The 60,948-nt window shown below is 44.0% G+C and overlaps 2 protein-coding genes, 1 long non-coding RNA gene and 2 other non-coding genes across 5 annotated transcripts in view; 3 read left to right on the top strand and 2 right to left on the bottom strand.

Moving 5' to 3' along the window:
• Window positions 1-297: 297 nt before the first annotated feature.
• si:ch211-51c14.1 (protein kinase C and casein kinase substrate in neurons protein 3) lies at window positions 298-23,456 on the bottom strand. Its single transcript, XM_066641969.1, has 10 exons — window positions 23,335-23,456; window positions 16,037-16,104; window positions 6,811-6,967; window positions 6,413-6,648; window positions 5,722-5,877; window positions 5,059-5,234; window positions 4,690-4,810; window positions 4,228-4,301; window positions 2,633-2,712; window positions 298-2,270 (listed from the first exon to the last, which is right to left on the bottom strand). Exons 2-10 carry the CDS (start codon window positions 16,094-16,096, stop codon window positions 2,161-2,163), a joined length of 1,170 nt encoding a protein of 389 aa, XP_066498066.1. The 5' UTR covers window positions 16,097-16,104; window positions 23,335-23,456; the 3' UTR covers window positions 298-2,160.
• A 1,260-nt stretch (window positions 23,457-24,716) lies between these two features.
• LOC136665344 (uncharacterized) lies at window positions 24,717-26,848 on the top strand. The gene is made up of 3 exons (XR_010795233.1): window positions 24,717-24,793; window positions 26,001-26,038; window positions 26,240-26,848. It is a non-coding gene; the product is annotated as an uncharacterized lncRNA (long non-coding RNA).
• On the top strand, window positions 25,325-25,415 carry LOC136665486 (small nucleolar RNA SNORD88). Its single transcript, XR_010795263.1, has one exon. It is a non-coding gene; the product is annotated as a small nucleolar RNA SNORD88 (small nucleolar RNA).
• LOC136665487 (small nucleolar RNA SNORD88) lies at window positions 26,079-26,170 on the top strand. The gene has a single exon (XR_010795264.1). It is a non-coding gene; the product is annotated as a small nucleolar RNA SNORD88 (small nucleolar RNA).
• Window positions 26,849-35,671: 8,823 nt separating the features above from the next.
• The window catches only part of shank1 (SH3 and multiple ankyrin repeat domains 1), a 122,735-nt gene continuing 97,458 nt past the window's right edge, over window positions 35,672-60,948 (bottom strand). The window contains exons 16-28 of the mRNA XM_066641938.1: window positions 57,648-57,730; window positions 56,646-56,770; window positions 55,042-55,177; window positions 53,289-53,369; window positions 49,138-49,146; window positions 48,022-48,048; window positions 47,837-47,893; window positions 47,620-47,732; window positions 46,638-46,761; window positions 41,356-44,992; window positions 38,318-38,323; window positions 37,094-37,999; window positions 35,672-36,841 (exon numbers count right to left, since the gene is read on the bottom strand). Coding sequence (XP_066498035.1) covers window positions 36,757-36,841; window positions 37,094-37,999; window positions 38,318-38,323; window positions 41,356-44,992; window positions 46,638-46,761; window positions 47,620-47,732; window positions 47,837-47,893; window positions 48,022-48,048; window positions 49,138-49,146; window positions 53,289-53,369; window positions 55,042-55,177; window positions 56,646-56,770; window positions 57,648-57,730 — 5,389 coding nt within the window. The 3' untranslated portion in view covers window positions 35,672-36,756. The remainder of the gene's footprint in view (window positions 36,842-37,093; window positions 38,000-38,317; window positions 38,324-41,355; window positions 44,993-46,637; window positions 46,762-47,619; window positions 47,733-47,836; window positions 47,894-48,021; window positions 48,049-49,137; window positions 49,147-53,288; window positions 53,370-55,041; window positions 55,178-56,645; window positions 56,771-57,647; window positions 57,731-60,948) is intronic.

Here is a 60,948-nt window from a genome sequence, read left to right as displayed (position 1 = left end):
AAAAAACAAGGGAAGATGGTGGAGAATGGGAAAGATAGAAGAGCAAGAAAAAGGAAAAAGTGGGGGGCAGAGCAAGAAAAAGAGGGAAATTGTAAGATGTTATGTTGACTGAGACACGAGAGAGAGAGAGAGAGAGAGAGAGAGAGAGAGAGAGAGAGGCCCCTCAGGACTCAGCTATGACTCAGTAGTAACACATTTGTCCAGTGTTTGGTCAGCGCTCTCACACTCAGCCACTGACCCTCTGCTCCAGCATTTCACACCAAAAAACCAGAGGCGTCGGATGTGTTTTGTCATGTGTCTTTATTGGTATTTTGAGGTTAAGAAATGGCCTTATGGTGTGTTGTGTGTATGTGTGTGAGTGGGGGGGGGGGGTGTACACAGTATTGGGGTCATCTGTGACTCACACATATAATACACTGGTCTTTGGTTACAGTAACACTGCGTATAAAGAGAGATACACACACAGAGAGAGACAATGAATAGCAGGGTCCTGCGGTAACAAACCAGGGCTGTGTCCCATTTTTATCTCCACACAGCTGTGCACACAGTTTCTAGGTCGGACAAGGTTGTTCAAGCTTTAGAGCACACTGGTGAAAATCCCATTCAATAAAATGTGTATAATTAATAATCACTCATTCAGTGCATGTGCGCATTAATGTGGGGATCTGGAGCCCACCAAATGTCACACTGTGAAACAAGACCACCCGATGTGTTTTCTGTGGGCTGTGAGAAAACGAAAACGGAAGAGAAAGAGAACTGAGTGAAAAAGGCTAAAAACCAGAGCTTCTGCTCCACACTCATTATCGTTTAAAGGAACAGGCGCTGAAAGCAGGCGTTCTGCTCTGGGCTATATAGACAGGGGGAGAATGCCGCTGTGGGGTTTGATCCTTGTGGTCTTTTGACCAAAGCAGGTCCCAGAACTGTGTTCACTAGTGGAAAAGTGGGAGAATACTTCCCCTTTAAGAGACCACAGTGTTTAGATTTGAAGACTTTGTTTGTAGCATTAGCGTGTGTTGTAAAATTGTGACACAGCCCATGTTTCATACAGGACTAACACTGATAAACACAAACAGAGGAACAATTAGAAAAGCCCTTACTCTGAGTATAAGTGTGAAAAATAATTCCTGAATTACTTAGCTAACACAACTATCACACACACACACACACACACACACACACATTTTCATACTGACTTAAAAGGAACACTATGTAAGATTAGATATTTTTGCTCTTGGGCTCCCCCTACAGTTGAAGAGTGCAGTTCACGTTTACAGCACTCTCCTGAAATAAAGGGGAAGGTAGGAAACAAACTCTGTTCCCAAAAGTTACACAGTGCAGTTTCTGCAGTGCTGAGCCCAGAGTAGCAACAACAGAGGCTCTGTTCTCCCTGTTACAGCACAGTGGAACATCACAATGAATTTGAAGCTGTAATTTGAAGGTAAAATATTACATAGTGTTCCTTTAAACGAATCATGCTCTCCACACTCCTACGGCACATATCACTTCCCAGCCAACACACCCATGTGGCGCCCATATATTTAGCTCAGCTGGTTACCTAGGCAGGTTTTGTCCACTGATTCAATTCTGGCCCCACATATGGATGGCCAAAGATGGGACCAGGAGATAAATATAGGGCCAAATATGGAAAAGACAGATTCATAAAGAGCCTGAGATATAAAGAGAAACTGGCAAAGCAAACAGACACACACACACACACACAAACAAAGATAAATAGAGGGGGAGTAAAACATGATACTACAGGTTGATATTATTTAGCTCCACACCCTGGTGCATGCTGACATAATCAAAAATATATAAAATGTTTTAGGGGTGGGGGAAAAAGTCTTTTAAACAATATACTCTAAGAATTTGATCTTTAAAACAATAAGATAATATGACACACATTTATACAACAAGGAACATGAGCTGTTTCATTTAATGTAACTTTAACACACCTCTGACTCTACTCTTAACGCTTTACCTGCTGCTTTAGGACTGGTTTCATTCTGAATGGACCAAACAGAACAGAACCAATCACACCATTATACAATAATCTAGGGATCAATACGTTCCACAGTCCATCACAGGGAGTGTGTGTGTGTGTGTGTGTGTATGTGTATCCGCACACGTGTGTGTGTGTGTGTATTATCTCCTGCTGCTCTACACCACCTCCACGTAGTTTGCAGGATAAAGTCCCTCTCGCCCACCGTCCATCATCCCTCTACACCAGCCCTGATCGTCCTCATCCTCAATCTTCAGGAACTCCTCTCCTGCACACACACACACACACACACACACACACACAACAGCTAGAGCACTGATACACACTCAGATCCAGAGCCTCCTACACATACAGTACAGAGTGTCTGTGAGTCTCTGGAAATGGAAGTTCACTTGTATAAAGGCAAAGCGGGGACACAGTAAAGAGTGTAAATATGATGTAATGTTTTGCCGTCTTTACTAGAGACTGGAAGGATAAACTCTGGGTAATGTCCTGCACAATCCCAGGTGATGTCTGGAAGTGTTCTGTGCTGCGGTGCATTTGTGAAAGGCATTAAAGGGTGATCTCTGATTTTGCATAGACTTGTGTATAGCTACACACCAACAAGTAAGCAAAGGAATGATGGTTTACCAGCTTTAAAGGAGAGCTCATCCGGCTCCTGGCCAACGTAATCATACAGTGCTCTGACCCTCACTCCACCAATCATCACACTGAGAGAGAGAGAGAGAGAGAGAGAGAGAGAGAGAGAGAGAGAGAGAGATGCAAGTTCACTACAAACAACAGGAGCAGCTTTGGGAAGTTTTAATGCTTTATCCATTGAGATTCTTGATACAAGATGCAGGTCCTGTTCAGGTATTATTCTCTGATCTAAGTGAGATATAGTTTAAGAAAAACAGTTGTGGTCGGGGGCCGTCTCGTCAATCCAGCAGCTCCATGCCACGCCAGCCATCGGCTCCTCAGGGCAGGGTGAGAAACCACCCGCGCCTGGCAGTTACAGGGCTCAGCTCCTCCTACTTCCCAGGGCGGAAGCGACGACATAAAGGACCGCTGAGGGATCTCCGAGGGGAGAGAGAGAAGAGGGGTAACTACTGGTCAACACGAGAGATTGAGTTGTGCTGATCCGTCTAATCATTTCCCTCTCGTCTTTCTCTTCCCCCCATTGTTTTTCTGATTCTCTTCTCTGGAGCAGACTGATCTGGCGTGAACGTGCAGCCGGCCGCCGCCCTGGACGCCGCCTCGCTGTCCTAGAGAAGGAGAAGCCCTGGCGTATTCACTGGCGTTGGCGCTCGTTGCACGTGGTTTTTTTTTTTGAACGCCTGAGATTTTCGTTGTTAACTCTTTATGTTGTTGAGCATTAAAAGTAATGGCTGAGTGCTGAACTCTGACTTAAGTTCTCCTGTGGTCCCTCGCCACTGTCTAGAGCGTCACACAGTCCACAAGAAAACACAAAGAGACACATATTAATGACCTCCTTTATCTCAGCACTGAAGAATGTCAAAGATTTCTAAGGTGGGTATTTATTAATCATCTCACCTTGTGTGTTCTTTGCCAAATAGGCGTCAATCTGTCACAGACGTGCTAACACACATCTGACCCACACAAGTGACCCAGAGGAACTCTGAAAATAGAGAAGGGTCTCCTCTGGCAAGAGGAATCTCCAACCACCCTGTGGATCCAACCAGGAGGATCAGGGTGGCCTTGCCCTTAAGCGAGGGAGTGCAACCTCGAGAGGAAGATTACATCTCAGACAGATGAACCACTGAACTTTAATTGTTTAGCAATTAAAGTGTCTGTTTTAGCCGAGAAAACTAACACCATCCCCTGCTTTTGAAGTGCACGTTGCTCATGAATGTAAAATACAAAAATATAACTCTAATGAATAAGCATTGTGATTTTATATCGCACAGGTACAGTGTCCTGTCGTCCACAGTTAAAGAAACCAACAAGAGATATGATAGAAACTGCCCGCAGGGGGCGCCCTATCTACTTCAGCACACTGCTACTTTGGCCGTCACTGTGGTTAGTTCCTCGGGTGCAGAGACCTGTTCATGTTTTGAACTCAGTACCAGACATTCCGCTTCATTAGAGAGAGGGTGCAGACGCTGGAGACCCGGAGGTCAGTCGGCAGACGCAATGCTGCATGTGTAAACCTCCCGAGGTGAAAATATATCTGTTCCGTCATTGAGCATGATTCTACACATGATCTCCACCCAGGACCCACTCACCTCCTCTCCACAACCACAGCCTTCGGCTCCACCTCCTTCTTTCCTTTTTTATTCTTCTTCTCTGGAACCCATTCCTGGGAGAGAGAGAGAGAGAGAGAGAGAAAGAGAGAGAGAGAGAGAGAGAGAGAGAGAGAGAGAGAGAGTGAGAGACAATGTTTACAAAGTAAAATAAAGAAAGGAGAGACAGAGAGAGAGAGAGAGAGAGACAGAAAGGAGAGAGCAGGGGAGTGTGAGTGAGACAGATTGTATTATAATCGGAGAAGGGACAGCCTGTGGTTTTGGGCCGGACGCATGGCGGGCCGCTCTATTTCTGGATGTGTGGTGGAGCAGCTCTAGTAAACACTGCGGAGTTACAGTGAGGCACACAGCTTTTAAACGGAGAGTACAACACCATGTTCTGGAGCAGCTGCACATGAGTTGAACATCACCAAGTCCAAAACCAGAGGAAATGTGGAGCAGCACCTGGAACTGAGGCCAGTCGGTGGGCATTCCCGGACCGTGAGTGTTCTTAAACCAGCGCAGATCATCCTGCTCATTAATATTCATCAGAGTGGTGTGGAGCTCATTATACACCGCCTTCACACTGAGAGAGAGAGAGAGAGAGAGAGAGAGAGAGGTTGGTCATAACAGAGTTTATTTAAGACAGCTGCTAAGGCTGTTGCAGAATTGAGGCGGCTGCAGTAGTCTTTCAGTCCTGTCTTCTTTAAAGTAAACTCTTACAATAACTGAGACAGTGTTCTACACCGCCCTCTGGGGGAGAAGCTAGTTTGCAGGTGTAGTCTAATCTCCTGTCTGACTCTCCTGAGAATCGGACTCTTCCGTGGCGTGTACCTCTCGTTGTTGGTGACGTCCAGGTGTCTGTGGATGGACAGGAACGCCTGCTTCAGAAAGCTGATCCTCTTCCTCTCCTCCTCCTGCGACTGGTCAAAGATGGACTCCATTTCCTCCATGTAGCGCGGGGCGTAACGAGTCACCTCCTCCAGCACCTTCTCATACCGGGCTCTCACCTGCATGCACACACACACCGGACCCCCGTTAAAAACATGGAGACACCTGATTCCAATTACCACCACTGTACCACCCTGAACACTCTAGCCCTCACACACTGGATTAAAGGTGGTCTGGGCAGATGACGCTTATCCAGACTGTGGTTAAAGGAACACTAGGTGGTATTTTCACCTTTAAAATCATTGTGCTGTTTCATTCGGCTGTAACAGGGCGAATCAGTGCTGTCTCTCAGCACTGCAGAAACGGCACTATGTACTATTGGTAAACTAACCCCGCCTGATTTCAGGACAGTGCTGTAACAATGTAACAACTCTAAGGAGAAACCCAAAACCTACATAGTGTCGCTTTAATCCTGCTCTAGATGAGGGCGAATGAGTTAGGAGTGTTTTGTCCTACCCGAGTTGGGAATCAAACCCCAGCCTGTTGTGTGAAGTGCGGTTGTGTGTTAGCCGAGACGCCGTGTGTGCCACACTAGCTTGCTCTCACCTTCTCTGTCTCCTGCTCGGCAATCTCCCGCTCCTCCTGGATCTTCCTCTGCTTCTCGATGGCGATGTCAGGGTTCCCCTGAGCGTGAGCCTCTCTCTCTCGGGCCGTGTGCTCTTTACGACTCGCCTTGTGGAAGGCAGCTTTCGCCTTCTCTAGCTACTCACACACACCCACAAACACACACACACAGAGTTAGAGCTGACAGAGCAGGACAGGAGCAGCTGTGGATTTAGTGAAGAATAAAGTCTACACAGTAAAATCACCAAGTGTTAAATCAACTCCCTCTGCGTTAAACTCCCTCCTGCTGTGTGTCCAGCTCGACTCAATTTAACACACAATTTAACACATACAGCACTGGTCAGTTTGCTCTGTGTGTGGCTTGCAACTTGGAAATACACGACTGGGTAAAATACAACACTTTTATATTCACTTGTATAATCTCCATAGGAAATCAATGGGGCCCCTAGCGGCCTATTATCACCACGCCCAATGTCTAGGGTCAGCCAGAGGGGTGTAAAGCCCCCCGGCATTAGGTGGTGGAGCAGTGGAAAGGCGAGGAAGCTCCATCCAGGACCAGTGATTATGATCCAGTACTAATCCTAATATCAGCACCCTACCTCACTAATAATAATAATAATAATAATAATAATAATAATAATATAATGCCTGTATATTTCCAGGCATCAAGGACCTTCTTGAGCCTCTTGGCCCAGGGTTTCTGAGCTCGAGCGAATCCTGTCTCAAAGTCCTGTGACTCCCTGAACCCTCCAAAGATTTTCTTGTGGAACGTCTCCTTTTGCCACGTCCGGACCCTGTCTCCGTCTTCGGACACAAGAGAGCGACAGATTGAGGAGTGCAGGGCGGACAGACGGTCAGCGGAGGAGAGGAAACACTGCCATGCCTTCAACAGAGAGCCATAGAGTGGACCTGAGAGACAGAGAGAGAGAAAGAGAGAGAGAGAGAGAGAGAGAGAGGGGGAGAGAGAGGAAATGATGCGAGGAAAGAGAAAGAGATAGTCTCACAGACCCCATGACTCAAACTGTTTTTGTGTTTATTACAATGTAACTAAAACAAAGTTGCAGTACTCACTGGCATCCACTAGGGGTTTCCACTTGTTCGTCCACTCATTGAGCTGCTGGGCGTACTGGCGCTCCACACGTGCACGCTCCTGGAAACACGCAACCACGTCATTACACACCTGAAACGCATCCTCGGTCCTTTTCACTGTCCTGTGGTAGTTCCCCGGCTGAGGGAGAAAGAGAGAGAGAGAGAGAGAGAGAGAGAGAGAGAGAGAGAGAGAGGGAGAGACAGAGAGAGAGAGAGAGAGCGAGGGGGGGAGACAGAGGGAGAGAGAGAGAGAGAGAGAGAGAGAGAGGGAGAGAGAGAGAGAATATACAATTAATTTAATGTTATCATGTCATTTGGGTTTTGTATTGTATTTTTATATTAAATCCTATTAAAGCTATTGAAGTGTATGTGTGGGTGTGTGCCTGTGTTATGTGTATTTGCATGTGCGTATTTGTGAGTGTGTGTGTAATTGTATGTGTGTTATATGTATGTGTGTGTGTGTGTGTGTGTGTGTTTGTTGTGTATGGGTGTATTTGTGTGTTATGTGTATTTGTGTGTGTGTGTGTGTGTAATTGTATGTGTGTGTTTGTGTGTGTCTCTGTGTTGTGTATTTGTGTGTGCATAATTGTGTTTGTGTGTGTGTGTGTTATGTATGTGTGTGTTTGCATGTGTCTATGTGTTATGTGTATTTGTGTATAATTCTGTGAAATTCAGGACCTACTGGAAGTCTGAAAATGAAACTGAATCATGAAAGTACATATAAAACGAAATAAAAAGAGCTCAGATAAAAGTCCCTAGATCATACAACCCTGTGTCCAATAAAGAGAAGAGGCTGTCCTCTAGGCTTTGGTGATTTTCATTACCATTAAAGCCTTAGATTTAGATGCTTTGCTGTATTTTTTTTGTATCAACAACAGCGAGAGAGAGAGAGAGAGAGAGAGAGAGAGAGAGAGAGAGAGAGAGAGAGAGAGGGAGAGAGAGAGAGAGAGAGAGAGAGAGAGAGAGAGAGAGGGAGAGAGAGAGAGGGAAATGACAATTCCAGAGGAGAAGTCCTGTGTCGATGTGGAGTCTGGAACCAACATTCCATGTTTTCCTGGCATTCATCTCTACCTTTGCAACAGCATATCATCTCACATCTCTCTCTCTCTCTTTCTGTGTTTTCTGTTTGCACTGACTCTCTCTTGCCCCAGTCTAACAGAAAGTGAAAACAGCTGAGGAATCTACACAGTTGTCCAAGACCACAGTAGAGAATCAGCAGCCAAAACAAACGTAGCGTCCAAAAATAAACCCCCAGCACCAAACCAATCACAGCATCCCAATAACAGAACCCCCCAACACCAAACCAATCACAGCATCCCAGAAACAGACCCCACCCCCAACACCAAACCAATCACAGCATCCCATAAACAGACCCCACCCGACACCAAACCAATCACAGCATCCCATAAACAGACCCCCCCAACACCAAACCAATCACAGCATCCCATAAACAGACCCCCCCAACACCAAACCAATCACAGCATCCCATAAACAGACCCCACCCAACACCAAACCAATCACAGCATCCCATAAACAGACCCCCCAACATCAATCCAATCACAGCATCCCATAAACAGACCCCCCCAACACCAAACCAATCAGAGCATCCCATAAACAGACCCCCCTAACACCAAACCAATCACAGCATCCCATAATCAGACCCCCCTAAACCAAACCAATCACAGCATCCCAATAACAGACTCCCCAACACAAAACTAGTAAAGCAGCATCCCATAAAAAGTACCCCCCCAACACCAAACCAATCACAGCATCCCATAAACAGACCCCCCAACACCAAACCAATCACAGCATTCCATAAACAGACCCCCCAACACTAAACCAATCGCAGCATCCCATAAACAGACCCCTTCAACACCAAACCAATCACAGCATCCCATAAACAGACCCCCAAAACCAAACCAATCACAGCATTCCATAAACAAACCCCCCCAACACTAAACCAATCGCAGCATCCCATAAACAGACCCCCCAACACCAAACCAATCACAGCATCCCATAAACAGACCCCCCAACACCAAACCAATCACAGCATCCCATTAACAGACCCCAACACCAAACTAATCACAGCATTCCATAAACAGATCCCCCCAACACTAAACCAATCGCAGCATCCCATAAACAGACCCCCCAACACCAAACCAATCACAGCATCCCATAAACAAACCAGCCTCTATCAAACCAATCACAGCATCCCATTAACAGACCCCCTAACACCAAACCAATCACAGCATTCCATAAACAGACCCCCCAACACCAAACCAATCACAGCATCCCATAAACAGACCCCCCAACACCTAACCAATCACAGCATCCCTATTACAGACTCCCCAACACAAAACCAGTAAAACAGCATCCCATAAAAAGACCCCCCCCAACACCAAACCAATCACAGCATCCAATAAACAGACACCCCCAAAACCACACCAATCACAGCATCCCAATAACAGACCCCCCCAACACCAAACCAATCACAGCATCCCAATAACAGACCTCCCAACACCAAACCAATCACAGCATCCCAATAACAGACCTCCCAACACCAAACCAATCACAGCATCCCATAAACAGACCCCCCAACACCAAACCAATCACAGCATCCCAATAACAGACCCCACCCCCCAACACCAAACCAATCACAGAATTCCATAAACAGACCACCCAACACCAAACCAATTACAGCATCCCAATAACAGGGTCCCTAACACCAAACCAGTAACAGCATAAACAGAACCCCCCTAGACCAAACCAATCACAGCATCCCATAAACAGACCTCCCAACACCAAAGCAATCACAGCATCCCAATAACAGACACCACAACACTAAACCAATTACAGCATCCCAATAATAGACCCCCCAACACTAAACTAATCACAGAATTCCATAAACAGACCCCCCCAAACTAAACCAATCACAGCATCTCAATAACAGACCCCCCAACACCAAACCAGTATCAGCATCCCATAGACAGACCCCCCAATACCAAACCAATCACAGCATTCCATAAACAGACCCCCCAACACCAAACCAATCACAGCATCCAAATAATAGACTCCCCAACACCAATCCAGTAATAGCATCCCATAAACAGGACCCCCCCAACACCACTCCAATCAAAGCATCCCATAAACAGACCCCCCAACACCAAACCAATCACAGAATCCCAATAACAGAGTCCCCAACACCAAACAAGTAACAGCATCCCATAAGCAGAACCCCCCAACACCAAACCAATCACAGCATCCCAATAACAGACCCCCCAACACCAAACCAATCACAGCATCCCATAAACAGATCTCCCAACACCAAAGCAATCACAGCATCCCATAAAAAGACACCCCAACACCAAACCAATCACAGCATCTCAATAACAGACTCCCCAACACCAAACCAGTAACAGCATCCCATAAACAGAATCCCCACAACACCAAACTAATCACAGCATCCCATAAAGCAGACCCCCCAACACCAAACCAATCACAGTATCCCATAAACAGACCCCCCAATACCAAACCAATCACAGCATCCCATAAACAGACCCCCCAACACCAAACCAATCACAGCATCCCATAAACAGACCCCTAACATCAAACCAATCACAGCATCCCATAAACAGACCCCCCAACACCAAACCAATTACAGCATCCCAATAACAGACCCCCCTACACCAAACCAATTACAGCATCACAATAACAGACCCCCCAACACCAAACCAATCACAGCATCCCAATAACAGACCCCCCTACACCAAACCAATTACAGCATCACAATAACAGACCCCCCAACACCAAACCAATCACAGCATCACATGAACAGACCACCCCCACCAACACCAAACCAATCACAGCATCACATAAACAGACCCCCCCAAAACCAAACCAATTATAGCATCCCAATAACAGACCCCCCCAACACCAAACCAATCACAGCATCCCAATAAAAGACCCCCCAACACCAAACCAATCACAGCATCCCATAAACAGACCCCCCAACACCAAACCAATCACAGCATCCCAAATAACAGTCCCCCCCAACACCAAACCAATCACAGCATCCCAATTACAGACCCCCCTACACCAAACCAATTACAGCATCCCAATAACAGACCTCCCAACAGCAAACCAATCACAGCATCACATGAAGAGACCCCCCCACCAACACCAAACCAATCACAGCATCACATAAACAGACCCCCCCCAACACCAAACCAATTACAGCATCCCATAAACAGACCCCCCAACACCAAACCAATTACAGCATCCCAATAACAGACCCCCCCAACACCAAACCGATCACAGCATCCCATAAACAGACCCCAACATCAAACCAATTACAGCATCCCATAAACAGACCCCCAACATCAAACCAATCACAGCATCCCAATAACAGACCCCCCTACACCAAACCAATTACAGCATCCCAATAACAGACCCCCCAACACCAAACCAATTACAGCATCACATAAACAGACCCCCCCACCAACACCAAACCAATCACAGCATCACATAAACAGACCCCCCCAACACCAAACCAATTACAGCATCACATAAACAGACCCCCCCACCAACACCAAACCAATCACAGCATCACATAAACAGACCCCCCCAACACCAAACCAATTACAGCATCCCAATAACAGACCCCCCAACACCAAACCAATCACAGCATCCCAATAACAGACCCCCCAACACCAAACCAATCACAGCATCCCAATAACTGACCCCCCCCAACATCAAACCAATCACAGCATCCCATAAACAGACCCCCCAACACCAAACCAATTACAGCCTCCCAATAACAGACCCCCCCAACACCAAACCGATCACAGCATCCCAATAACAAACCCCCCCAACACCAAACCAATCACAGCATCCCATAAACAGACCCCCAACATCAAACCAATCACAGCATCCCATAAACAGACCCCCCAACACCAAACCAATTACAGCATCCCAATAACAGACCCCCCCAACACCAAACCGATCACAGCATCCCAATAACAGACCCCCCAACATCAAACCAATCACAGCATCCCATAAACAGACCCCCAACATCAAATCAATCACAGCATCCCAATAACAGACACCCCAACACCAAACCAATCACAGCATCCCAATAACAGACCTCCCAACACCAAACCAATCACAGCATCCCATTAACAGACCCCCCAACATCAAACCAATCACAGCATCCCATAAACAGACCCCCAACATCAAACCAATCATAGCATCCCATAAACAGACCCCCAACATCAAACCAATCACAGCATCCCATAAACAGACCCCCCAACACCAAACCAATTACAGCATCCCATAAACAGACCCCCAACATCAAATCAATCACAGCATCCCAATAACAGACACCCCAACACCAAACCAATTACAGCATCCCAATAACAGACCTCCCAACACCAAACCAATCACAGCATCCCATAAACAGACCCCCAACATCAAACCAATCATAGCATCCCATAAACAGACCCCCCAACACCAAACCAATTACAGCCTCCCAATAACAGACCCCCCAACACCAAACCGATCACAGCATTCCAATAACAGACCCCCCCAACACCAAACCAATTACAGCCTCCCAATAACAGACCCCCCCAACACCAAACCGATCACAGCATCCCAATAACAGACCCCCCCAACACCAAACCGATCACAGCATCCCAATAACAGACCCCCCCAACACCAAACCAATCACAGCATCCCATAAACAGACCCCCAACACCAAACCGGTCCCAGCATCCCAATAACAGACCTCAAACTACAGACCAGTCAGACCAGCACTGAAGCTGGGAGGTGAAGGTATCACATGCTCCCTCAGAGACAAGTGAAATTCTTCCATATCTTTTTCAAACTGTCGCTAACACATTGCAGCTGGAGCTTAACACACTTTGAGGAGAACTCTAATTCCTTAGGCTGGGTTCCCAAAGGCTTTAAGGGTCCTCGTGGCATTAAGATTATTGTTTAATGGTTGAGCGAGCATTACAGTAAACACTCCCTCTCTCAGTTAAGGAAAATGCAATACTACAAAGCTTTTATTAAACTGGGTTCAGCTCTGTAGTCAGACGCCTGCGTTGGTTAGTATCACATTGAGTGGGTTATCCTGATGTTAGGGTCATCACTTTGAGCATGGCACTGATTTTCGTGTGGTGGTCCAATCTGTTGGTGCCGTTATAAAATCCACATATTTATGTAGATAATCTCTGGCATGTAAGTTCTGAAATCTGCTTCTTTACACTGAAGCTAAAAGTCTAATGTACTGTAGCTAATGAGTAATGGAAGCGTATAGCCCATTGAAGTCAGCTCACACTTCTTGAATTGTTTCATGAAATAACTTTCTGTGAGGAGCATTCAGAGGCTACAAGCTCTCCAGACATCTAGTTCTATTCACCACCACAGTGAGCAGTTCCAACTGGGTATGTTTATTCAGATTGGTGCATTTCACACCGAAACAATTGTTAATGAAAAAAATGTGTAGAATTTCTTTAACCAAACCAAGGGAACTGACACATACAGAAGTGAATCTGTTGCCCCTGGACAGTGGCAAAATAATTTCAAAGTGTTACATAGAGCTATAGACTCTAAGCAGGGCCCTCAAAAAACGGTGAGGGCAGGACACCATATGGACGCCACTGCCAGACGTCCATAGCACCAGAGCTACAACAACCTCACTCTTACTCCAAATGCAGTTAAAGAGTTGAGTGTATGAAATCTTTTTCTTTTGTTTTGTAATGGAGCTAGCAAAAAGCATACAAAAAAAAACAAACAAAAACAGTAAAGTAGGTTGCATCTTCGAAGTCATTCTGGAGAGGAATATTTTCTTCTTTAGTCACAGTGTCAGAAACCACGAAATCAAATCTGTCACTGATTACTATGCATGGTTTGAGGCCAGCGTGTGTTGAATGTGGGGGACTGTGATACGCAGCTAAACAAGACACAGAAAACAAAACCTCAAGTGTCCAATCAGACCTCAGAAAACACTATAGCATTCAATCAGAGCACAATAAACAAATCATCCAATAAGCTCACAAAAAATAATATGGCATCCAATCAGAGCACAGAAAACTTTATAGAATCCAACCAGAAAACAGCTACAGTACAACATCCAATCAAAACACAGAAACTGATATAGCGTCCAATTAGAGCACAGAAAACACCATTTCATCCAATCAAAACAGAAACACTACAACATCCACTCTGAGCAGAGATAACAGCCAGCCATTCACAGAGAGAGAGGATATTGTTGTGACAGATGGATCGCACCGAGATCAAATCTTAAAAGGACACAGAACAACAAAGCTCCACAGATCCCAGCAATGTAGTGAGGGTGAGATCTGATCACTCCTTCGTGGAATTCATGTTCCATACATTTCAGTCTAGTCACTGTCACGCTACACCCTTTTGTGTGGTTACAGGAAACCATTTCCATGGCTTTGCTGCACAGATTTCTAACCTCATACAAAGTCGATTTATATGGCTACGCTACACCTATATAATGATCATACAACAGTTGCCAGCTGCCACTATTCCCATGGTTACGCAAAACCAATTTTCTATGGTTATGCTACACGCCTTTCTATGGTAATATCTAACGATTTTCCATGGTTGCCATGCATCTATTTCCATGGTTACACTACACCAACTTTATCATTGCTATACTACATCCATTTCAATGAAAAACACTCTATAGAATAAAAATGGACTGAAATTTTTTTTTCATGAATTTGACCCACCTGGATGTTCAACCCTGTGGAAATTAGGAGGACCCCTAATAACTGATTACCCCTGCTCTTGACTCATTTTTCATTGCTATGCTACATCTGTTCCAGTGGCGGTTCCTGCAAAATCTCTCAGGGGGGCAATTGTTGCGATAACTGCTAAGGTGACTCGTTCACTGGACAAATTAATAGCTAGCGGTCTAGACAAGTGACACCTTGCACTGTACAAATTAATCAGGACTCTAACCTGACGGTCTCATCTAACATTGAAGAGTTTTATTTCTGCAGTCACCTCATGTAGAAAAACCACCAGTAGCCCCTAGATTCATAAAGCTTTCTCTTTATCTAATGACTGTACAGTGTTTGTGGAGAGATTTATCCAGGAGTTCATTATAAAGGTCTACTTTAATAAAGATGCTTTGCCTCTACAGTCAATCATCATTCACCTGTGTCATAAACAAATAAACTGCCATTGAGTAGCCCTTAATAAAAATATTTTGAAGATAGACCACCTTTATCATGACTCATAAAAGTCTATACATTTTTCACTCTTCATATATGTAATTTTAGGTGCAGGAGTTCCAGAATAAAGAATATTGTGAAGTTTACGGAAGTCGTACTGGCCAGATTGCTAGCAGCTCTCTCTCTCTGATTAATTTTGTGCCCAAAATTAATCAGTACCCTATTCACTATATACTTCACTACATAGTGAGCAATGTGGGGAATAGAGTATAGGCCCATTTGGAACACACCTCACCCTGTATATGACAAAAGTACGTTGGGGCAAGCTCCCAGAACCCACTGAGAATGAACTGAAGGCTCTACAGCTTGAAAAAAAGAGCCTTAACTTGAGAGTTTATGAGAAGAGTCTGGGGCAATTTTCCACCATCTTCACATTGCCCAAAAAAGAGGCATGACTTTACAGAACAAAACCTAAAGCTGATTGGACTGTGATACTTAGAGGCAGGACAAACATTACTTATTTTCATCATAACTACATCCATAGCTATGGCTACGCTAACCCAGTTCCAATGCTATGGTACAATGATTTCCAGAGTAACACAACTGTACACTGGCCCATAGCCAAACTATAGCCTTTTCATAGGTGCCTTCGAAATTATGGGCTAAACGCTGGTGAAGATGTGTCCAAATATAGCTGAAAATTAAGTTTAAAGAAAGGTTCGATTTATTTTATATAACAGTAATTATTCCATCAAGACTTCCAGTTCAAAAGTGAAATTACTGAGTTATGGTGACAATAGCCCTAATGTCCTACTGTCTCCTGTAACATTAAAACCTCTCCTTTTAAGTGTAATGTTGCATTCATGTCCTAGATATAGAGGCGCTGTGTGTGATGTCTGGTTTTATCTGATCTGGGCCGAGTGCGCGTGAGCAGAGGAGCAGAGATAGCGTAAGGAGATACTCTGGAAGATTGAATGAACCGAGATCAAATCTTATCTCACCATCCAGAAGCTCTCGTGGCTGGCGTCCTCTGGGCTGATCTCAGGAGAGGGTGATGACATGATGACCTCTGGAGGAGAAAACGAAAGGGAATGGGAAAGAGAAATGAAAGTTAGCTCGGTCAGGAATGTTTCAAAAGGGTGTGAAACTGGAGAAGTTTCACTCTCAGTAAATCTGTTTGTGATTTAATTAGGAACAAGACCTGGGTGGAAAAATCAGCAAGGTATTCACTGGGTTCTTTAAATGAATTACTGTCAGCTGTAAAAATGAATAATTATATAAGTTGCCAGCTTAAATCAAATAGTCCAATAACCAATAGTCCATAGTCAATAGTCCATCAACCAAGACATGTTTAGTGTCTGAAGAGTGCTTCTGTAGTTTTATACAGGAGCTATGAAGCTAATGTAGCTAACAGTAGCCTCTTGTCCACTGCAGAGCTCTAAGCAAAGAACGAAAATTTCCAGTAACATATCCAAATGAACTCTTACACACCGTGCTAAGCTTGTTTATTTATTTTTTGGCAAGTTTAGTTAACCTGAGAGCCGAAAAAAGGTTCTGGTAGGTTGGCTTAATTGTGCAGGTATTCTCTGAAAGATTTCACATTAATGATATACAGTATATGTCACAACAATTTTGTTAGAGACTTCTTTTTCATCACAACAAATGGAACCAGACGCCATAACCAGTGCAGAAGAGTATGGTGCAGGTATGGTTGGTCCTGCCATGCAGAAAAGGTCAGTATTAAGCTTTATTGCACCACTTAGCACTGTGTAAATAGCAAGAAAAAATATCTGTGGCAAACTAAAATAGATTTCCTTCGTCCTGGAATAATCTGGAATCTCAGAAATCACACAAAATGTTCAGAAATGAAATAACTTCTGTTGATGAGTTTTAACAAACATAAACCATTCAGTTGTTCTTCAATTTTGTCAATGTTATTAATTTATTTATTGTATGATTTTAATTTTTTAATCATTTTTATCATGTATTTTCTTTTATTGCACTATTTTATCCATCCATCCATTATCTATAACCGCTTATCCAGTTTAGGGTCGCGGGGGGTCCAGAGCCTACCTGGAATCATTGGGCGCAAGGCGGGAATGCACCCTGGAGGGGACGCCAGTCCCTCACAGGGCAACACAGACACATTCACACCTACGGACACTTTCGAGTCGCCAATCCACCTGCAACGTGTGTTTTTGGACTGTGGGAGGAAACCGGAGCACCCGGAGGAAACCCACACGGACACGGGGAGAACACACCAACTCCTCACAGACAGTCACCCGGAGCGGGAATCGAACCCACAACCTCCAGGCCCCTGGAGCTGTGTGACTGCGACACTACCTGCTGCGCCACCGTGCCGCCCTGCACTATTTTAGTTTATAGTTAATATAACTGTTTTTTTCTGTCTCTTTTAACTCTGTAAAGCACTTTATATTGCCCTTGTGTATGAAAGTGGTCTATAAATAAACTAGCCTTGCCTTCAGATGTCTGGTTCCATTCACCATCACTTACTCATTTCAAATCAGAACACTGAGTTAATTCTGACGTTTTTAGTATGTTTAAAAAAATGTTAAATATTTTAAGTGCTTCTGCTTTTAATAATACTAATTAAATTATTCAGAATACTCACTGACATACTAAACAAACCCCAGCAGGTATTGCTGAGCAAACGAGTTAGCAGTGTGTGGTGTTACAGTAATTAACACGTGTAAATATTCTGCAAACACAGTAACCAAGCCAAAGTGTCTCATTATCTCATTCTGTATCTCCTAAGGGATTTTATGTCTCCTGAGCCATTACAGAGCAACTTATAAGCAATAAAAATATTTTCCTCTGGTTGTGGTCTGTCCCTTGTCCATTATAATGTTAGGGTGTGTGAGGTGTAGTTGTCCTGATTTATGAACCCAGTGAGCACAATGCTAATTGCTTCCCATTATATACAGTAGCCTGATAGAGTCAGTACAAAGTGAAAGAAGAAGTTTTCACTCCAAAACAGGTCTAAGCAGTTTTAGAAGCTGAGAATTTGCATAAAATTTGAAATTTCTGGGACAAATGTTCACTTTTAGAGCATGAACAGAGCAGGACGCTAGCAGCTAACAGCTCTGTGTGTAAGCAGATGTGTTGAGGGTATGGCAGTGGAATGCGTGTCTGTTTTGGGCAAATTCTGCGAGTTACAGAGGGCTGATCACATGAGTGTGTGGCCTGCCAGAGTGTGGTGTCATTTACAGGCTCTATTTTGCTTAAAACAGAGTTTATTAACTGGAGCAGACACTGCCACCAACTCGTTTAAAGTCTGAGCACAAACAACAAGCACTGGACAGTAAAACCCACTATGGTAATTTAACAAAACTCAGAGATTTACAGAGAGACAAACACATGGGTGCATAACCAGACATACCCCCCTTCCACACTTCAATAGAGTTAAAGGGAAATTCCACAAATTTTCCAAAACTTACATGATGTCAGCTACATTTGACATAAATCTGAATCATTAAATGTCAAAATTAAACTGAAATGGTTGATTGTAGAGGGATTCATTTCTTTTTTGTTGTTTTTTTTTTTCAGTGGTGGTGAATGAAACCAGACGTCTCAATATCTACAATTCAAATACAGAATTTTATTCCTTGTCCACAATCAGCAGTGACCTCCACTAACTAAAGAGCTGAATATGGGTAATGTATGAAATAGTTACGAAGATGAAAATATATGTAGAAAACAACATCTTAGACATCAGGCAGTGTGTTCTCAAAGGAATTAGCTTGGTGAGGAGCTTTTACAGACATTAAACCCTTCAGATGTCCAGTTCCATTCACCACCATTTACTTAATTCAAATCAAATCTTTGTGAATTTCTTCTTCTTCTTCTTCTTCTTATTATTATTATTATTATTATTATTTTTATTATTATTGGTATGTTTTAAAATGTTTTCAAAAATGTTCAGCACTTCTCCTTTTATTAATATTAAGTAAATTCTAAGGCCTTGGTTTAAAATGGTTTTTTGTGTCAAATTTAGTTTTATTTGTCCAGGTCCTGTCCTGCAAAGGTTAGGGTTAGGAAATAAAAAAATAAAGGTGATGTAACATTTAGAGTGTGTCGCATGTTTCAGATTTAAAATGTATTTATATTTACAAAATCCACTCAAGCTGGTCAGATACCTCATTGGAAATCATTGTGGTTTTGTCATTCGATAGAGCTTCCATTTAATACAGATTCCTGCTTTTACAACATTTTAGAAAATGTCCCCGCTTTTCTGGAAATGGATTCATAAGTCAGCAGCAAAAAGCCCCACGTACAGTGCAGAGTCAGACTCCTTTAACTTCTTCAGAGGAAAAGCAAAGATGGTGTGCACAGTTAAATAACCCTTGTTAAATCCACATTATTGGTGTTAAATTAACATTGCGAGTGTTAAAGCATGTTAAATATAAACACTCACAGTGTGGAGGTGGATGGTGGGGTGTGTACAGAGCACAGAGCACAGAGCTGATGTGAGTTTGGGCAGACTATAAGTTCCTGACATTGCTCAGACCCCACTCCCTCTCCCATAATTCCCAGCTTTGAAACCTGAGCCATCCCAAAATAAGCAAGGGTGAGAGTTCATTATCAGTAACACATGCATACACACACATACACATATATACACACACACACACTCACACACACACACAATAATAAGAGTCAAATTAGTAGTGATATTGAATTTTTGTGTAAAAAATCAGTCTCTCTCTCTCTCTCTCTCTCTCTCTCTCTCTCTCTCTCTCTCTCTCTCTCACAAACACACACAGGCACAGAGACACACTCACAGCTGGTGGGTTCAAACGTCCCCCATGAGAGAGCACATGCTGTAATGCACACAAAATACACTTACAGACAACAGCACATGTAGACAGTAGACATGTAGACATGCCCACACACGCACGCACACACACACAAACATCCACTCACACACAAACACACACACAGGCCATTGACAGGCAGCATGCCTCAGGCATTATTACGGGGTTAATGAAATAAACCACATACTGTCACAAGACTAGAGAGCGAGAGAGAGAGAGAGAGAGAGAGAGAGAGAGAGAGAGAGAGAGAGATATTAAAAGAGAAAGCGAGAGAGAGAGAGATAGATCGATAGAGAAAGAGAGTGAGAGAGAGATTGATAGTGAAGAGAGCACAATAGTGTGTGTGAGAAAGATATCAAAAGAGAAAGAAAGTGACGGTGAGAGAGAGATCGATAGAGAAGAGAGAGAGCAAGAGTGTGTGTGTGTGTGGGAGAGTGAAAGAGGGACTAAAAGAGAGTGAGTGTGAGAGATATTGAAAGAGAGAAAGTGAGAGAGAGATCGATATAGAGTGAGAGTTAGAGTGTGTAAGAGAGACAGATTGACAGAGGAGAGAGAGAGAGAGAGAGAGAAAGAGAGAAAGGCCCAAAGAATAACAAATATATAGAGAATGAAACTAAGGACAAACACAAACAGCCCCGTCTCGTCATGCTGCAGATAGAAAGATCACAAAGAAATGACTTCAGTTCGATTCAAACTTCTGTCCCATCTCTAGAAGGAACTGACAGAGCTGAAGAGGTGTTACATCTGTGTTTAGGAGAGAGGCCTGAATGTGTTTACAACATCTGTTTACAGCTGTGACACACACAGAGAACAGAACCACACAGCACTTTACACTAATCCTATTTAAACCTGTTATTTTTACTCACTCATTGTCTGTAACCCTTATCCAGTTCAGGGAGGTGGTGGGTCAGGAGCCTACTCGGAATCATTGTGTGCAAAGCAGGAACACACCCTGGAGGGGGCACCAGTCCTTCACAGGGCGACACACACTCACACCTATGGACACTTTTGAGTCTCCAAAAGTGACACTACCTGCTGCTCCACCGTGCCGCCCTATTATTTTTAGATATTTATATGTATAGAAGTGTACATATTGTCGTTGTGCAATTAAAAACTCCCAAAATAGTGACTTTACAGGAGGAGGAAAAAACCTTAACTTCAGATTTTATTCAGAGTAATTTTGGAGTGTTTCTGTTGGTCCATTCTTCATTAAATTTTCTGTGTTCAAATGACATAGTAAACTAAACATCCGCAACCATGGAAATTCATGTTTTTCACTGGACATTGACAGTATATAACGTGCCTGTGAATGTACCTGCATTGTCATATAATTTTGCACTGATCATATTTATAGATAAATATATTTGAATGCATTACTCTTTCTTTTATACATATCTCCCATATAATTAAATTATTCATTCATTCATTTTCTGTAACTGCTTATTCAGTTCTGGGAGGAGTTTGGTGTGTTCTCCCTGTGTCTGCGTGGGTTTCCTCTGGGTGCTCCTGTTTCCTCCAATGCTCTAAAAACACACGTTGGTAGGTGGATTGATGACTCAAAAGTGATAACACCAACGGCTCACATGTAAGAGATCTGAGTTCGATTCCAGGTCTGGGCAACCTGTCTGTCTACACCAATAAGAGTCCTTGGGCAAGACTCCTAACACTGAAGTGGTCTACCTGTGATACCAGTAACCTTGTAAGGCGCTCTTGATATGAGGATCTGTCAAAAATGCCTTAAATGTAAAGGTGAATTGTCCATAGATGTGTGTGAGTGTGTGTCACCCTGTGAAGAACTGGCGCCCCCTCTAGGGTGTGTTCCCACTTTGCACCCAGCGCTTGGGTAGGCTCCTGACCCACTGCCGCCCTGAAATGGATAAGCGCTTACAGACAATATATTATATGGAGTATGTGTATTAAAAAAATGTAATATATTATAATGATGCTGCTGGAACACAAATAATTTGGCCATTTCCTTCTCTTTCTTCTCTTCCCTTTTTCTTTCTGTTTCAGCTGTTTGTTTCTCACTCCCTTTTTCTTCTCTTCCCAGTATTTTAGTGTCCCCTCTCTCACACTCTTCTCCCTCTTTTATCACTCGTCTCACTCTATCTCTTCTTCTCTCCTCATTAGTTCCCATGAACCATCATAATCCTGACCTTTGACCTGTCTTCCTGTCCTCCCTCTCTCTCTCTCTCTCTCTCTCTCCATATCCTGTCCAGATTCCTCTTGTCCTGCTGAGTTCAGTAAACTTGAAGCTTGCCTGGGTTTATATTTCTCTGTTGCAGCTGAGCCATTAAACTCGTTCCAGAGCGACGTCCCTGTGGTCAGCGGTGTGTGGAGAGGCTTCTAAATCCATCCCCAAATTCGAAGCACAGTTACTTGGGTAAAATGTCTAGAAATGTAGAACAGGGCCCAGGATGAGACCCCCTCCTCGGGTCACTGTCTGTTAGGAGTGTAGTGTATTCTCCCTGTATCTGAGTGGGTTTCCTCTCACAGTAAAAACACACATGTTGGTAGGTGGAGTGGTTGTGTGACACCATCCAGAGGTGTGTGTGTGTGTGTGTGTGTGTAGCAGTAAAACTGATGCATGAAGAGGTTTGATTCCTCCTGACGGAGATGGATATTCCCTCACCCCAGCCCTTCGCACAGTGTGAAAAAAAATGCCTCTCGGACGAGTTGTAGTACTCATCATGATCCAACATCAGCACAAGACCTCACTGATGTATGTGGCTGAATGCCATCAATTCTACACCGCAATGTACTAGTATCTAGCTTAAAGCCTGCCCAGGTGATATTCATGCACTCCATTTCAGAGTATACTAAATAACACGTCTTCTGCAGTCGTGTGAGGGAGGCCCTGAAGTGTGGACCCAGAGGCAGAGTCTCATGGTCAGAGGCCTAGACCCAGATTAAGTCCAGGCTAAATGTGATCTTGGACATTCAAACATCGCTGATACTGTGGTTTAAGCTTAATTCACCTCCTCACAACAGGCCTTTGGATCTGGTTTAAAGGGTTAATGGAATGACATCCAGCGGCTCTATCAGAACTGTCTCTTTAAGAGAAAGAGTGAGGTTTGGACCCCCTTTACACACACACCCTCATAGAGCTGTACCCCTCACCCACTCTATCTCTCCCTCTCTCTCTCTCTCCCTACACTCCCTCTCTCTGCCTCGGTTTCGTCTCTTTCTCTCCTTATCACGCTCTTTCTCTCTTTCCTTCTCTAGCTTCCTCTACCCTTCTCTCTTTCACTCTAGCCTCTCCACACTTTCTTCTTCTCTCACTCTATCTTTATATTTATATAAAGAGCAGCTTATGAATGCATGCGACAGAAATAGAGTTATGGATCATGTGTGACATGCCACAGCCAACTGTTACACACACACGCGCACACACACACACACACACACACACACACAGAGAGAGAGAGAGATCTTTAAAAGGAGGAAAAGAAAGAAGAACCCACCTCTAGCTGTCTCCTCTTTGACTTTACTGTTAGCTCCTGGCTTTCTTTATGGAAATTATTCTCTGCCTTCGTTCCTCCTGCTTTTCTCTCTCCAGCTCCACCTCTCTCTCTCTCTCTCTCTCCTCCACTGCTCCTCACTCACTGTCAATGTTTGGTGAGGTGGCTCTTTTACTCCTCCCTCTTCTCCCTGACTCTTTGCCCCCCCCTCTCTCTCTTTCTCTCTCTCTCTCTCAAAATACTGTTAAAAGTCAAAGTCAAAGTCTCTCTCTCACTCTCTCTCTCTCTCTCTCTCTCTCTCTCTCTCTCTCAATAACTACAAAACAATGTAGGAATGAGAAATTAAATGTGTTCTTTTAAATGCAAAGTTACTGTAATAGGAATTTAATGTACAGTTTTGGAACGTATTTTGGATGTGTTCAAATTATGCAGAAAATGAAGATAAGTGTTTTGTGATGCTTTTCTCTGGAATGATGGAGCTCCATCCAGTACCTAAATAGCAATACACATTGTAAAAGTAGTGATAACTTTGAACTTCAAAAGTGCATCCAGGCACTCATTGCAATTATATATTTATTTATTTATTTATTTCAAAAAATTTTGTAATGCACTTAAATTAATAAAACAGCGCTAATCATGTGTTATTTAAATACAAACATCCTCAATAAAAATAAATAAATAAATAAAGCTAATTTACCAATGAAACCTAATATGGCCCACCTCTACCAACAATACATAATATATTAACATATAATACATTGCTGACATAATACATAAACATACATAATACATTATTGTTTTGTGTCATTATGGGTGTTTTGTATTTCCTGTGCATTATATTCTGCATATTTAAATTTAAATTGTATTTAATTGTATTGTATTTATTTATTTAGAATCACTTTATAGTTTTGCTTGAAAAGGTGCTAATATAAATTAATGTTAACTTACAATTAAAACAGTCTGTAAACTTGTCTGTAATAGAACTTTTACACACAGTCCCAAATTAAATATCGTTCAAGGATTTAAAAAAAGAAATAAATAAATAAAACAAACACAAAAAAGACGTTTCAGGCAGGTTTTAACCACAAAACCAAACAGTAGACTCTTATTTTGATAATTCTGGATGCATTTTTTGAACTGTGGCTGAATCTCAAATGTCTTCTTACTCCCTATATAGTTCTCTAATATGTCATTAAATTACGGCTTCCACGGTTAAATATGGCTTTGTGTTCCAAATAAACAGCCATACATTTTCAGCTACAAAAAGACAACAACTTAATGCACTATTTACTGTTTAGATGTAGAAACCATTCTTTCATGCCCTATGTAGTGCACTTTGTAGGGGTCATAGAGCTAGCGAGATGGGACACAGCCTAAGGGTCCTGGAAAACACATAAAAGCCTGTGTGTTGGCGGTTGCTCGCTCTTTCTTCAAGAACGGAGATTCGTCTCAGATTTAGCAGGTGAGAATTTAAGCTCTTCTCAGGACACCAATTTTCAGGCCTTTAATACTTAGTAGTTTTAATACTTTAAAACCACGTTTTGTGTGAGGCAATGTTTTTTGGGTAGAGTCCTAATCATGGGAAAAACCTACTTAAAATGTTTTTGTCTTGACAAAACATCGGATTTCAGGTGTTTTCTAACCAGTTTGTTATTAAAACCGAATACTTATAAATGTGTTCTAATTATATTTCTGAACAGGTACCAATGTTATATCTTAAATACATTAGAACTAATACCATTGGCATCAAAATACCGGTTTTAAATATTAAAGTCTGTCTTCAGTTTTTAAATGTGGAAATGTTTAGCCAGTTTTGTTGGTTAACCCCTTAACTGCCAAACGGTGAGGTCTGAGTTGTCTGCGCTGTGTAAAATGGCTTTGGTGAAACCTCACGAAACCAGAGCACTTTAAAACCATTTTGGGAGCGTGTTAACGGTGAATCCAAGCTTATATTTCTCCGTGTCATTTTAAATTGTATTATCGAATCAAAGCGAGTCTCTAATGATGTCTTGCACTGGGCTCAGAAATATCTGTGGCGACACACGTGCGGCTCCGCTCCTGACATGGCGGAGTCTGAAGAGACTTGGGCCGTATCTCAAATGTGCTCCTTGCGTCCTATGTAGGGTGCTGTGTAAACGGAATGTTTGCTAGGAATAAAAATGGCTGTATTTTACTGTATTGCTTTTAAACTTCATTTGATCTAACGAAAGCACTACATTGTGTGTAGGGAGCCATTTGAGACACATGTCAAGTTTAAAGAGGGACTACTTTCTGAAACTGCTGCAAAAATGCAGTTGGGGTTTAAAATGTGGAATTTTTAAAAATTGTGTGGAGTGGATGATGGTAGAGGAACCAATGGACATATTTTCCAGTGGTATTGAATGGGACCATGTATGTTTACAACCAAAGTCAGTGTTTCTCCCCAACAAAGTACCTGAGATTTAAATGAGTTATGTTTAGGGGAATGTTCTCTTTAATGGCTCTATGTAATATCTTGTAATAAAATATGGGTCTGTTCAGACATCTGGTTCCATACACCACCACTGAAAACACACTTATTTATATTGAAGATTATTCCGTAAAGAAACCGAGGTTTACAAACTGGATCAGACTGTTACTAATGAAACTTGTAGTAATGCAAAATTCTCACCAGATTTACTTTGTTTCAGGAGAGGCCATGTACACTACTTCCTGAGGCGAAGAGAAGGTATGGGTTAAGTTTAAGTTTTTAAATACTGTTTGGGGTGTATCTCCAGTGATGTTTTTTGCACTGGGCTCTGAGTGTAGGTGCAGAAAAAAGTGCAGCTCCACTCCTGACATGGTGGAGTCTGAGGGGAACAAGCTAAATGTTTCTCATGCATCAAACATCCAGCTTTTGTGACTTATTCCTGTTTTTTTATTTTTTTAGATGAAGGGTAGTTTGCTGCCCCCCAAAAAAGGTCTGATGTCCATGACTCCAGAGTGCACACAAAATGCAGCAGGGACCTGTTTGAGTATGATTTAGAAGCCATCTTGATGGAAAAGACAGGCAGCAGGTTTGAGATTTAACTTTGCAGGTGAATGTAGACATTTTGCCAAGAAATATGCCTTGAGTAATGGAGAATAAGTTCAAATTATATAGTGCCTTTCACAAACCCAAGGATGCTTATAAATCCAATGACAGAATGATCTTAAGCCATTTGTTTGAATCTATAAATGTCACTGATTGAATTTTGTAATGATTTAATATAAACCCAGTGATGCAAGTAGTGATCACCAAACTCGGCTTTAATAAAGCAGTACGGTTTTGTAGTTGGGGGTAATTCCACAGAGCAGGATTTCTCTCGAGGCTGATGTGCAGGAAATCCTTGGGCTCTTCCTTTTCGGAAAGGCTTGACATTGGTGGTCATTAATGGAGCATCAATAACCGGAGGGGGATGACATGCCTGAGATGGAAATGTTAGTTTAAAATAACCCACACACTAATAACCAGTTTGAACATGTCTGTTTCTCTGGAAATGAAAATGTAATAAATATCTTCCTGTAAAACCAGTCTGTTTGTGTTTTTATAACCTCCATGAGCAGAAAGCAAATCCACAGTTCTTCCTTCATAGAGTATTTTTATTTATTGCTGTATTACAGGTTTTGAGTCTTTGTTCCTCTTGGGGTGGGGGGTGTTCTATTCTGAGTGAACATCTTTGCTTGTGGCAGGACCTAAATCTCTAACAAACAGCTGTAAAAACAATGTAAATTGAGTTGTGCATTTTGGAAAGTTTAAAAGGGAATGTGCTTGGCTCCTGTTGCTTTTGTAGTTGTAATGCATGTTTAAAAGCTAGTTTCCAAAGCATGCAACACTTGTCATTAGAGTGCAGCAGCTATTCCATGTTCCAGGAACATGTTCCTTTGCTTACTGTAGTGTTTAAGATTCAGGTTTATTTGGATGGTACTGTTTTCGCCATTAGCAGTTTGAGTTTCGGAATGTAAGTCATTTCACGATGGTTTAATTCGTATGTTCAGCTTGTAGAAAAGTTTCGTTGCACTAAATACTGAGCTTAGTAATGCCTCAATTGGACCTTAGATTTACTTTAGCACCTTTAAAATGAAAAGGGGGAAAATGTATTTTAAAAAAAATCAATTGAGCTTTGGCACAATGCAGATGAGAAGGAAGACAACACTCTGAAATGCCACCCAGTCAGTCTTTTGTGACCTGCCCAAGACTAAGAGCATGAGCCACACTGATATAACACTGCTACTTGTGTAAAGGGCAGGTATTTGATTTGTTTTGTTTAACCTCGTTTAAGAGCAAAGCTGAGGTTAAACAATAAAACGGACACAAATGAAGCACAGCGTTAAAACCGGAATGGAGGAGGAGCCGTGCAAAAAGTGGGACAATAATGTGGGGGTTTGATCTTTGCTGCAGAAGCAGGTCATGTTTAATTAACACCCCACTCACTTTGTCCTCTTTAAAGTACCAGCTATAATTTTGGTTCAGTGTGGTTTTTCCAGTGCTGCTGATGCAAAAGACAGAAGCACAGATGTAATTGGATGCACTTTGTAGTGAGGTCAGCTGCTGTTCAGAGTTTGTTTTACTTTTGGGTGATAAATATGGTCACCAATGTTAAGAATTAAGTTTTGATTGGAACTAGATATATTTGGATATGTCCTGTACCCGTAAATTGCAGAAATGTGGAGGGCTGACTAGGATCTTTCTAGTGGGGCCCCATGCAGCTGCTTTGCAATTTATTCATTCATTTTCATTGCATTTAATCTACCATGTTCAGGTGTGTATGATACAGGATTTCAGTGTCCTGTGCTGGCGTCGGGACGGAGATTTATGCTTTAGCAGCAGGTTTGCTGAATGTGAAATGTTCATTCTTTTATCTTGGCTGTTTACTTGTGCAGCAATGACTCAAACCACGGCAGCAATCAGAATCTCACACTTTGTCCTTGTTTGGTGTTGTACTTAATGGTGCTCTTTGTGTTACTTTCTGAAAGATGTAGTGCAGAGTGAGTAAAATTGATCAGAATTTGTGCTCCACTGCTTTCAAGTAAGACCATGCATTTATACTTTGCATTCCAAGTCAAAAATATATTTTCCTTCACAGTTTAAAGCCCCCCACCCCTCAATGAAAATCTGTTGATTGGTATGGTTAGCATGTGCATTTTGTCGTGTTTATTCTCTAGGAGACGTTCCATGAGTGACATACGTGGTCTTTCGAATGTGTATTTCTTTTGGGACAGGCCACAGTCCTCGGGAACTAATCTCATCAACTTGTGGGGAGGGGCTTTCAAGCTGGTGTGTGGTTGGAGAGAAGCTGGAGCTAGTTGCTTATTCATAGCTCTGTGTGAGGAGTTTGGTGTGTTCTCCCCATATCCACGTGGGTTTCCTCCCACGGTCCAAAGTTGGTAGGTGGATTGGCGACTCAGAAGTGTCCATAGGTTTGAGTGTGTATCGCCTTACAAAGGACCAGTGTCACCTCCAGGTGTATTCCCATCATGCGTATTTGCTTCCCTGAACTGGATAAACATTAACTGACAATGAATGAATGAGGTGTAGGTAGGGTGACCAGATCTGAGATGGTGAAAAAGAGGACACGCACTAACGTGCAGACTGACCAATTAAATGTTTACAGAAAAGGTTATTGACCAATAACGGTAGCTCTACAGTCAGACCGTCCAATCAGAAGATTTTAGGCTACTTCACCACTCCCCCTTCTCACTCAAGCGAACCAAACGAAGTAGGGGAGGGTGGGACTAGTTTGTGAACGAAATGCGTCTCGGAATCTCGGCTCTAGAAAAACATTTCTAGACATTTTTTAAGTCTAAAAAAGAGGAAGTCTGGTCACCGTAGGTGTAGGTGCAAAGTTACTTCTTGTTTTCTTGGACGTATGGATGTTTTATCACTGTTATTTAAATCTGTGAAGTACAGTGCATTTGTGTAATGTAGAGTGTGGGCATGGCTTGTATACACAATAAAGCCACTCCACTCTTCTAATTGATCCATTTTAACAGCCGATCCATTTGTAGTGGTTAGCTGGCCTCATTTCTGAGAAGGTCCACTTACACTGAAATGAGGCTAATGAGCTGCCCGTCCACTGACCGTTAACAAGAAAGTGCAGGATCAAAGCTACAATGGATTGGTCAAGTGCTTTTGGTAAACAATGGTGAGATTGTGGACCTTGATGTGGATAATTATTGCATGTTACATCACCACACAGTTAACACAGCATGAAAACACTATGGATGTTGTTGGGAGTGTTGCGCTATAGTTTATGGTAATTGGCTTCTGTACATCGCCATCAAGGGAATGCTGCCTGTAACTTAATTAAATACAGTTATAATTTCATTTGAATGAACATTCAACCCTAAAATCTTCATAGCAAAGAACAAGGAAACATCTATGATTGTCTATGACATGGAGCAGTTACAGCAATATCCTCATCTCGGTTTGTGCTTTTCAGCGTTTGGGATTTCTCCGTTGTCTAAACAACTCCAGGTGCCTCTGCCGTGAGCAGAGACAGAGAAAGCCTAGCATACCGGACAGAGCAAGTTTGTTTTTTCACTTGTCAGAAAATGTTTTTGGATTATAATCGTAAACTAGACCTTTAAATGACTATTTTAAAAATATATGAAGAAAGAAACTTAGTAAAGAACCTCCCCACAATGCAGCATCTAAACCAAAATACAAAGCAACAATTCAAACCTTAGGAGTGTGACTTGTTTGCTGCTATGTTTGTGTTTATCCTGCTCCACTGATATTATATAACCATATGGAGTTGAAGCTGGTGTTGGTAATTTTGTAGAAACCAGTAGTTTTTGAAATATCCAACCAATGACCCAACTTTCTCCCTCTTTCTAAAGCCACTCCTCTAAACCACAGGAATGACTTGTGTTTGCATCACTCTTCAACACCTCCAAAACTGGCTGAAATATCCCAGTATCTCAAAGATCTTCCTCCACAGTATGGTGCGCATAACGTAGTTCACAACAAATTTTTGCACTCAAAGTGCACAATATTCTGAGTAATAAGAAATTTGTGTCTGTGTCTAGGTGGCACAGTGGTGCAGCAGGTAGTGTCGCAGTCACACAGCTCCAGGGACCTGGAGGTTGTGAGTTTGATTCCCGCTCCGGGTGACTGTGAGGAGTTGGTGTGTTCTCCACGTGTCCGTGTGGGTTTCCTCCCACGGTCCAAAAACACACGTTGGTAGGTGGATTGGTGACGTGTCTGTGTTGCCCTGAATTGGATAAGTGGTTACAGATTATGAATGTCTGTCTAACATTTTAACACAGTGTCCGTGTGTAGTAGTATTTGTTTTGTAATCTGAAGTGAACTATGTAGGGAGTAAAGCCCAATTCATACTTCTGCATTGAACCCTACGCCATAGCCTGAAGTGCATCTCTCCAAAAATGTAACTACGCATCGCATTGACCACGACTGTGATTGGTCAGTAGTCAGACAGACCGTGTTTAAGTTGAACTGGAGAAGTACACAAACATGAACTCCTCTCCTCCACAGACAGAAGCAAGTTCATAGCGAGAGATTTCCTTTGACATGCTGTAGACATCAGGGATGAATAAAAATAAATAAATTCGGACTTCTCTGAAAAAACATAACCCGACAAACGGAACCACACAGGAAGATGTGCCGACTTTGTATTTGTGTCGTTCCTGGCACACCCGTAAACTCTGCTCTGTCCCAAACAGAGCCCTACTAGTGCACTTTAAAGATTTATAAAAGTAAATCTTGTGTACTACAAAGTGTAGAGGAAGATGTTTGAGATTCAGCTCTAGTGGTGTGGGGGGTAACTGCAGAGTGAGGCAGACACTAACACAGAAGTATAAAAGCTCACAACGGCGTAGGGCTCTTGCATACACTACAGCATAACCTCTGCTTCGCGTGATTGCAGAAGTACAAATCGGCCTCAAGGGTGCTATTTTGGACAAAGCATATTGTACATGCGATGTCAGTTAAGAAAGAAACAAACACGATCCACTATTTATCCTGGAACTAGTCCTCTGTGGATACTGTATCACTCTTAGTGAGGTTACACTGCCCTGACACATGTGTTTCAGCGTTCTAAAGGGTCTGCTGACATTCTGATGAGCTGAAACAGGTGTTTGACAAACAGGTTCTGAGAAACCCTTGGACCTGAGCCATTAGACAGTTACTTACACATTCCCACAGTGCTTCAGCTCAGCCTCTGTGTAAAGCTGCTTCTTGACAATGTGCAGTGTTACAAGTGCTGTCTACACAAAGCTGACCAAACCAAACAGATGTTGCAACAGCCGGGGGGAAAATAATCAGACCTCAAGACCACTCAAAGTTATTCCTGCATCTTTATTATAACTCTAATAATTTTTATTCATATCTTAAAACATTTGTTATTCATATGTATATATGAACGTATATATGTATAGCACATATACATATATAGTCTGTTAATAATCTTTCATCTCTCTTCATAGTTAATTTTCTTCCATTTCTTTGTTTATACATTATTTTTTAAAAGAAAACAAACAAACAAAAAAGATGCTTTCTGCACACCCCGCTCAGTGGCCGCGTCAAATGATTCACATCTGACCTGTGACCCATATAATGGTCATATTCATGCTATGGGCTCTGTGTGAGATGGTGCTGCTTAAAGCTGCCCTGTGGCTTAGACCAGACTGTGAGACAAGGGCTGTAAAAGTTAACCTTGCTGTTCTCTGTGCAGGGGAATTGCAAAAAGTTAGCGAGATAACATGAGCCCGAACAATTGTCCAACAGGAATATATCGCACTCCTATTGGTTAGGCTATAGTATAGGCTAAAGTTATTTGGTTAAATTCAATACCCCCACCCTGATCTCTATTGTATATGCATAGCCTTATGTAACGATTCCCTAAAGCACTTCTCTAGGACTCTCATCTACAAATCAGCTTTTGCAATGTGGTGCTCACACAGTGGACTGTACTGTGATGCCGCCGTGGCCTGACAATGATAAACCTGGTGAGACCCAAACACAGACTTAAAAAGAAACACTTAGTTTTGTCTCAATCTTTTACTTTTCCTCTAAAAGATACATGGGATATGATATAGCCTCTCCCCCTGGTGCTCTAGAGCAGGTACAGCCTTCATTACTCTTAACAATTAAGGTGCCAAAAAGGGTTCTTTGTGCAATGTCATAGAACACAAGTTTTCAAAACTGGCCCAGCAGTGCTCTAGGACCTGAGTTGGGAACCACTGCCCTGGAAGAACCACTTTTCATTCATTCATCATCTTTAACCACGTCATAGTGATTAGGTGCGTGGTGGGTTTGGAGCCCACCTACATCACACACCCACTGACACCATTTCACATGCTCACCTAATCATTCATGCACTCATTTATTCATTCCAACCTACCAACGTGTGTTTTTGGACTGTGGGAGGAAACTGGAGCACCCAGAGGAAACCCACACGGACACGGGGAGAACACACCAACTCCTCACAGACAGTCACCCGGAGGAAACCCATGCAGACACGGGGAGAACACCACACTCCTCACAGACAGTCACCCGGAGCGGGACTCGAACCCACAACCTCCAGGACCCTGGAGCTGTGACAGAGACACTACCTGCTGCTCCACTGTTCCACCCACACTCATTTATTCACACACTACAACTTTGAGACGATTTTGAATAGCAAATCCACCCTCCAGAAATCCACACATGCACAAGGAGCACACACCACACTCATCATGGACAGTGACCTGAGGTGGGGATCGGACCCACACTTGACTATTTGGGCATGGGGGAATAAACTTCAACATCATGTAAATGTTCTAAGAGGAAGCCTTAAAATGTCACACGCCTTTGTCAAATTCTTCTTTGGGGAACGGAAAGTGGTTCTTCTAAAGCAGTGCTCCCAGAACCCTTTGAGGCACAGTTTTGGAGCGCATTTCAGCTGAGTGAAAGACTGCTGTATTAGAAAACGTAGCTGTTCGGGGCATTGTTGAACTTGGACCATGTGGCAGAAGGATGATCCCAGTCAGACACACACCAGGACTGGGACAGGATGTGTAGAAAGCATTGGGCATAACTAACAAACATCTTTTCCTTGTTAAACAGTGTTTGGAAGACAGAGATTCTTTAGAAGTTGGAATTCTTTTTTCTTTACATCTCAAACCATATTTAGAATGATCATGTGTTTCATTGTCCTTACTGTTACCAGCAACAATAACAAACCAGACAACTACCTTTAACTTCCTACAGACCCCTGCAGGTGACATCCTTTCATGACAAAATGAATGCGTGCGTATGACTTAGCAGTGCATGGGAACAGTATCCTGGTGGGTGGGAATGAGATCCTAATGCACAGAAACAACTGAATAATGCATGAGAAAGAGATCTTGAGGTCTGGTAAAGACTGTAATGTGTGGGAATGAGATCCCAACATGTGGAAACGACTGAATCAATAATTCTCACTGGAAGTGAATTTAAATGCAATTAATATGTGTTTTGCATTCAAATATACCATCTATAAACAACCCACCCCAGTTTCCAAATCCCAGAAAACACCATAAAGTGCTCACTTGGGGATTACAAAAGCAGGTAAGGCATGCAAAACTTTGCAAAGAGCTTTGTTTACCATTTGCCGCAGAAATAACCAAGATCAAGTTCCATAACAAAATGAATGCTGAGTCAGATCTGTGTTTAAATCCCTTCTACTGCATGGCTACACTCAGCACTTTCACTAAAATGGTGAGGGGTAAATGCATTCGTGTCCCTACTGTGTACAAGCCGTGTGTGTTTCTGTGATATGACTTGGAACTTGGAGGTTTTGGACTGATAATGAGTGGTACTTGGTCTAAAACTAAATAATTCCTGAGAATGAGTTCCTAACGCATGGCTGTGCCTTTATAATGTGTGGGAATGAGATCCTATGTGTAGGAGTCATATCCTACAGTGGGAATGATACTGTGGGCTCCAATGTGTTAATTTTTTCCTGCACTTTAGGATCTCATTCACACAAAATAACGTTCTTGTTGCAACACATAATTGAGCTGTTCCCGGGCATCGAGATCTCACTCCCTTGCAGTAATAAGTTATTCCCATGTATTGTGAAGTCATATTCCCACAATACTATATTGTTCCCACACATTATTAAGTTTCTGCAATGCCTTAAATTTATTATGAAGGGATGTCTTCAGTAGGGCTCTATACCTTTCGGTTCAGAGCGTAATGCTTGTGATGAACGGACCTCCCTCTTCCCTTCTGTAGGAAAACAAATGGACATTTTCTGAAGGGGCTGGTGAAGGCAGACAGAGATGTGTCTCAACTCTTGGAACAACAACATCTGGAAATGAAGATCAAAGAAAAAAGGAGGGGGTGCACTGGGTAACTCATGAGAGGAGAGAAATAGGGATGGAAAAGCCCTTTTTTCACTGATTGAGCAACTGCATGTAACATGAGAAAAACCCAGGGTTTGAGAGTGGCCGACTTCATTTTAACACACATCCGGTGCAACAGTTCAGGCGTCACATTTACAGGAACGGTTTCACTGATAGTCATTGCATATAGTGGCATTTAAGTGTCCTTTAGGGTTTGATTACAAGGTAAAGGGGAGCAGGTTTATAAGGGTTCCATCTGAAAAGCAAGCTGTCCACAAGAAACCAAACCTGAAAACAAAAGACAGAAAGCTTGTTCACCTTTGCCAACTACAAACTCCCAGGGATAACAGGAAGGACCATGAGAAAGATGGCTGCACTAAATAGCAATAAATCTCTCTGTGTTTTGTAACAATAGGCGTATTCCAGACCCATTTAAAGTTTAAAAACTTGTTATAAGAACAATCGTCATATTAAAACAGATAGAAGCAGGAATCCCGCGGACCCAGGGCATCAGGATGCCTGTCCCACTTCACGTCGCCTCCTAAGAAAGAGTGCTTTTTGGAAAGAGAAAGGAGCGGATAAGGAGGAGAGAGTTCGGCCTGGATTGTCTCTCTTCTGACTCCCTCAGGAACCTTGGGATGGTGGAGTTTGAACTGTGTAGCAGTCCCTCCTAAGCGCTGAGAGTCTGTGGTAAAAATGTTGGTACATTTTTCAGGATTTTCCTCTTGTTTCTTCCTTCTGTGGGTTTTTTTGTTTTTGTTTTGTTTAGTTTTTTCTTATTATTAGTTTTTTTTTGTTGTTTTTATTTATTTATTTATTTTTTTGCGTATTTTTAAATTGTCATTCAGCTTGGATCCATACATAGATATTTAGGTGTCCCATATTTCTGATATAAATATGTGTGTTTGTGTGTGTGTGTGTGTGTGTGTGGAATGCAGAGGTTAGGGTGTAGTTTGTATGTGTGTGTGTGTGTGTTCAGTTGGTCTGGGCACTTATTTTTTGCTACGGGTTTGTAATACAGTGACCAGTCTGCGTGTGTGTATATATATATATATATATATATATATATATAATGTGACATGAGAAGATTTTTAGCAAAAAACGACGTCAGCACAAGACCAAAGCAAAGAGTTTCGGTAAAAGCCTCCCACAGGTGATTTATGAACTGACAAACCGAACACATTCATGCCTCTACTAACACCTTTTGTTTGGTCAATCACACACACACACACACGCGCGCTTTCAAAAGAGGGGTCCATACATCGACACGCTCTCACCAAGGAAATATCAGGCAGTAAACTGGCCACGGCTGTTTATGAACTCGCACAAGGATAACACTCTCACATCACCCCCAACATTTGGCCTCCACCAGTCAGGTTCTCTTCTCAGGAATCTATCGAAGGAGCAGTGTCGCAGAAGGCTGCGCCAGAAGCGGGGCGGATTCTCGCCTCTCAGCTGGATTTTTGGTCAAGGCGAATATCAACCAAACAAATCCACTGGGAAAGAGGAGAATAAGGCATAGAGTCATCAGCAACATCATCTCGAAGGCCGAGGAAAAGAGAAAGACAGCGATGGAGGACTTGGCAGCACTCGTTCTACCTATCCCTTCCTCCACCAATCACAGAACGGCAAACAAGAAATAAAAATGAATAAAACTGAAGAATGCAATGGAGCATTCGATTGTTTCTCTCAAAAATATTTGGCTCAGTTATATTCCTGTCACTGTTTGTCTAAGTTGTGAGGATTCCCTGTTCCTGCATGAATCACGCCAGGCCTTTCACTGTGTATGTACCGAGTAAGGTTATGAACCGTGTGTTTGTAACTGCAAGTGTGTGATGTGTGTCTTGGTTGCAGTCCGATAAATGGATGATCTCTGGGCATGGTGATCCCTCTTTATACTTTGCTTCCATTCCTGCATCCCAGCTTTCCTTGATCTGTGGTCTTTTGTTCCTCAGTGATCCAGGCCCGTGTTGACGTTCCTCTTGGTTTGCGTGTATCCAGGAATGGGTTAGCCTTGGCTAGCAGCAGCAGGTGCTCTCGCTTTTTCCCTCCCACTTTGTTTCCTCTCTCATTCTGTCTCTCTCCCTCTCTCTCCTCTCAGCTCCGGGCTCCCTCATCCCTCGTTCTCTCTGTCCGTCCGTCCCGAGGGGAGAGAGCGGAAATGGGGAAAGGGCTAGACAGCCTGATACAGGAAGAAAAGTGGAAAGGCTTTATACAAGAGCAGCATCTTTACCTCTTTCAGTTTTTCCCCCTTTCCTCTCATGCATCCCCCTTTCTTTCTCTCTTTCATTTGTTCCCACCATTCTGATTTCCCTCCCCGCCATCTTTCATGCAGTGGCCAAATCCCAGACGATCTCATTTTGCATGCACTTGGAGTCTCTCCACACCCACCCCTCACACCCCACCCCACCCCCCTTGCTCTCTCTCTTCTCACCTGTCCATCACCCTCCTGAGAGCTCTTTCTATATTCATACGGTGGCCCACCCGAGTCACGCCCAGGTCCAGGTAATCCTCCTTGGTGAGGGAGGGCAAGTGCGTGCCATCAATTTCGTTGTCAAGGAACCGCTCCCTGTGCTCAGCCAGGTTCAGGTAGGCCAGCCAGTCAGCCACGTCATACTTGGTCCAGTAGGGCAGGGGCTTGGATGCGAAGGGTTTGGAGGGGGAAGGAGGGGGTAAGTGAGGGTAACTGAGACAAGTGGGCGGCGGTATGGAGTGCAGGGGTGGGGAGGATGTCCCAGAGAGGAAATGAGTGGGCGAGAGGGATCGTGAGACAACCAAAGAAGAGTTTGGTGGTGGTGGTGCACCCGATGGTGCAAAAAGAGGTGGAGATGGAGAAAAATAAGGGTCACCCAGAGGGTTTGCAGGCGATGGAGGGGTGATGGAGCCACGGAGGTCGTAGAGGCTGCTATAGAGTGGTGTGGTGGGGAGGATAGGGAGGGAAGAGGGGCGTGGCGGGCCCAGTTTGGGCCGATCTGAGGGAGAAATGAGTGGACTGGGTGCTCGCCGGCGCTGGGAGTGATGCGACTCGGCCTTGCGGGACTCCCGGCTGGGGATGAACTGGAATTCCAAAGCTTTGGTGCGGTACACAGGTCTGTGTTTGGGAGAGGTTGGATAGGGGGCATAAGCAGAGGACGGAGAAACTGGAGAGTGGGATCGGGCCGGAGGGGGTTGGGACGAGGCGACCGGGGGCTGTGGGGACGGAGAACGGGCCCAGTTCGGGTAGAGAGGAGGCTGGGAGGAGGCGGTGGGAGAGGGAGAGAGAGCAGGCTGAGAAAGAGGAGACGGAGAGGGAGAGCGAGCTGATGGAGGGCTCAGGGCACCTGTGGAGTCCTCTGAGAACCTGAGGGAATGGGAAGAGATGACAAATGAAGACAGAGACAGAGAGAGAACAATCGAGAGAAGTATGATACCGTTCAGAGAGAGACAGAGGATAGTGGTTCCCAACTCTGTGCTGGAGTACACCTGCCCTGCCTAGGTGAGTGATTTCCTTCTGCCAACTCAAAGAGGGCTTCCAACTTTGTCCTTGTTTGTGTGTTAGAGCAGGGTACACTAAAGTATACAGGGCAGACACTCCAGGACCAGACTTTGGACCCAATCTTATGTAAATAATTATTGATATATATGCATATGTATATATTACGAATAGTGTTGCAGTTACCTGTGCCTGAGGAAGGACAGACAGACGTACACGGACAGTGGGGTAAAGGCAGAAATTACAAAAAGAAGAAACAATTTAAACAAATACACAAAGTGACAGTATGCACACAGGGAGGAGAGACGGGCTCATGCATTGACATTCCAGGGAAGACATCAATACCAATCAAGAAGCAGACAAGGGCAGTCATTCTGGGCTCATCATAGAGTCAGAAAATTCATGCAAGGCCCTGATAGTTGGAATTAGCAGATAACATTTGTGTAGGGATTTCATCAGTAAAATTTGGAACCCTCAGTTATGGTCAAATCAGTTTTAAATGCACGCACACCCACTGTCTACCTGTCCACTTCAATCCTGATCTATCCTGTCCTGTGGGTTTTTGCTTGAACACAAGTTTCTTCAGGTGTTGAAAGGGTTTGTTCATGAGCAGATTACATGTTTTGGGAGAAGTAAGCAGTGTATAGGTATTTGTATGTTTGTTTATCTAATATATAACCCCAAATCAGAAAACACTGGGACATGTATGTATGATGTATGTAAATAATAAAAAAAATACAAAACAGTGATTTGTAAAATGATTATTTATCATTTATAAACAGTGTTTGTTTTTGAAGTCTGTTTTTCAAGAAATGCATGCTGTGTGTTCCAGACCAAAGAGCAGGACCATCCAGACTGTTACCAGCAACAGTCCAAAAGCCAGGGTCTGTCAAGGTATGATGACTGACAGCACCGTTAATGCTAAACTGTACATACAACATATTTTACTTTTCGAAATAAGTGATTTTCAGAAATGTCCTGTATGTTTCAACAAGACATGGTCTGTCCTGCCTGGAGCCCCATCCTCTCCCAATTGAGAATTATGTAGTGCATTTTTAAAATACAAATGTTTACTGGCTGAAAACATTAAAAATTTTAAAAGATCAGATCACAATGAATGTTTGCCCCACATTTGGCTTTGAATGACAGCGTTGACTCAACTCAACACATCAGATGTCATGTGTGTTGTGGACCACATCTGGACCAAACTGACATGTCTTGTCCAGCCCACGCAAAATTTTGCCAGTGCTGTAACTGGGCCGTAAGTGCACAATCATCACAGATTAGGCCCAAATGTGTCTGCTACTAGGGTTGTCTTCAGTTGTTTAGATGCTGTGAAAAGCAGTAAATGCTTTTTTTTTAAATATGTTGCAAGCTTCAAAATTTGAAATAGTATATTTTGCTAAACAAAAACAAAACAAACTACAAAAAACATCATGATGAAATGTTGTATTGATTTCAAAGTGATATTGGCCAAAGATAATTTCCAAATCACGGTTCACTTATTTTAAATGCACTTTCCGTATTGTTCCAGCTTTTTTGTAAGATGGGGTTGTAAATGCAACATGTACAAGTATTTACGTACAAATCTGTTAATGAAAAATATGAACATGGAAACAATTTGACCACTTTTCAAACATCACAGCTCAAAATCTTCTTAACAAGCTCTGTGCACTGTGCACTCAGCACTGTCGAGACAACAGACAAAAAATATTCTTCAAAATTTATCATCAGACAGCAAGGCTGTTTCCCCATCACACAACGAATAAGCCTCATGGTAAGACAACATGCAATGCATCCAAACAGAGCCCTGTCTTCAGACCTTCATGCAGAATGATATAGTCTCATGCAAAAGTGTAAGAGTTTCTAAACCTCCTCATGTGACATTCTGCAAAGAAAACTGGCACAAGTTTCATAATCTTAACCCAAAGTTACAGGACCTGTGCAGACATACACTGAGGTAGGGTTTTCCTTATTTTAATACATTTCCAAATTGTTATCTTACTGATCGCCTTAAAACTGATTGAAGAATGAAAGCATGAGGTAAAAACTGATTTTTAAAACTGGTTCTAGTCTTTGTCTCTTACAGGAGTCAACATAGACCAGCATGTTTGTATGTACGTTCAGGAACATGACTGAAATATCACAAAAAATAAGAAAGCAACCCAAAGCAAACTTAACCTTTGTGCACTTTACTTTCACACCAATACACAACATCCAGAAATGCAAAAAAGAATTAACTAATATCTTTTTGATTTGGAAAGACATTAAGAGGCAATTTGTGCCATGGGCGTACATCAAGTCTGCTTAAAGAATAGGGAAAAGGGAATAACACAGTAAGCAGAGAAACAGATGAACTACAGTCTGTAATTGTAGAAATACAAAAGTCCTCCTGTACAGTCAGTGGAGCTAATAAAATATATAAGGGATCTAAAATCAAGGCGGTAGCTTCAGAGATATGGATGATGTGTAACTATCATTCAACAGTCAGTTTCAATGAGGAGGCAACTGAAGTGGCCCATGACATTTCTGTAGTAGTAGTAGTAGTATTTTTATTGTCAATTCTGCATATGTACAGGACATACAGAGGATTAAATTACGTTAGGTGTCCCGATCCAACTCTGCTTCTGCACTTAAAGTAAAAGGACTGCCTAAAGGAGCTAAATTTACTAAACAGAAAGAGGGCCTAGATGCCTTGGAACAAACAGTGTATTTTACCATACTGACATTAAGTCTCTCACACTCTCTCGATCTGAACAGTTTTGGACAACACAGACACAAAGTACTTTCTCAAAATTCAAAGTGTTGTAAGATATTTACAAAATTCAACATTTTTCTTGTGCACTTTGTTTAGGTAATGGGTAATCCTTGCTTCCCATCCTAAGGATATTTTGGCACTGATGTTATCGCAATTTTGGCTGTACTTTTGAGAGGTCGCAACTGTGGATCAACTGAGCACAAGTTTTAATGCCACCATCCCATTACATCTGGGCTTGGGACAGACACTAAGAAAGAGCATTCTGTGGCTTGGAGAACACACTGAACTCCCCACAGACAGTGACCTGAGGTTAGGACCAAACCTGACCCCAGACAGTGATATCACCCTTGCACTACCAGGATGCCCTACTGCCTAGTAGGGCTACTCTCTCTATTTCATGCAGAAAGAAACAAGCAGATAAATCAGACATGGACATATAGGATGCATGGGAACACAAAACACCCACCTGTGTCTGCTCAGGGATCGCTGTGCTCCCCAGTTCTCCATTCCTTTGCTCCTTTGCTGTAACTTGGTATTCAGTTCACTTATGATGCTTGCTTTCATGCCGGACACAGGAGGGTGTAGCTTACGTCCCTCCAGGTAAGTTGGAGCTCCACTTTCCCCCACCCCCTGTCCGACACCTGCTGACCCTTCACCCCAAAGAGGCTTCATTTCAGGGGTTCGGGGACGGTCAAAATACATCACAGACGAACGAGCCAACCCTTGTCCTTCCCTGACACCATAACCATCCCGAGTGCCCACGTCTTCTTCCTCTCCCTCCTCTTGCTCCTCATCCTCGGCCTCTTCCTCTTCTTCCCTCCGTCTGTGGTATGCTGGAGGAGCCGTGCTTGTCTGTCTTCTGAGCTCAGCAGCCCGGCTGCCCTCTCTATACCTTTGCGTCTTGGGGTATGTGGACGCGGTGCTGGCTGCTTTGGTGTTGTGCATTTCAAAGCTCTGTCCATCTAGATAGCTCATGTAGGACTCCAAGAAGTCCGCTCCACTTAACCTCTCACTATCCGCTGACCCTCCCACTCTTTCTCCACTTCCACCCAAAACCCCCATCCCAACCCTCTCTAATCTCTCTCTCCCACTCATTGCCAGAATGCTATCCAGATGGTGATCACTGCTGCTGCGGCTATCAAGCTCCTCAATCCCAGAGTCCACCACGGTCTCCTGAGACTCTCCGCTCTTGCCTGATACTGAGGTTGGTGGCGGGTGGTGCTCGGCACTAGCCCGCCTACTACCACTTCCTGTGGCCACCGTGGAAACAGTTGCCATGCGCTGGGTGTGCATGGTTATGTTGATGCTTGTGGTGATGCTAGCAGCACTGCTAGCGGCAATGCTCCCAGCCGAACTAGCAGCAGTGGTGGTTGCGACTGTGGCACAGGTTGCGGTCGTGGCTAGGGTGGAGGTGTTCCTCAAGAGGGTGGATGTACTGGGGCCTGAAGGAGCAGCAGGAGGTCCGCGATAGGCAGGGGGAGCTGGAATTGAGATGGGTGGAGGTGTGGGTGAAGAAGAGCGACCAGTTGTGGAAGCGTTGTTGTAGAGGTGGTGGGACTGAGCTAAGCTGAAAGGTCTGTGGTAAGAGGTAGGCGGAGGGGGTGGGGATACAGAGGGAGGAGGAGGAGGGCCAGAGGGCTGCAGGGTGGAAGGTGAAGGGGGCGGAGGTGGGTTGGGAGAAGATGGGGAAGGAGAAGGGGCAGATTGGGTGAGATTAGCCACCTCACTGTCATAGGAAGTGAGACTGGAGGCAGTAGAGTCGCCTGCCTGAGGGGAGGGCAGAGGCGTATGTGCCGGGAAGCCGGTCATGAAAATGTCTTTTTGGGGGGGTGGGGGTGGAGGTGGAGGAGGTGGAGGGACATGAGAATGCTGTTGCTGCTGACGTGTCGCAATGTTGTTAGCCATCATTCCAGAATAATTCCCTCCACGGTCAAAACTGTTTGCAAACTCCAATGGAGGCGGAAGAGGGTCAGCGAATACAAACTCATCATCTGCATCCACAGATGGAGCAGGAGGAGGGAGGACCATGAGGCCCATGCCACTAGATCCCTCTCCACCTGTCCCTGCCCCAGCTGGGTGAGTGGGTGCAGCAGTTTGTGGAGGAGAGGGAGGGGTCAATGACAGGATGTATGCCCCAGCCTCACTTTCCATTCTTAAAAAGGATGGTCTACGAGGCTGCTGCGTAGATGACTGTGCAGAAGCCTGCAGCTGATGCTGCTGCTGACTCTGAACCCTTTCCATCTCTCGCTCCCTTTCCCTCTCCCTCTCTCGTTCCCGGGAGCGCTCTCTCTGCCGCTCTCGTTCCCGTTCCTTCTGTGTGGGCTGGTAGTGTTGAGATTGGTAGTGGTGAGTGTGCACTGTTTTATCTTCAGAGAAACGTACCCTCAGCCCTTCACGGGCAGAAGGTGCGACTCCAGCTGCGTCCCTCTCGCCTCTTTCCCCTGATGTACCCTCGTCTCCCCAACCTCCACCCGCTCCTCTTAGGATCCTAGGTGATGGAGGTCGAGTGGAAGGGGTAGTTGCAGCCAAAGAAGAGGAAGTAACAAGATATGAGGAAGAGCTGGAGGACTGAGCAGCAGAAGAGCTGATGGAAGATGATGGGGCAACAGAGTGAGAAGTAGGGAAGGCCCCCACACTGGAGAGTTGGCGGCTGAAGTGGTGCTCACCCCTCTCCCTGCGCATGCGCCCATCATCCTTCAGGGCGCGCTCACGAGCAGCCAGAGCAAGTCCTAGAGGGGATGAAGGGTCCAATACTTTCCCTGTCAACGGATGAATGAAGGTTGTGGTAGTAGGCTGCTGTTGCTGCTGTTGTGGTTGCTGCCGGCTGCTTCCTAAGTAGAAGTCAGCAGGTACAGACTTCGGCTGGTAATCACCTGTTGGAGCGGGAGTGGAGTATTCCGGCAGGCCAAAGGCAGGTGGCATGCTACGGGTGTGGTGGATGAAGGTGTCTCCTGAGAACATGCCCTCATCTATAGACTTGGAGGGCCTCAGGCGAGGCGAAGGTTGGGAAGTCAGTGACTGCTGCTGGGACTGCGACACCTGGCTCCTTCCAGTTCCCCCTACTCCTACAGTTGTGCCTGCTAGTTCCTCCTCGGCAGAGAGAAAGAAGGAGGCGCTTTTGCGTCGAGCTTCATGGAAGCGTTCACGATCCCTGCGTGCTGCTCCCACAATGGCAGCGCCAAATTGGCTGGTGAAGTCCAGGCTCTCTTGGGCACGGAGAGGTGGAAGTGATGGGGGTGGAGGGGCAGGGATTGAGGGTGGCTCAGGTGGAGGCATGGTGGGGGCAGGAGGTGGGGCTGTAGGTGGAGGTTTGGAGATATCACTTTCACCCGGAGTTGGTGGCTCTGCTTCCACGCTGCTTCCTTGGCTACTGCGTCCACTGCTGCTGGTGGAGGGCGCTTTGACGATGATTGTAGGAATGGGGATGGAGCTCTTTTCAATAGAACTTTTCCCTATTAGTGTACCTTGGCCAGAACGGAGGTCTTCAACCTTGGACTGCTTTACTAGGGGTCCTTTTCCTCTACGTACACCTCCTTTAGGGACACCAGCTGCAGCTGTGGGCCCTGACACACCTCGTTCTGTTCTTGTCGACTGACTCTGAGCAGTTTGTTGCTGCTGGGGGATCACGGTGGCCACACTTGTAGGTGGTACTGCATTGCTGTAGCCTCTTCTCAAACCTGCTGCTCGAGCTCCAGCAGCCCCTCCACCCCCGGCTGCATCTCCTGTGTAACCCATCACCTTTCTGGACGCAGTCCTACTGGGGATAGAGGCATGGGATTGGGCATGGGAGTAAGGAGTTGCATGGTCTGCAGCTCCAGAACTTGTAGGGGGTCCAGGTGACCGATCTCTGGGTCCATGAGCGAAGTGAGATGCCTGCGAGTAAAGTTGATAGTGGGTCGAGGTGGAGGTAGACTGGGAGACAGAAACCGAGGGTTGCTGAGAGGTCTTGCCCCTCCAGCCCAACGAGGGCGCTGAGGAGAAAGGAGGGTCCGGGGGTGCTGTGGTTGGGGGAGGAGGGATGTCATCTGGTCCAGGGACCGAAAGGCTTCGTGCAAACTTCATGGCTGGAGGATGGAGGAACTGCTTCTCCTCTTCAGGAACTCCTGCAGAGCAAGAAAGGGAATGAGTAAGAAGAAGGATAAGGAAGAGAAGCAAAAGGGGAGAGGAGGAAGAGGATGAACTGTAAGACACAGAAGAAATAAAACCAACAAGGGAATTCAAATAAGTTCTACAGAATCAGAGTCCATCTTGTAATACTTCTGTCTGTTGGTCTGTCTGTCTGGCTGTCTGCTTGTCTACCAGCTTGCCTGTTTACCTTCATTACTGCAGTATACCAGCAAAAATATGTGGAGGTTAGTATTCCCTACTTCAGCAAAGCCATCACTACACAAGAGTCAGTAAATACTTATGTAAGTTGCGATGTATATGCTTGTGTTACATAAACACAGAAACAGTACACACAGGACTTGCATATAGATAAAGACAAAAAGCACAAACAGCAGTCTAGTACTACAATGCAGCATGCACTAAAAAGTCATTAGTGATTCATCTCAGACAGACCTACATTATAGCTGTCCCAACACAGACAAACTGAGCAGTATTCTCCATTTTTGGACTGGAAGGTGTTCACCAGAACCGGTGATCTAAGGTCTTGTATCTTCAGCTAAAACACCTTATTCTCCTATAGTTAAGTGGTTTTCACAATGTCCATGATGCTCCCAGATGGTTCACGTATTTACTCCAAGCTAACTGCCACACAGGAACAGTGCAAAACTGTGGACTGCCTTGGGACTGAGTTGAAAATCCCTGTTGTATTTGATTGCATTCAACTCCTCAACCATACACAAAGTATCAATCAGTTTTAGAAAGTCCTTTATTTTAGCTCATCCTTGGGTATAGGTGCTGTGCACTAGCGTAAACAAATTTCATTGAAGAGATTTGGAGGATAAATGTGTAAAATTACTGTGGCGTACCACAACTGCATTTTCGATTTCTCTCTTAATGGTTTTGTGTTCGGAGCTAATATTTGCTTCATATATTGTGTTGTGTTATGACACTAAGTCACTGGGGCACTTTATGAAATAAAATTTAAAATAAATAAATAAAAGTAGAATCAAAAGTAAAATTTTGCAAGCTCACTTAGCATAATGCTATGTGAAACTGCAGAACACAGCTATGCTAAGGAGTCAACCTGGGTAATTTACTGATCTCTAGCAGCATAAATAAGAGTTTAGGGACTTTGATTAGTACACATTGGTCAATCTGCTGGCCAAGCAAACCCAGTCTAAACCCTTAGCCAAGCTGGCACTGTGATCAGCCATACAGTGATCTTCAGAGCAAAGCAAAGTGGGTATTTTCAGGTGAGCTCTGTCACTGACTCTGGGGGTCAGTGGGACAGAGAAGCACTAGTAGCCTGGTATACCTTAAGTCACTTGAGGGTTCACTTTGTTTTCATGCAGTGATTCAGTCTAACATTCCCCAATGGGGCACTACTTGCATCTTAATCTTTGTCCCGTATGGAGATGTTGACTGAACAACTCAGAAGCAGGACTCATTAAAAACAAATAGGATGATGCTAGACTGAAGGAGTGGAGAAAAACAATGTGAAAGCTCATGAGATGCAGGTTGGGGTTTTATTTGCCAGTCTTGCACACCCTGACTCTGGCACTCTTGAAGCACAGGCACCATGGCAGGACAGACAGACAGGTGAGCAGACAGACAGACAGACGGGCAGACGGACAGCCTCACCGATGGACTTCTGTCGCAGCATACCGTGCTGGGGGGCATGGCCTGAAACAAACACCCCACGGTCGTAGCCCAGCCCTGGCCCAGATGATGTCATCCCAATCCCTGATTGGTCGAAATTTGGCTGCTGAAGAGAGAGATTGGAAAGTTAGAGATTTCTTTTTTTAGTGATATTCACTACAAATGGTGTTCAATGAATGGTGAGAAACATTATGCATCTGCATGTTGGCCACCAGGGGTCACCATATATCTGAACCTGTAAGTCTCAATTGTTTTCCATATTTTTGGAGATGGCATTTTCAATTTTAAATGCACCCAAACCTTTGTCTCTACTGTAATTTAAAGATTTACTCCAAGCCATGATGCTTACCCTAAACATAGATGGGTATATACATTACTCAGCCATAACATTGCAATTAAGCATCACTCTCAACGCTGTAGTGGCATTGACGTGGTGGTGGTGTTAGTGTGTGTTGTGCTGGTAAGAGTGGATCAGACACAGCAGTGCTGCTAGAGTTTTAAACACTGTTTCCACTCTGTTAGACACTCCGACCTTGTGTTGGCTATCCTCTAGTCCACCAGTGGAGTCAGGATACTGCTGGCTGAATGGACTATTCTCAGGTGTATAAAAACTCCAGTTGCACTGCTGTGTCTGATCCACTTGTACCAGCGCAACACACACTAACACACCACCACCACGTCAGTGTCACTACAGCACTGAGAATGAGCCACCACCACATCATACCTGCTCTGTGGGGGTCCTGAGCGCTGTAGAACAGGAGCTAACCAAGTATACAGTCTGTAATTGTAGAACTACAAAGTGTACCTGATCAGCAAAGCTGATTAAATGGACACTGGATGTAGAAGCATGACCATATTAACGTTATAACTTAAAACTCTCGCTATAATCTTCAAAAGAATTTTCCTCAGACTCACTCTGCGACCAAAGCAGACACACAGACACAGACGTACACATGCTTCACACCTCATTGTAAAAGCCTCTGCCTCGCTCCCGCTTTATCCCCTGAGCCCGTGGTACTGGCGCCTCGTTGGTGCTGATGGTCTGCTGTGCTGCAGCTAAAATCTCATCCAGCTTATCTAAGGAAACGAATGAGGGATGGTCAGCACAGATCACTGGCCATGATTTTAAACTGTGGGGAAAGATCTGTGACAAAGTCCTGAAGATTGATAACTTTTCTTACTCAAAGCCATCTGATAGACTGTCCTCTTCTTCTCTGTAGCTTGTGAAGAATCGAATTCTGTAAAAAACACACAGGAAGAACACACACACACACACAAATACACCAATGGTGACTCCTGGCTGTGGATGCAGCCCCTAAACACTTCTCAGGCTCTCTCTGAGCTACAGGGAGACAGTGTGCATTACCTGATTTTTTTTTCCAGGGGGCTGAAGCTGTGAAGAAGCAAACAGAGAGTGTGAGTGAGGCTCAGTCACAACACTAGCGTAGCAGCAGCACTGTGTTTGGCATGCAGGCAGCATCAACAACCACATCCATTCTGGCTATGAATAGGAGTACACATGCACGATGCTGCAGTCATTACTCAAAGCTGTATTCATACTTGCATACTGTCACATGGGGTAGCGCTGGTCCGCTTACGATACCACAGACCCAGCCCGCCAGACTCTGAGGAGCTCATAAAACACGGAAATTGGAAAGGTGGGGACACTCTAGCAAGGGGAAACTCCAAACTAGTGGTACAGGATGTGGGAACACCTTGCACCAGACAGCTACCAACATGACAGAGGATGGTATACGAACCGTTTTTGCTCAGCTGGTATACCAGTGGTTCACAATATCAAGCCAACTCTGTTCATATACTACCTCTGTTGAGTTTGTGGTTGTCCCTTGAGCTTTAGGTTCTGCAGAGTATGAGGCATTCACTCGCTTAAGGGCAAGGCTGCCCTCTTCCACCAGTTCCACCAGCAAAATGAGGTGGTGTTCTCCCATCGTCAGGAGTTCCTCAGAGTCTGGTGGGCTGGGGCTCTGATAGTGCAAGCAAACCACAGGTAGACCTCATGACACACACACAGGGTGTAACCATTTCAGTATAGATACAATATTATTTTTACATGTAAATGGCATTGAATAATGATTTATTTACTACTACTAGGGTCCAAACAGGCATCTGGGTACACACTAAAGTATGTGGGGCTTATGCTTTGTACACACTCGCTGAAATGACAGAGATTTTTATTATAAAGTCTTAGGGCTTGTGATGATTTGAAGTTATTGGATTGAGTGCAGAATATCTTTGAGGAACTGTGTGCTACTGGGAGTGCTGTGGGGTTTATAATTAAACCTGAAGATTATATATCAGGGATTATATTGAAACTGATTTGCAAATCGTTACACCATTAATATCACATTATTTACATGAGTATATTCAAGCACAGTTCACACACACACACACACATACTCAAAAAGACCATAAACTGCTTCATAACCAATAGTATTAGTTTATGAAATTGGGAGGCTCTTACCTCGGTCGACTGTATGGCATCAGCCAGGTCAGACAAAGAGAGGAAAGGGGTCAGAGATCAATGAGGCCAGGGGTTAGAGCACTAAGACAATTACACATGGGGCACAAGTGTACAAGGGGAGTTCAGAGAAGGCAAGAGTGTTCCAGGTGTCTGTGTGTTAGTGTGTGTCTGTGGTGAAAAACTGGCTGTCCTTAGCCTTTGTGCCTTTGTCAGACCCATATCGCACCACGTGGCATGACACAGTGCAAAACAAGTCACGATTTGTTCCTCATGCTCATGCGTCAGCTACAACAAATTTAGCCAAACCCACCAAAATCCAACAGAAGAAACACATACCAAAAGGAAAAAGCCATTTCAGAGAACATTTACCCTCAAACACACAGATCATAGTTAGGAAAAAAGCTTGAAAATGAATGGACGGTGGCTTTAAACTATGTCTTATCAAGCAGCGCCTAGTTTTTAGAGCCAGGCATGTGCTGTCTGATTAAATCAAGCCTTAAACTCAGACATTTTGCTCTGCCTCTGCGTTCATCGGACCCATTCTCCATCCTAAAGCTCAAACACGCGCCACAAACAAACCTTAGACTTCATTTGAAGAATCTTATAACTCAAGCCCACACACATTAACGTAAACCACAGCTGATATTCCTGCGCTATTCCTGCAGGAGAGATCACAGCCGTCTCATCGCATAGCAGCCAGGAGAAGTGGGCTCTGCTGTGCACACTGAGGTGAGAGGGTTCAAATCAGGTGAGGGAGCCTCAGCTCTATTAATTCAGCGCATTAGAATAGGCATATGGCTGAAGGTGACACGTCACTGGCAGGCATTTAACACCTGACACCTTCTGCGACGATGAAGAAACTTCCCTGGCTGAAGTTACTGCAAACGGCTCGTGCACATCATCAACAGTCGATAGTTACACACATATGGGGTTGTTAATTCACTTGACCTCATTGAAAATAGCTAAATGCTGCCTATCAGATAGGACATACCTGCTTGTATACTTGTCTTTCTGCTGTTCTGCATACGTTTTTATCCCGACATGTGACATGTGGTGTGTTAGTGTGTGTTGTGTTGGAACGAGTGGATCAGACACAGCAGTGCTGCTGAAGTTTTTAAATGCTGTGCCCTCTCCATTGACACACATTTCTCATTGCTCCACCTTGTAGATGTGAAGTCAGAGACAGCCGTTTGTTGCTGCACAGTTTGTGTTAATCAGGGATTAGATACTCCAGCAGCACTGCCCCTGCTGTGTCTGATCCATGCACAACACACACCATGTCAGTGTCACTGCAGCACTGAGAATACCTGCTCTGTGGGGGTTCTGAGCAAGGTCGTTTTACTCATTAGATACATTTAGGTTAAAGGGGAGGAGCCTACTGCTTGAATATTGGTATCAAATCACGCATGTCCTCTGTTAACACTGCGCTGAAGGCTGTGTGACGACATGTGCTCTGGTAGAGATCTGCGAGCGGATTTTGCCTACTGTGAAGTGGCAGCTGCTTATTAGGACTGTATTTAGGACCATGTCCACGCCTCGCTGTGCTACAACTGTGGATAATTAAAATCCAGCTTGGTCGGTTAGGAAGAGCCTAGCATCCTGGGCCAGTCACGCCACACACTCAGTACGGTGGACTGCAGACATGTGTTGGGGACAGTGAGCATGTGCTTGTGTGTGTGTGTGTGTGTGTGTGTTATGACATGCTGCCTATGGGGCCGGAGGAAACCTTCATGAGCTGTGAGGACTCTGGTCGTAGGGATTGACCAAGCACAGGGTTTGTGCACCTCTCTGAAGGTTATTCTGAGGACACTGACTGGTCAGTCGATCACTTCTGATACAGTACCACTCAATAGTTTAGGGCACCTGTTGAAATGTGTGTTTTTACCTCTTCTCGAGTGTCTCAAATAGCGTCATACTCCCTACATAGTGTACTCTACTGATTTCAAAACTAAAGCTACCAGAGCACCCAGAGAGGGCACTAGTTCAACCAAGATGTGAAGTTTATACACGATAATATAAATGTTTTATAATTCGACATACAATGTGATTAAAAAACATTTTTAATTATTTTATGACATTCACTGTGCATTACAAGGGTGGAGGATGGCCTATTTTACTCCTTCTTGTTCTAATCATGTACAATTGCCAAGCTGTTTGCTGTCCTCCCGAGCTACACAAGCTACTAACACGTCTTTAATCCAGTTTTAATACAATGTGTCGTGTTGGAAACAGAGTTGACATGCATAAGACCTGAGCAAAAAAACGGAATTGATTAATGAAGCTTGTAATGGTAATATGGTGCTTTTACACTCCATGGAACCTACACGACTCGGCTCAACTAGACTCAGCTCATCTTGGCTCTTTCCCACTGGTCAAATCTGGTCCTGGTCCCTGGAACTAGGTCCTTTTCAGTCCCTGCTTGGTTACAGCTCCAACCAAGCCGAGTAGGTACTGAGTAGGTACCAGACTGTTCTCTTCCATAGTTCCAAGATGGTGGAACAAGCTGCCTACCTCCACCAGAGCAGCGGAGCGTCTGCTAAATGAAATAAAGTAAAGTAAAGTAAAGGTACTAAATGTGATGTGTAAACCCTGCAGAGTGCTGATTGGCCAGAGAGAATGGTGAAGTTAATCACCATAAAATACAGAGCTCCAGCACAAACTCGTTGCTTGTAAAATCTCTGAAGTTACAGCAGATTTACACATTTTCACATTTATTTTTATCTGACTTACAAGAGCAGCTCGTAACATTCCCCCGAGGGGTTTTGAAGAGACCCTTGCTCCAATTGCCAAGAACCAAAACAACACATGAATACATGATGAGTAAACAGCACCTAACTTTACTGCCAGCGTTGTTGTGGTTTTCGAATCCTGCGGTTCCTGTCAGAGAACTTTTGCAAAGTCACCATCTCCATATTGTGGAGAAATTGTGCGAGTGGAAAATCAACATGCTAAAAGTGAGTTGAGATGAAATCCAGAAGAGAAAAACTCTGTAAATGATGAGGGGAACTCAAACCAGGAGGACTAGGGAGGCCTTGTCCTTAAGCGAGGGAATGCCTCACACAAACTTCAGAACAGACCTCAATCAACTCACCAGACAAGTCTGGACTGCACCACAGACTGATGCTCTACAAATGAAGCAAACCCCGTAGATGTCTTATGTTTATCAGGTTGGTGGTTGTTTGTAGAGTGCGATGGAAATCTCTCAAGTTTGGGATCCCTCTGCTTAACAATAACACCTCCCTGGTCCTCCTGGATGGATTTGTTATTGTCAGAGGTGTTCCATTCCCTTCTGAGTTTCAGAGTCCCTTTGGGCATGTGGGGCTGGAGCTGTGGTAGCGCTAGCAAACCAGCGTCGCCCCTAGTGACAAAAATGTGTTACTTTATGGTTTAAATACCTTCTTTTATTATAAAATGTGTAAACAGGAAACACCTTCTATGAGCAGGTGTGTCCAAACATGTGAGTGCTACTGTATCTTAAGCTTAAGTGTGTGTGTGTGTGTCAGTAATTAAGGCCTGTCTTGTATTAAATCTCATTAAATTAGGAAGACGATTTTGATCTGGAATTTGCCATCAGCCTCCTGCCGACTCTCCACCCCACACTGAGCATGCTCAGAACATGTCCAGCCAGCACAGTCTCATTTTCAGCAACGCCCACCCCCTGCAGCGTTACCACGGCAACGCACACACACTGCGGCTGCTTGGGAACGTGGGTCTGCGGTGGCCGAGTGACCTGCAGAGGCGGGGCTTCAGTTCAGGTGGGGGAAGGAGAAGGGGGAAGGTGGGGACAGTTACACAGGTGAGTGGGTGGCGGATGGGGTCATTTTTGGGGGTTACCTGTTGTGGGGGTGCTGATAGTGACAGTGGGGAACCTCTGAAAGAACAGTGAAACGGATTGAGATTCTGAAGCCTTTCTCTTTTCATCCCCCCATTCCTTCTGTCCTCTAACTTTCACCCCTCTCCCTCTCACCACATGGGTTTTTCCAATCCACTTTTTTTTTCTGTTTTTAGGCATCACTGACTTCCCCCCCCACCCCCACCCTCTCCCTCCTCCTTTCACAGGCTGTCTCCACCAATCCCATCTCTACTTCTGATTCTCGGTCTCCCTGATTAGCTCCCTCTCTTTCTCCTCCCCTTTGCTTCTGAAGTCTTACCCATCTCCTCCAGCTCCGAGGTCATGGACTTGGATCTCAGTGCAATGGCCGGAGTGCTCAGCCTCTTACTCTGCTGTGGTACTGAAAGAGAGAGAGAGAGAGAGATTTTCAGCACCACCACCACAATTATCATCATGATTCACCTTCCACTGGATTATTACATACAGTGAAGTCAAATATCAAAGTGCTCTTCTCACTCAGATCCTGAAAGATTTACATTAAAATTTTAAGTAGTATTTCTAATTTAAAATTACAGAATCATTGTGACGCTCCACTAAACTGTAACTGTAACTCTGTCGTTGCTACTCTGGTCTCAGCACTGCAGAAACTGCACTATGTAACTTTTGGAGGTGGGCAGGACACCACAAAGTTTTAGTTAGTCTTTATCTGTCTCTGTCTAATTTGAAGAGTATTGTAGCTGGGCAACAATTTGCTTCTGATACAGTACCACCCAAAATTTAGATCCACCTATTATTATTATTATTATTATTATTATTATTTATGTTTTCATAATTTTAATATCAAGTTTGCATCAGCAAAAATGACTTGTAAAACATAAACCACAATCATTGTAGTTAATTGGTGTACCTTCGTTAAAGATAATTTGAAATATTATGTGCGAATTGACCATAAATGCATATGAAACTGCATAAGTTTGAAAACCAATATCTCTGACTGTATTAAGTCCACAGGTGTCACTTTATCTTTAATATCTTCAGTTATTCTTAAACCTGTATATTTTTCATGAGTAGGTGTGTCTAAATGAATGCTACTATATATTTAGTTAGGCCTGATCAGATGTGTGTGTGTTTTTGTCAAATATTAATCAAAATCCTGAAATTTATAAGGAACCATCCATCCATTATCTGTAACCGCTTATCCAATTTAGGGTCGCGGGGGGTCCAGAGCCTACCTGGAATCATCGGGCGCAAGGCAGGAATACACCCTGGAGGGGACGCCAGTCCTTCACAGGGCAACACAGACACACACACTCACGGACACTTTCGAGTCGCCAATAACACCTGCAACGTGTGTTTTTGGACTGTGGGAGGAAACCGGAGCACCTGGAGGAAACCCACGCGGACACGGGGAGAACACACCAACTCCTCACAGACAGTCACCCGGAGCGGGAATCGAACCCACAACCTCCAGGTTCCTGGAACTGTGTGACTGCGACACTACCTGCTGCGCCACCGTGCCGCCCTATAAGTAACCAAAGTATATTAATACTTTTTTAATATTCCTGTCTTTATCATTTGTTTATTCCCTCTCAAATTTATACAATTAATTTTATTGGGTGATTCGCCATATCCCATTACACGTGAGGCTCTGTGAGTGATGGATTCAAACTTGCCGTGTGGCGAGAAAGGCCAGCAGAGTTTAACTGTATGCACATGTGATTGTGGCAGTAGCATTTGGTTTAGACACAGGAAAACCGAACCATGTCTAGATCTGATTGGAGTGCAGCAGATTCTTTACTTTATATTTAATGTCAGAAAAACGACCACACGGCAAGCAGAGTCAAGCAATGTGCTGGATTATAGTGAGAAGAAGTGCAACTGGGTGCCTAATGTTACTCTGAGGAGATGATGGGATGTCTGCAAGGCATTGTGAAGCCTTTAAACTGCACTGACATCATCACAACCCTTATCTCATCGTTAGCAGTATTGTAATTGCATCAAACACAACGATGCTCTGATTGATTGCTGATTATCATCACTCATCAGTGTCACCACTCTTGGAAGTCCCTTACTTTTCTTTCTCGAGCCCTCCTCCATGTCCGGATTTCGGGTTACCATGACAACCTTGACCATGAGGCTGTTGCCGCCTTGCCGGATCATGTTGACCACCTGTCTGTGCCCGACCTTCACCACATTCTGACCGTTCACCTGAGGGAAGGGAGAAAAGGTGTGTTCTTTACCTGCAAGCAGGTGCGGCAGTTGCCTTTTGTTGGAACAAATGGAACTAGATCAGTACTTCTAAAACATTTTCCGCTCACAGCACTGTCTGTCATCCAGTTAAACACATTCCACCAATGCTGTACATATACAGATGTCTGGACATTTCCAGACAGTCCTTCAATTTCGAAACTCAGGTGTGTTAATGTGTAGCCAGAGCTGATATACAGCACTCACACCTTGTGCATTGTACTGGAACCTCCATAGAAAGCATTGCCCTGAAGTCACCATGTTCACTGCCAAATGTGGGCTAGTACCCAAGGGGTGACATGAGGCATGCACGCAGGATACAAGTCATAGGTAGATACTGTAGCTTTGGGCTAAGCTTCAAATCATATGCTAAATATTAAGGTATTAAAATACAGGAAGACAAATAAACAGACAGAAAGCAAATCCATAGCCTTAGTCCAAGGCGCAAAACTGTCCCTGTCCCATTACTCAAACTTACACCCTCGCATTTATCTCAGTTCTTTCATTTTCCCCAAAAATATTACATTTGAGCGCCCCCTATGCCCACTCGACATGCCCCGCTCATAGATCTGCATCAGTCCACACTCCTGTGAATGCAATTACCAATGTTCCAATGCAATCCCGAGATGTTCTTCACGTAAAGGAAGAACTGGAGCTGTGTCCAAATATCACAATTAATACAAATTCTAACAATTGTTTGAGTTTGTAGTGTGTAGCCTAGTAACAAAGTATTCAAATTGAGCGTAATAAAAAATCCACACTTTTTTCACACTTAGAACCAGTCGATCATTGAGTACGGTAACAATGGGCACTATTGTCCAATAATCCAATCTGGAAACTGAAAAGAAGGAGCTTCTTACTTCTGGAAAATTTCTGTTCCAAATAGTGACATACTATTATCTTTTTAGTGCACTTCAAAGATTATAAAACTATTACTACTACACTCAATCAGTGTAGTACATGTGAGACAGAAGGATGTGAATATTGAATGTGCTTTATTATCTGACATACAATGCACAATTTTACTACAGAAGCCTGTGCACTACTCGCTGTAGACCAAACTTTCAGCCTTTTAAAAAATGGCAGACAGCACTGCAGCTGCAGATTGATATGATGTGCATTGTCATAGCAACATTTCATGCCGTCCTGTTAGTGAAACAGTGCACTGTGTTAATAGTTTGTGTACTAGCCTGCCGAGCTCACATTTTTAATTACCTAGTTCATACTGTATTGTATTAGTGAGTAGTACACAATTGGAACACAGCCTGGGACAGGGCAGACTACTTTTTGAGCAGCTGCAGGTGTGTGTGATTGTCAAGGGGCAGAGACAGGAGGGGGTCTAGACAATTCCCTGTGTTTATGGTTCAGTCCAGGTTCCCAGGAGGGAGAAACCATGACTACAACTCTCTTGATGCATCTGTGCACACACCTCAATCAGGAAGTCACCCATTCGTAGTCCAGCTCTCCAGGCCACGCCTCCCTCGTCCACTGACTCAAGGTACTGCAGTGCTGGAAATGCTGGGGTGGGTGTGAACTCTTCTATGGGGGTCTGAGCTGCATCACACACACACACACAAACAGCACAATGTTATTAACATGCAGTATCGGAGGCTGCAGTATGAGTTCATAACACTGCCCTCTAGCAAAGTGGATGACCAATACCCAAGTGGAGGACCAGAGCCCACCTGGAATTACTGGGTGCAAGGCAGAACACACCCTGGAGGGGGCGCCAGTCCTTCACAGGGCTTATAGTTTATTACTTTATCTAATACCTACAGGTTTGCAGCCCTACTCCAACCAAATATTATTAGTTTATCCAATTACATGAAGATTTACCTAAAAACATATAGATTTGAAGGCTTATTCCACCCAAATATCGCTTTATATTGGAATCAACTCAACAACATACTTGAGACTCAAAGGCACGAAAGGATTTTGGAGCCAATAAATGCATTTAATATCACACACACACACACACACACACAAACACACACGCAGAGTCCATAAGTGAACTATTGCCAGATATTGTTGTGTATATTTCTATGTTGGGTTACAATGGGTCTGTGTGTTGTAACTGCCTTCGTTGAAGCAGTCAGATGCAATATGCTATACACAAACACACACACACACTCACACACACAAACACACACACACACGACAGTCATGCATATGTCCTCATTTCCACTTCACCAGGTGGCGATGTTCTGAAAACACAGGGTCCTGAAACTGCTGCCTATGGTTGTGCAGCTATACCCTTCTCACACAGACTCTAGAGGCTCTAGAAACTGCTATAGCTGGGTTTAATGGGTTTATAGCCTATGATGGAAAGAAATGTGGGTCAGACCTTAGAGGGCTGATGTCACATTACCTGAGATAGGGAGAGAGAGAGAGAGAGAGAGAGAGAGAGAAACAGGTGGCGAGCATCTCTTACCCTTGGCCCCTCTCAGCACAAAGCCGAAACCCTCACTGTCTTTTTTCTGCAGGAGCACTGTCTTCTCCTTGATTATGTAGTCACTGAGAAAGAGAAAGAGAGAAATACAGAGAGAGGGATAGAGAGATAAAGAGAGGAAGGGGAAGAAGGAGCATGTTAGTAAAAGAGAAATACAGAGTGTGGTTGGAGCTGTGAGCAGGAATGCTGGGTACAGAATACAGAAAGTCAGGGGGAAAGGAGGGGAAGGAGAGGAAGTCAAAGGAGAGAGAGAGAGAGAGAGAGAGAGAGGTCTACAAAATAGACGCTGGCGCTGTAGAGAGTTCCACTGCAGCAGGAAGAGGCTTAAATCCTAGGGAGGGTACAGTAGGGGAGGGCTGATCTGAAGCCAGGGGAAAAGGGCAGGATTCGAGGGATGAAGGTCAGGATTAAAACACTTTACTCTTTCCAACACATTATGAACAGATCAGAACATTAAAACCAACTGTCCACTGACCACACGAGAGCACTTTGTAGTTCTACTATTACAGAGTAGTCCATCGGTTGCTCTGCATGCTTTGTTTGCATCAGGACCCCCACAGAGCAGGTCTGGTGTGGTGGTGGATCATTGTCAGCGCTGCAGTGACACTGACGTGGTGGTGCGTAACCCCTGTCCTGTGCTGTTTATTGGATCACCCTCTCGACCATCGCAATCCCTGTCATTGTCATTGTCAATGTTGCTTTGTAATGCTGTAATACCCTTTCTTTACACACACCACTGTAAACTGTAGTTGTGCCTGTAGCCTTATAAAAGGTCTCTGGGCTTTATGTGGAACACCGTGCTCCTTCTGCTCTGCCTTCATTTGCAAATGCTGAGGCTCCTGTCTTCCTCCGGTCGACTGCTCAGAGACTGAGCATGTGCTTAGAGCAGTAGGCACCATCCTCACTCCATCAGCACATGCTTCATCTAAAAAAAACCCAGCTCAAGGAGATGTACAACACTCAGTAAAAACGGGAAGGTCAAGGAGTGCCCCAGCTATTCCCTCCTCACAGTGGAGGATGGTACCGAACAATACGCAGCTAATAACTTGACACAGAGACACATGCACTCGATCAGCCCCAATCCCAGCTCAGATAGAGGGACAGACAGAAGGAGGTGGATGAGGAGAAATGGAAAGGCAAACTTGTGAAGACAGCGATCGCAGCCACTGGAGTCAAAGGTTAGGCAAAAGTTGGGCAAAAAACGGACGGGAGCCCACCTTCAAGATGGCTCTGTGTGTCTCGGAGAGACTGGAGGTTTTCTTTCAGAAGCTTCACTTTCTATACGTGATGTTTATATGTGCGACAGGCACAGTAAGTAAGATGTTGGCGGTTGCCTGAGCAACGGCCAGAACTGGAAATAAGAAATAGCCGGGCTAATATGTAGACATGCCCAGTGAGGAGAGCTACAGCACACACGCCTGGCAACCATATTGTACAGCATTAGTCATCTAGAGGCACTGCTCCTTCCAGAGGGACATGTGCAAGACAAAGGCATCTCAGAGGTTTGCAAATCGACCGCCACGAACGTAGCAGGCCAGTCTGATCTTAAGAGAACTCAACAAGCATGTGAAGCCCTGCTTGCACTTTCAGCATCGTGCCTAAATTTAGAGATGGGAGTGTTTGATGACAGTAGCCTGAAAATGTGTATGGATTCTGTCTTGTGTAGCACGAGGCCTGTGTGCGATGGGGTAGACACACACTGCACAGACTCTGTATAGAGGGAGACACAGGGGGGCATGGCACACTGTTGATTAACGGTGTAGAACTATTAACCTAACTTTGTCATTGCGTAATTTGATTACTAGCATGTTTCAGTTTCACAAAATGGCTGCACATACAACACCTAACCCTAACCCTATAAAAACGTCTACTGGTGCAAACACAAATGTAGTGGTGGATCAAATTGTAGAATCCTTCACTTGTTTCAGTCAGCAGAGGTTAGAAATCAACACAGAAGAGTCTCCACATTTAAAAAAAAAAAGAAAAGAAGGTGAATTAAACGAGAAGAAGGATATGAAAATGAAGAAGCAGAGAAAAAAGGAGGAGAGGAACAAAATGGAGAAGTGAGTTTAGATAAAGAAGACAAAAAGGAATTAAAAAGAAGATATAGATTACGAAGGAGAAAAAGAACTACATGAAAAAAGAGAAAGAAAATGGAGAAGTGAGAAATACAAAAGACCTTTAAAAATAAGAGGATACAGAAAGAGGGAAAAGAGACAGGAGAAAGATAAGAAAGAAGAAGGTAAAAAAGAAGGAAGAGAAGAGAAAGATACATTTCTGCGTGAGCTGAGCTGAGCTATCCTTCATATTTCATTATCCACCGCACTAACTTTAACTCGTCACACGGAAGAACAGAAGAAAAGTTCATTCACTCATGGAGTCAATTCATCAAAGCGTCCATCCAGCGCCGGGTCGGGTCAGTGTGCCTGTGAGTCAGTGGCCAGTGGCTGGGACTCTGTTTGCGGGCGCCGTAGGGACAGTCTGCTTTTCAAGGTGTCAGATGAGTCAGTCTGTGTGTTTGTGAGTCAGGGAGGCTGTTTGTTCAACAGTGACTCTCATCAGTCCGTGAGTCATATGGTCAGCGATTCACTGACTCATGAGTTGAAGCTCTGATGGAAAACTGTCAGTGTTTGCAAACTGAGGTCAGCGCCTTGGTCATTACAGTCATGTCGTATCACACAGCTGAGCATTAACCTCGAATTCTAAAAGAAAGCTAACAGCACTCACACTGACCCCTGAAAAAAATGCTTGTGGTCAGAGATAAGAGGCATAGAATAGTTCTGGTTGGAGATGTGCTGGTTCATCCACCACTAAGCAAAAGTCTTAGGAACTTACGATTATTCATTCATTGTCTGTAAACTTAAGATTATCCATCCATCCATCCATCCATAACCGCTTATCCAATTTAGGGTCACGGGGGGTCCAGAGCCTACCTGGAATCATCGGGCGCTGAACTGGATAAGCGGTTACAGATAATGAATGAATGAATGAATCTTCTCAGCAAGTGTGGTGCTTGTATAAAGTTGTATATTAATACAATAAATACAAAAAACATAAATACAGTAAAAGGATAGCTGTGTTAAGAACAAAGTTTGTCTCTAGATGTTCTCCTTGATCATATTGATTTGTTAAAGGAACACTATGTAATATTTTTACCATGAAATTACAGCTTCAAAATCATTGTGATTCTCCACTGAGCTGTAATAAAGGGAACAGAGGCTCTGCTGTTGCTACTCTAGGCTCAGCACTGCAGAAACAGCGCTATGTAACCTTTGTAGCACAG

This window comes from Hoplias malabaricus, chromosome 13 (assembly GCF_029633855.1).
Source record: "Hoplias malabaricus isolate fHopMal1 chromosome 13, fHopMal1.hap1, whole genome shotgun sequence".
Lineage (NCBI taxonomy): Eukaryota > Metazoa > Chordata > Actinopteri > Characiformes > Erythrinidae > Hoplias > Hoplias malabaricus.
The sequence above is the reverse complement of the archived record's forward strand: the minus strand, read 5'-3'. Positions and strand labels throughout refer to the sequence as shown.

What these genes read in the sequence shown, in the direction of transcription:
- si:ch211-51c14.1 (XM_066641969.1), bottom strand. Translation starts at nt 16,096, where the DNA reads ATGTCATCACCCTCTCCTGAGATCAGCCCAGAGGACGCCAGCCACGAG. An exon ending in GCCACGAGAGCTTCTGGATG is followed by an intron (nt 6,968 to 16,036) that starts GTGAGATAAGAT and finishes TTTCTCCCTCAG; the next exon opens with CCGGGGAACTACCACAGGAC. An exon ending in GAAACCCCTAGTGGATGCCA is followed by an intron (nt 6,649 to 6,810) that starts GTGAGTACTGCA and finishes TCTGTCTCTCAG; the next exon opens with GTCCACTCTATGGCTCTCTG.